Genomic DNA, 72,089 nt, shown 5'->3' with positions numbered 1-72,089 from the left:
TTGCATGTCAGTTCCCAGAATCCCTTGCTGCAGTGGAAGCACTGTATGCTAGGTGATAATGGTGAAAGGCAGGGTTGCAGACCTGTCTAAGACATGTGAATGTGCTCACAAGTAATCTTTTTATTTACTATATACTATTATATATACATGTAGAGGTATCAGTACCGTGTTAGCCGAGCTTCAATAATCAAAAAATAAATAGATGATACTGTTCTCTGGCTAACGAAATGCTTTTATTTGTGCGAGCTTTCGAGATACACTGATCTCTTCTTCCGGCGATGTTACAATGAATGAATGCAGGTTCATTCTCTTGTTTAGCCCCTGCCCTGTCTCACCTATGTAGTAGCAGCCACCTGGGCATTTCATGCACATGATGAGGTACACGACATTGCTGGAGGAACAGGTGAACCTTCCTCTGATTTTGTATTCCCGATTCCTGTGTGGTATTTGTATTGTGTCCTAACAAATTGTGTCCTAATTTGTATTGCTACTATCTTTCACATTTCCACACACACCCACACCATTTATATCTACTCCCACTCCACACACACCTTTTGTAAAGCACTGTATATACTGTGGGCTCTCCATTCATTTTCATTCACACTGATACACATACACACTCTTTCTTCACTTGGTTTCAGGAACCTTTTGACACCTCTAGCCATAAAACACATCCACACCGGGGGAAGGATCAGCAAAGATAACATTCCAAGAGACACTGTTTTTAAGTATACCCTTGCTTCATTCATTGTAACATCGCCGGAAGAAGAGATCAGTGTATCTCGAAAGCTCGCACAAATAAAAGCATTTCATTAGCCATAGAACGGTATCATCTATTTATTTTTTGACTATTATATATACATACACACAAACACATAAATACACAAATATATATATATATATATATATAATTTATTGTGTGTTTACTTTCGCAGTATCAGTTTTCTAAGTACATTATGGATTACTCATTTTTAAGTAGACAATAAAGAGTGCTTAGCAGAGTGTGGTCCATTAAATACAGTGTATCCCAATCGTGAATAAAGTGAGTGTATTATAGTATATACAAAATATATTAAGAGAACAATCATGCAAGTCTCACATTCTTCAAAGTCCTGATACAGGGATGACATAAGGATTTCAAGCATAGTAATTAGTCTTAGTCTGTTCTATAGTAGATATATTAGACTCACATATTTATTTATTTATAAAATGTTTTACCAGGAAGTGATACATTGAGAGTTACCTCTCGTTTTCAAGTATGCCCTGGGCATAGAGTTAAAATGACAAATAATACATGGTTACAAATATGTACAGTTACATAAGTGAACAGGGTATACATTATATACAAGACATAGCATGCACAGTTAGAGATAATATATATTATAGGCGTATGTAACAGTTAGAGACCCGATTAAATTGTGAGACAGCTTTAGTTTTGAAAGAACTTAAACTGGTGGAGGCTGTGAGAGTCTCCGGTAGATTGTTCTGGTTTTGGGGTGCACAGTAAGAGAAGGAGGAGCGGCCAGACACTTTGCTAAACCTTGGGACCATGAACAGTCTTTTGGAGTCAGATCACAGATGACAAGTGCTGCATGTGGTATATATACTGTATCATTATTTATACAGTTCTAGAGATGCATTGCAGTTCACAGCATAACAAGTTCTGCAGCAGTATTATAATTCACAGTGTAACACTTTATTTCTAGATAATTGTCAGGTCATCTGCTGTTTGAAAGGCATTGAAGATTAATTCAACTGCAATTCATATTACAGCATTGCATCACTTTACATTGTAGCATTGTAACATTATGTATTATGTATTGCTTTGTAGTTTAGATAGCTTTAGAGTTATATCTGATTGAGTGTTTGTCCAGATGCATGGTACTAGTGTCAGATATTAAAAACTTAAAATGATCATTATGGTCAATTTTAGGTTAATAGTTAACCCTATATTTACTGGGTTAATACCATTTGGGAATTATATCTGCAGTAAATTGAGCGGTAGTATACTTGTATAGTAGTATTCATGCCTACTGGGTGAGATATATATTATGGTTGATTTGCAGTAATCAGATGGGGAGATTTATATTAAGGAGCCTATTATATATTTTCCGATATAAAGTATATGCATAAGCCATATACAGTAGTATTATTGATTCTATGAGGCTTCCCTTTGCAGGACCCTTTATGTGTACAGTAGGTTAAGAATCTATAAGTTCTTTGATAATATTTATAGTAGAGATGTGACAATCCTAGAAGGCTTTCCCATTATACAAGGGGTCTATACCTACCCACTTTGTGTAGGATGCAGTTCACTCTAGTCTACATATAATTTATTTTAAGTGAAAGAGAAGGAGTGGCTCAGTGAGTAAAGACACTGACTGGCACTGAGATTGCTGCAGGGGAGCCTGGTTCAATTCCCGGTGTCGGCTCCTTGTGACCTTTGGCAAGTCACTTTATCTCCCTGTGCCTCAGGCACCAAAAACATAGATTGTAAGCTCTACAGGGCAGGGACCTGTGCCTGCAAAATGTCTCTGTAAAGCACTGCGTACAATTAGCAGCACTATACAAGAACATGCTATTATTATTATTAAAAACCTATAATGCTTCTTTATTATTAAAGGGGCCTATAACGACCCTCTTTCTGTAGGTTGGTAGTCATATGGTGTTTGTAGACACTACTGTCATGAGAGAGAGGATTTCGCCCGGGATTAAAGGGGTTACACCCCATTTGGCCCACCTCTACTCTCACCTGGGAAGCAAGGGGTTAACTGGACTGAGGTCCAGTAATGTGTTTTTTTACCTTGCTTCAGTATCCAAATGTTTATTCCCCTGTATAACTGTATTGTGTTATCCTGGTGTTTGCACTCACACATACACTAGGGTTGATGCGGGAGGGAAGGGGTTAAGGTTAATTTAGTGATTATAGCCCTTTGTTCCCTTTTCCCGCCTTTTCAGGCTCCATTTTGCAGCCGTCCATAGGTCGCCATTGAGCCTCCATGCTTTCAAATGGCAGAAGTAGCGGTTTTTGACCTGTTTTCCAGCGACGACCAGCAGGTGGCGTCCGAGAGGAGGAACGGCGGTTTCCCATTGTAAGTCAATGGGCTCATTGACTTCAATGGAGATTCCTCAACGCCGGCCTCGAGGAACAGGTTGGCAGCCATCCAAACCGCAGACCGCAAAAGCGGATACAATGTCTTTGAAAAGAGTTTAATCACTTCGGTCAAGTTCAAAGACAATTGGCATGGGAATCTTAAGTTCTAGGGCCCCTGGGAATAAAGTTATTTTTGTCCCTAGCTCCTAGGAACCCCCACACACGATCCACACCGGGTCCAGGAATGAGAGACCCCCTTAAGGGGTCGAGCGGAGAAGGAGGGTCGCGCCATTGACTTCAATGGCGGAGCGGAGTTCCCATTGAATCTAATGGCGGCGTGCACCATGCTTTGTCTATGGCGGCGCCGGCCATTGATTCCAATGGGGAAAAGCCGCGTGGTGTTAAAACGACTAAGTGTAAAATGATGAAAAATGTAAGTCCATATCTCCGGTTCTGGAATGACCAGGGGGATGGGATTTGGGTGGCATGTAGCCCAGGTTCCGGCTTTAATGCATGACCCTTCCCAGCCCCCTCCGACCAACCAGACGGAGTGTGGACGAATGTAAAGATTTGTGTTTTTTCCATAGGCTCCAATGGCGGCGTTTCCCCATTGAAAGCCTATGGCGGGAAATCCCATTGACGGCAACGGCGGAGCCCACCATTCAACGCTATGGCGGTGGACCCCGTTGATTTCAATGGGGATTTCGTGAAAAACTGAGATTTATTTTTAACGGAGATTGTTATAATAAAATATGAAACGGTTTATATGGTATTTGTATATCTCCGGTTCCGAAGGTCGCAGCGGGCTGAAACTTGGACCCTATAGTGTACCACTTCCGGCATTAAGGTCTGGAAGGTTTGGACCCGCTGGACCTACAAGAACCGGGTATTTTAATAGGTGTAAATATTAAAGTGTATATGGGATTTTGGATCTGCTCTGAAAATGCAGACCCCATCTGCTTTGCTAGTAGGGCAGGAAGGGCATCCTGAAAGAATTAGCATAGCCCTGTGATCAAGAGTGATCAAAAGTTTACTGCCCTGATTGTTAATACTAGGGGCAGGATCAAAAGAGCTGAGTGTTTTTAAGTGTGGTACTTCACACTTACAGGGGAAGCCAAAATCTAATTCAAAGAGATTTTTCTAGCCAACTCGTCACCTAGGGTTAAGAGTAAAGGGTTGAAATGGTATATAAGTCAGAGTCAACCTTTACTCAAATGTCTTCATGCATGGTCTTCATGATCTTCATGTATTGTCGTGATGTCTACATCTGAACCTGAATTATGGAAGAAATGGCCCATCCTGTATCCTGATGGCTTTCTTGTCCAAACCTTTCAGTAAGTGTCTATATTTTGTCTGTTATTTGTGTAATCTGTTGTGTTCACCTTTTTCAAGGAATAAATTATATTTTATCATATCTAAGCCTCGTTCAGTTCAACCCAGTTATATTTTTGGTGTATTATTAATAGCCTGTTACAAAGTTACCGTCACAACTACCAATTCCTTTTTAGGCTCAATCCTTAGTGGTTTGGGTGTTCAGTGTCTATTTAAACCTTGTAATTGTAGATTTAAACCTTGTAATTGTTTCCTACCTGAGCTGCATGAGGTGTATGTAATGAACTCCTGATTGAACAGGGGTAAGGCTAAGGTCCTAGTGCCTCCGCTGCATGAGCGCCCGCGAGGCTGGCGGCGCGTGCAGCCGATTCTCCGGTCTGCAGTGAGCTGCAGGAAGAGAGACCGGGGGGTGGGGCGTGGCGGGGGAGTGACGTGGGTGTGGCCATGACATCACCCAGCAGGTTCGCCCTCATTGGCTGGACCGCCGGGGTGCGTGGCCTAGCACTCCGTCGCGAGTCCTGCTCTCAATTCTATTGAAAGCAGGGGAAACTCTCGCCACAGCGCTGTGGCCCCCCCTAGCAGCGGGCCCGCCACCAATGAGGGGAGGGCTCTCATCCCTTCAGCGTCCTCCACAGTGGGCGCTGCAGTAGCATGTGGGGACAAACCCTTAAAAGGCATTACGTGACTGCTTGTTCCTGATCCTAGTGCAACAAGCACAGAGGATCACATAAGGATTGTCTGCGACCAGCTAAACACCAAACGCCAGCAAAAGCTCCAAGCCTGCAGGGACCCAGGCTTCCAGTTCCCAGAGGGATCTACCTGGGAACAGGGAAGCAACAACCCTGCACTAAAGACAAGCCTGCAGAAACAAGAGTATGCCGGACCAGCATACTAAAATAAGACTTTGATATATATTGCGCCTTGATACTGTTTTGTGTTTCAGACTGGTAACTGATAAAAACAGATACAAACCGGCGCCTCAAAGGAAAAGTCCAGTAATTGTCCAAATGTACTGATGTTAATATTGGAGTCCTTATAAGGTGATCCAATCCTGTTCACCTGGATAAACTTGATGATTCCATGGATAACGTCACGTGATATGTGTGTAAGGAATCCGCTCCGCAGTTTACTGGTTGCCTTACCTTGCAGACGTGTGCAGTCCTGGAGCACCTCTCCTGATGTTTGCTGCAGCCTGGATTCACTCACCAAAGCTATACACACTCCCTCTGGTATCTACTGCAGCTGTGCAGCCTATCACTGCAACCTAGACTTGCATTCATTCATTGGAGCAGTACCTTCACACCCCCCTCCGGGGATTGGCCCACTGGCCTTTAAGTATTGTCTTCCCATAATGCTCCCTGCCGAGCATAGTCCTTCCTGGATGTCACTATCTGTTCTGCCACAAGCCCTCGCTTGTTCCTGTCTCTCATGCTGAAGCGGAGTATTCTCCTTGTTGTCTGCAGCTCCAGGTTTCCTAAGGCCGGCTGCTATATTCACGCAGCGGTCTGCTCCAGTCTCCTGTGTTGTAGCTGAGTACTCTTCTTGTTCACTTCAGCTCCTTGTTTCCTGAGACCGGCTGCTATATTCACGCAGCGGTCCACTCCTGTTTTCCTGCACTGAAGCGGATGTTTCGTCCCTGCGTTCTTCAGTCTCCTGGATTCCTGCACTGAAGCGGAGGTTTCCCTGTGTATCTTCAGCTTCCTGGTTCCTGGGGCCTACTCTTTCCCTAATCTAGAGAGGCCGTGTCCTGGTTCCTGCGCTGAGACAGAGGATTCCCTAGCCCGCTCAGGACTCTTGCGCTGTAGCACTGGTGCACCCGTGCAGCAAAGCGGTGTGCTACTCTGGTCTGCCTACCATCTCCTGTGACCAGTACCATGGGCCATGGTCGTCGCTCGCGCAGAGGCCAACCCCGCGCTCCTAAGCTGAAGCGGGGCTCTCCTGACTACCTGTTGCCGAACTCTTGCCTGAACAATGTTTATCCTGATGTCTCCTGTCCTGACCCTGGCTTCTACAACGACGACGCTGTCTTCTCCAATCCTGATCCTGCGACATATGACTACGAACTGCGCAATCCGGATCAGCCTGCGCGGTCTCAGGTCAGTGCTTTTACAACCCCACCTCAGCCTCGCGGTCCGGTCCTGGTTTGTGGCGAGCAGAACCCTGACAGTATGCTCGGCCGCACAAACTCGGACCGCCCTGTGGTGAGGGTTGGTAAGTTTCTGTCTGAAAGCCTGTCCCAGCCTGTAAACCAGTCCCAGTGTGAATACCAATTTCTATGTGAGATAATACCCCTGATTGAAGATCTGATTGTGTTTGTAGGTTTAACCCCTTTGCAAAACAAATGCCGTAATGATCTCATGATGAAGGTTTACCGCCTCCGGGACTTAAAACAATCGCTGGCCGCTTGTATTTGCTTTCCTGGTTACCCTTTAACTTGGGAAAATGTGTACCCTTTAGAATTGGACGACGCCCAAAAGGAACTCTCTTCCCTGGCCTTGTCTTTAGACATTTATATAGCAAAAGAGGACCCTCTCCTCATGTTGGCTGATGCCCAAAAAACACTCCATATCCTTTCCATGACATTGGACATTTGCATAAAGGAACAGGATCCTCCCCTCGCCAGCTTCGCTGCCGCTTGGCTGTATCCCTGGTCTACCACGGATCCTTGCCCTGAGTGTATGGCCGGGTTCCCTGACACCAATGATATGTTTTCGTTAACCCCTGCCGATCAGTCCTGTGAGGTCCCCCTGGAGAATACATATGTTGCTCTACCCAGCCCTAATGTTCTTGTATCAGAGAATAAGTTCATTAGTTCTCCTATTTCTAGCTCAGAAGTCCTTTCTCTAGGTCTTGAGGGTTTTCCAGCTTTAACCCCTGCCGAGCAGTCCTGTGAGGTTCCCCTGGAGAATACATATGTTTCACTAGCCAACACTAAGGTTCTACTATCAGAGAATAAGTCCCTTTGTTCCCCTATTTCTAACTCCGAATCTGTCACTCCAGCTCTTGAGGGTTTTCCAGCTTTAAACTCTGCTAGGCAGTCCTGTGCGCTTTCCCCGTCAGAGAAAGAATCCCTAAGTTCTGTTCCCAGGGTCATTTCTGTATTAACCCCTGAGGGGCAGCTCTCTGAGTTTCCTTTGGTAAATCCCTGTTCTCTGTCAGCCATGGTCACGCCCCTAGCTTCAGAGGAGAGATTCCTGGTCTGTCCTAATACAGAGAGAAGATTACCTATGTTTTACTCTCAGGCATTGTCTGCATTAACCCCTGTAAATTCTTGCTGCCTCCAAGTTAATGCCTTCGTTTTAGCCTCAGAGAATGAGTCCACAAGTCAGACAGCAGAGGTTGCATTGAGGGATTCCCATAACCGTACGGAGTCCCTAGATATTCTTTGCTATAAATCCCCTGCTTCAGCTCAAGTTTCCGCAGTTTCGTCTCCGGAGACTTCGGCTAAAGTTCTGGTTCCTGATAAATGTATTCAGGAGTCAGGTTTTTCCCTAAGCTTGCTCGCAGAGTTCCTTCTCCCGGGTGTTTCGCTGAACCAGCCTGTCGCCCACATAGCGGTGATCCCTGCTTCAGCGCATAGTTCCCACATTATGGAGTCTGCAGTAATTTTTGGTTTCCCAGACATTCCTTACCAAATACCTACTTCAGAGACCAGTACAGTTATGATTCACCCCCGTGTACTGTCTGAGTTCTCCTCCTCTTTAAGCTTAGGGTTAAAAGCATACAGTAGTCTGTATGTCCCTCCTGGGGTTCATATTATATTCCCAGGAATGTTTGCTGACGCACGGTTTTCTCCCAAAAGTGACGCTTTTTCATATAGATTAGTAAAAAGCTTGCACACTGTTTCCCTTTTCGCTGAATTGTGTCTTACTAGTTTTGAGACTCTGAGAGGTAATGATTCTCCTTCTGATTCTGAAGCTCTTCCTACAAGGAGTATCCTGATTGGGGGTCCCCCTGATTTCTCTGTCCAGGCTAATTCTCCAGGGATCAGCATATCTGTGGTCACTTCCTTAGTACTGTCTGAGGTCACCATGCATATATTACAAGTCCTGGGGTTTAAATCTGAGCTATTTAGCTGTCCTGCCTTTGCTGAAACCCAGTCCCTCAGTACTGTGTCTAAATATGCCCCAGCAAACATGGGCTTACTCTGGGAAGAAATGAAAACTCCTGTCTTAAAGGGTATTTTTTCTCACATGTCCAGCAAATCTAGAACCTCAGTAATTGTTTCTAAGTCACTTATCAATACATCTTATTTTTTCTCTAATCAAACCCAGACACCCTCACTATCGGTTAGGAGTCCTGTGATCAGAGATTTTGCACTAGAAAACACACCAATTCATGTTTTTGTCAGGTTAGGTACCCCTGTGGTTAGGGCCATTGCAGTTTCGGAAAAGACTCCTTGTACTCCTAAGGTGCCTGTCATTAAGAGTTTTCATAGTTCATACTTGCTGCTTGTTGATTCTCAGGGCCCTGTCACTGAGGTACAGACTTCAGCTTCTGATGTTAGCTTCCCTCCCACCACTACCCTGGCTCTGCCTTTTTCTCAAGCTACTGATTTAAAGATCCCAAGGACTATTCCTGATTCACTGACAATATTATCTCCCAATGAAGATTTCCCAGTATTGGAGAGCTCTACTGTTGTTTGCTTCTCTGCTCCTGCTAAACCATGGTTTTGTCCCTCGGAATTTTCGGTTGCCCCTGTTATTTCCTCTCAGTTGGAAATACTCTGTACGTATCCCAAGATTTCGGTCCCTATGCCTGGTTTACTGCTTGCCTTGTCACCTTCCATACCAATACCGGGAGATGCTTCCAACCAACCTATACCCTTACTAACCATTACCTGGGAGCCTTCTAGAGGAAAAATTCCTCGCAAATTCCAACATGCAGTGGTCAGCCAAGACTTTTTCTGTTACAAAGTTCCTCCTGGTGTATTCGATCAACTATCAGGGCCGCTGATCCTAGAGTCCGGTTCATTTATTAAAGACTGGGCTTCCTGTAGGGGTTCTCCTGCCGTTTCTGCTCTGGAACCCTCTGGTTCTTCACAGCCCTGGATTTCCAAGTCATTTTGCGAGGCGAGCCATGTACCAAAGATGTTTCTTCCATCAATCTCATATCCTAGAACTGTACTCACCAAAGAACTGCTCGTTTACGGATGCCCTTTCCACCTAAAGAATTTTAGGAACAACTCAATGTCCCCAAGACCCATGGATGGTCCTGTCTGGCCGCAGTTCTCACCGGGGGGTGGGGGTACACTAAGGACTAACCACGAGTCTCTGGACCACGACTCTAACCCCAATCCTAGACGGTTCAGCAACAATTCCCGGTCCCCCAACTCTAGGTGTGCTCATGTTCGCCCGGAGGTCTCGCGTGAAGGGGGGGGTACTGTAAGGAATCCGCTCCGCAGTTTACTGGTTGCCTTACCTTGCAGACGTGTGCAGTCCTGGAGCACCTCTCCTGATGTTTGCTGCAGCCTGGATTCACTCACCAAAGCTATACACACTCCCTCTGGTATCTACTGCAGCTGTGCAGCCTATCACTGCAACCTAGACTTGCATTCATTCATTGGAGCAGTACCTTCACACCCCCCTCCGGGGATTGGCCCACTGGCCTTTAAGTATTGTCTTCCCATAATGCTCCCTGCCGAGCATAGTCCTTCCTGGATGTCACTATCTGTTCTGCCACAAGCCCTCGCTTGTTCCTGTCTCTCATGCTGAAGCGGAGTATTCTCCTTGTTGTCTGCAGCTCCAGGTTTCCTAAGGCCGGCTGCTATATTCATGCAGCGGTCTGCTCCAGTCTCCTGTGTTGTAGCTGAGTACTCTTCTTGTTCACTTCAGCTCCTTGTTTCCTGAGACCGGCTGCTATATTCACGCAGCGGTCCACTCCTGTTCTCCTGTGCTGAAGCAGAGGTTTTCGTCCCTGCGTCCCTCAGCCTCCTGGATTCCTGCACTGAAGCGGATGTTTCGTCCCTGCGTTCTTCAGTCTCCTGGATTCCTGCACTGAAGCGGAGGTTTCCCTGTGTATCTTCAGCTTCCTGGTTCCTGGGGCCTACTCTTTCCCTAATCTAGAGAGGCCATGTCCTGGTTCCTGCGCTGAGACAGAGGATTCCCTAGCCCGCTCAGGACTCTTGCGCTGTAGCACTGGTGCACCCGTGCAGCAAAGCGGTGTGCTACTCTGGTCTGCCTACCATCTCCTGTGACCAGTACCATGGGCCATGGTCGTCGCTCGCGCAGAGGCCAACCCCGCGCTCCTAAGCTGAAGCGGGGCTCTCCTGACTACCTGTTGCCGAACTCTTGCCTGAACAATGTTTATCCTGATGTCTCCTGTCCTGACCCTGGCTTCTACAACGACGACGCTGTCTTCTCCAATCCTGATCCTGCGACATATGACTACGAACTGCGCAATCCGGATCAGCCTGCGCGGTCTCAGGTCGGTGCTTTTACAACCCCACCTCAGCCTCGCGGTCCGGTCCTGGTTTGTGGCGAGCAGAACCCTGACAATGTGGAATTAAATACAAAAAAAATCATAGTGTACACTGCTGACTAAAAACATATAACACTAACAAACAAACATTTAACTCGAACAACAAACAACACTAAACACAAAAACAAACAAGGCTGTAGAAACAGTTAAGCTAATTTATTAAAATTAAATATAAAAGAACAATACAGTTCAATAAAATGGAGATGGCGTGATGAACATGATCTGGTGTTTAAAACCAGCATCCTACTCACAACATAACAGTTCAAAACAGGCAAATAGATCCAACTGTGGCAAAGCAGCTCCTGCTTTCTCCTCCGTTGCAGGCCATCACGTTGCTGTCTGTGTCTTCCGTAGATATTCTCACATATCGAATGCGCTCGCCAGGGGAAAGGAGCCACTCTTAGATACTGGATATATGCCAGACTTGAGATGCTGCACAGCGCTTCTCCAAAACAAGCCTTAACCTCTGACCCTACGCGTTTCATGTGCGTCACTTCCTCAGGAGTATACGGTATCTGATAGGTGCTTACATATGTACCCATTCAGCAGCGTTAATTGGCTGTAGTTTAACCAATCAGATAACTCTAAAAATATAGCCCACAAACAATACCAAACACTGTAAAAACTTACATAAGGACAAAACTAACCTACACAAAACGATAATAAATACCAACTGAAACATAAAACAGCAGTATTACATCTGACTAATATAAATTATATTACCCTTTAAAGAAAATACAAACCGATGCATAAAATAATCACATAAGGTAACAGAGAAAACCAGTCCCAGATTGGTGGTTAATTTTCAAGAAAGATGGTTAATTTTCCAGAAATATTCTCAATTCAAAGTCTATATTTAGTCCATCATGTGATATTGAAGCTAGTGATAGAGAGGGCAAAACACAGAAACTAGGTGAATAATGGATACCTGTATAAGTTTGAGTGTCACCAAGTGTCTGCCTCAATTTTTAGCCCCTTAATCTAGACCAGCGGTGCGCAAACTGGGGGGCGTGCCCCTCAGAGTGGCGCTAGATTTTCGGGGGGGGGGGGCTCGGCAGTTATAGAGGTCCTGTGCTCTCCCCCCAGGCATTTAAATTAAATGCCGGGGGGCCACACGAGGCCTCTATAATACACTTACCTTCCCTTCCAGCGATGCGTCGTCCTGGTAACCCGGCGTCAAATGACGCCACGGGGTCAGTGATGTCACGTTACCATGGTGACGTGACATCACATGACCCTGCGCGTCATTTGATGCCGGAATTGAGCAGGGGGGCGCGAGGCGCCGAGGAGAGAAGGCAGGATTGCGCACGGGGGAAAGGTTGTGCACCCCTGATCTAGCCTGCAGTCGGTGTGGAGAAACATTACTCACGATCGTGCACCGTCATTTATGGTTCCAGCTGATCTGTGTAGATCTATTTTGCTGCTCCAGAAGCATCTCTGCAATCCCCAATGGCGTCCACTCGATCCAAAGTAGAAATGAAGAGGTGAATAGATTAAGGTATTGCCGCTCCGAGGATAAACATGTGGAAACGCACCAGAAAAATGAGGTAAAATCAATTTATTTAACTACATAAAAAACATGAACCAAACTAAATTAGCTCCTCCTTCCGTGCATTTCACGCCCCCTGTGGCACTTTTTCAAGGAGCTATACTCCTTGAAAAAGTGCCACAGGGGACAAGAAACGTGTGGGATGAGGAGCTAATTTTGTTTGATTCATGTATTTTTATGTAGTTTAATAAATTGATTTTACCTCATTTTTCTGGTGAGTTTCCCCGTTTTTCCCTCGGAGTGGTAATACCTTGATCTATTCACCTCTTCATTGTGAGCGAGAGTGACCAGGGACATCCCTAACAGAGCATGGCTGTTTTTGTTGGTTTTAACATTTTCTGTGTTTGTGGTAATTGCAAAAAAAAATTTGAGCAGTTTGTTGTCTATATTTCTTGCTCTTTTAAAAGATAATAGGGGCTGTTCCTGAAAGAGATGTCCAATGTACAGTTTAACATTACAGTTTTGTGATGAACATGTTCATGGATTTTTTACTATATATTTACAATAGATTTGATTAGATAAGAATGATCTATTTTTTAACGGCATGTTTTGTTATTGTTTGTGTGGATTTTGGAACTTACTTTAGAAATGTTTATGACTTGTGCCTTAATTATGCGTTAACGCGTGTATATTTTTGTTTATTAAAGGACTGGGATACAAGCTCAGTTTTAACAGTGTTTACTGACTCTATGCCATTTAATTAAATGGGCTGTAATGTGTCTTCCAGCATCAGACAGTGCCCAATGGCCAAAGGCTGCTTTAGTTAATATGACCTTTTTTGGCTACAGGGGTACAGTAATACACCTTAAATATAAAATCTTAACGAGTCCATTATCATGTAAAAATCCTCCATACCTGGCTTGACCCATAAGACATCTTCCAGATTCAGCATGCTTTTTGTAGAGCTATACTGCACCACACAGCTGCCATAAGACTTTTAGTAGATAACAATAAGACATAATGTATTATGGAGCCATAACATACTGCATGGTCCTTGCCACTGTTTATTATATAGGCTCCTTAAAAAAATTCCCTGAAAATCTTACATGGAGTGTTCTCACTTCAAGGTTGTTCCAATATATGGTGTTAAATGAGAATTAACCTTTTATTATAGCACAGAATACCATCAGATGAAGAACAACATATGCTCTGAAGAACTTTCAAGCTATCCGAGGCACAAATATCTATTTATTAAGCTCCAAAACATGCCAGTTTTGGATTTAAATTGATGGGAAAGGCATTCTTTTGAACATGTGCCTCTTGGGGCCTTATTGTATATTATAAGTAACAGCTGCTGGAGTGAATGACAATTTTCAGTGGCCCAAACTGCCACTTTAGACAATATAGAATTACCTTTTTGTCAATTAAACTCCTTTGCCCCACTTGTACTCTGTATGCAGTATGTCAATGAGAAATTTTAGTGAATGTTGACATAAAGCAAAAGAGAGAGTGGTAAATATATATACACACACACACACACACACACACACACACACAATGTTGGGGATTGCTACATTCTGTACGAATAATATAATATATATTATATGTAACCCTTTTTGTGAACCGGCCGACCCACCCAATCTCACATTGGCCCCTCGTGGTCTAACCGGTTCCTTACCCTGCAACACACCTGCTCTAAGGGACTACTGGTACTGCATAACACCTGTGGCTTCAGGAGATCTGAGCCTCCGCTAGCTGGGAGCCTGGGGAAACCCTTACCATTACCTGGTGCAGCGCCTCCACTTACCCAGGATCCCCGTTATGAAAGATAGCCCTGGGTAAGAAATACAATAACACACGTATACGATAAACCAATAACTAACACTTTACTTAACACACACACATATAACTCATTACATAACATCACATAACATAACCTGATGCTCTACCCGCATCACCTCAGCCCAATGTCTGGTGTTCCCACCCAGTGTCCTGTGATCCCCCACACCCAATGTCCCGCACTCCTACGGAAGGTCGTGGGTGACTGCGCAGTCACTAAATTAAGCTAGGGCCCAGTTGGTGCACTTATAATACTTCACCTGCAGCCAACATACAGCTCACACTGTCAGCCTGCAGGGATCCACACACGCTGCACACACTGCGCCCAGCACACGCAGCGACACATACACACAGCTGCACGCACACACAGCTACCTGAATGATACACACCATTCACTGGAACCCGCAGCAATTCCACTGCTTGCACACTGTGCCTCTTTGCCAGTGCCCACAGCCCTCTCCGCTGTGGCACGGCCAAACTTGCACCTTCCGCTCCTAAGGGTGACCTCCCTAACTAGGGCCGTCCCTCTTCAGTTACCCCCTGCCCTTACCGGGAATTGGGGCCTGCCTGGGGATCTAGGGAGAACCCTTACCTGGTACAGGAGCCACGCGCTCCCTGCACCCTTCCTACTCCTTCCTTCTCCTCTGCCTGACTGACGCAGCAAAGCCCGGGAAATGTATCTATATTCCCGGGCTGAGCTTCCTCCAGCCCTATTGGCCACACTCAGGCACCTGATGCCTGTCTCCCTAAGCCTCCTGGGAATTGTAGTTCCCAGGGGGCTGTCTAAACACTGGGGCCGCGTGCGCGCTTCTCCCGCACATGCGCAAACTCCTAATGGCCGCCTCACCCCTTTCCTACACTTCCCTAGTCTCGCGCGATCTCTCTGGGGCCTTCCCTGTACTCTCTGCCTACTGCGCATGCGCGAGACTCTCTGCAATGGCGGCGCACTCTCCTCCAGCCGCCGGGCCGGTGGCAACGCGATCGCGGCCCTAGCGACGGCCCGATCGCGTCCCCGGCAACCGTCCTGCACCAGAACACCGCAAGCTGCTCCCTGCTCTGGCCCCCACCCTCGCGAAGTGCCGGCGGGTCCACCGCTACCTCCAGCGGCACCCGCGACCCCACGGCACTCGCGGCAGAAGGTCAGGGATTTTAAATTTACCTCGGGGCTACATATATATATTATATACACACACTATCTGAACCAATGTCCCCTGAACTCTGGAAGCTCCCAATCTAAAATATGTTGCTGCCTTCTGTTTACCTGGCTGCAATGCCAGTTCTAAATCATGTTGCGTATTTCTGTTGGTCACGAGAGCTAGGTAATATTGTTCCACCACACAAAAATACTCGAGAACTGGGGTTTGAGTGCCTGGAGAACAGGGGAGCAGCGTGGTGTGCTACTTTTAATTACTGGTGTATATATATATATATATACACACACACACACAAATTTGGGGATTGCTACATAAAAAACCTTAGTCACAAAATACAGTCATTGGATTAAATTGCTGAGTATATACATTACATTAACAATAAATGTAAAATGGCTCCACGGTAAGAGAAGCTGCATGTAACAAAGAGAATGTAATGCATTTTCAGTCACATTTTGCTGCCATTTCACACACATCGCTAGTAATGTCCCCTATGGTTTCCTAGTAATTTGAAAAAACTTCTAAATGAATGAAGTTACACTTCACAATCTATTTTTTAGTAAACAAAGTCAATATTTTCTGTGACCTAAATAAATCTTGTCCATAAAGATAATGACTGTGTTACTGAGAATGACTTTTCAATCAAATGAGTTTCTTAATACAGAGTAACTAAATACACATATTTATGCAAAAGCACAATATTACTCTGATAATCTTTGCCAGAATACATCAAACCCAGCATACTTCTGGAAGGTTATTAACAATATATTCCAGCCTTGTAGCCACAAAAACCAAGTAATATCATTAAGGATGATATTACTCTGACAAACCCCGCTGACATTGCAAATGCATTCAATGATTACTTTGTAGGGTGTGCTACTAACTTATTAGCGAAACGCAACCCAAACCACAAACCTGAATCTCATCCTGGGAGTACCCCTATAGCCCCACCCTCTCCCAACACTGCCCACAATTTTCAATTTGTTTCAGTATCTGAAAAGGAGATTACACAATCGCTCTTCAAATGAAAACTAAGCAGCCAATGTGGACCTGACTTACTGCATTCTAAGTTCCTAAGACATGGTGCCGCAGCCACTGCCAAAACGCTTGCTTCCCTAGTCAACTCTATTCTGTCTGCAGGCCATATCTCTAAGACCTGGAAAACTGCCAGAGTTGTGCCAATCTTCAAAGTGGGGACAAAACACTGTCTCAAATTACAGGCCAATGTCTCTTCTCCTAATACTATCCAAAGTCATGGAAAAATATGTTCACTCCCAATTAAGCGATTACTATACCAAGACAAATTTCCCTAGACAATTCCAATCTGGCTTTCACCCCAAACACTCCACAGTAACTACCCTGCTAAAAGTTTGCAATGAGATCCAGTGTGGAATGGAACTGGGACAATTCACTGGTGCAATATTTCTAGATTTTGCAAAGGCTTTGGATACTGTTGATCATGTTATCTTGCTTAACAAACTCCAGTACTTTAGAATAGGGAAGCATGCTTTAAATTGGTTTCATTCCTATCTATCAGGTAGATCCCAACATGTGTCAACTCAGGCTCTAGCTTCAACCCATTGGATTTCACCTGTGGTGTCCCGCAAGGCTCTGTTCTGGGCCCACCTACTCTTCTCAGTGTTCATCAATGATCTTCCTACAGCTTGTAGGGGAGCTTCAATACACATGTATGCAGATGACACAATCTTTTATGCACACAGCCCTAGCCTCTCCGACCTTGAACACATACTCCAATCTGACTTTTTGAGACTTGGAAATTGGATTTCCCAAACCAAACTGTTTTTAAACACTGACAAGACTGTAACAATGGTATTTGAGACCAAGGCTAAATTTTAAAGCTTCCAATGACTGAGCTCAAGATCAGAACCAATGCTAATACCACAACAGCCCCTGTTACTAGTTTTAAATACTTGGGCATATCGTTTGACTCCCATTTAACATTTGGGATGCACATTGATACCCTGACACAGCAGATGCTAATTTCAATTATCGACTATGGGGACATAGTATATGGCTCTGCACCCTAAACCCACCTTAGAAAACTTGATATTCTCTACAATTCAATATGCCATTTTGTTCTCCAATGCAACTACAACACACATCACTGCTAAATTCCCAAAGAACTAGATTGGTCATCACTTGAGTCTAGGCGCAAAGTTCATCTTTCCTGTCTTGCCTTCAAATACTTTCTGGGCAAGCTACCCGTCTGGATTTCCAAAACAAACTGTTTTTAAACACTGACAAGACTATAACAATGTTATTTGGGACCAGGCTAGATTTCTAAAGCTATCAATGAAGGAGCTTCAGATCTGAACCAACTCTAAACAATCCTTGCCCGTCACCAATTTTAACTATCTGGGCATATGGTTTGACTCCCATTTAACATTTGGGTTACACATTGATACCATGACATCCAAAACCTATGAAAAACTAGGTGTACTTTATAGGAAAATTCCTCCATAAGCCAGCTGGTTAGAAAGCGCATAGCACAGCAGATGCTAATGCCAATAAAAACAATGGGGACATAGTATATGGTATAGCACCCCAAACTCAACCTAGCAAATTAGATACCCTCTACAACTCAATATGCCGCTTTGTCCTCCAATAAAACTACAACACACATCACTGCAAAATGCTCAAAGAACTAGATTGGCCATCACTTGAGTCTAGGCGCAAAGTTCATCTTTCCTGTCTTGCCTTCAAATACTTTCTGGGCAAGCTACCCATCTATCTGAACAAGCTCCTCACCCCTACCACATGTAGCACTTATCATCTGAGATCTGACTCCAAACGATTGTTCACGGTCCCAAGGTTCAGCAAAGTATCCGGCCGCTCCTCCTTTTCTTACTGTGCACCCCACAACTGGAACAATCTACCGGAAACTCTCAAAGCCACCTCCAGTCTAAATTCTTTCAAAACTAAAGCTGTCTCACATTTTAATCTGGTCTATAACTGTTACATACACCTATAATATATTATCATTAACTGTTCATGTAATGTCTTTATATATAATGTTTAACCCTGTTCACTTAATGTAACCATGTATTTGTAACCATGAATTTGTCATCATAACTCTATGCCCAGGTCATACTTGAAAACGAGAGGTAACTCTCAATGTATTACTTACTGGTAAAAAATATTTTTAAATGAATAAATAACTTTATTTTTGAAGTTAACCTAATGGTCTGGATGAAAATTAAGTGATCTTTTATGTCCGAAATGTTGATTGAATATTACTAAACTTAGGGGCCTATTCTAGTAGCTCCGATAAGTGACATTGAGAATTTTGGGCACTTCTCGAGCGAGTTTGCAAGTGTAATTATTCAGAAAGCTCTGATAACATGCCAAACTCACTCGAGAAGTGCTTCTTCCAGATCGGTCATGCTCCCGCACAGCCAATCCGTGCGCAAGCTCAAAAATGCTTAAACTCACAAATGTTGGCAAATCGAGATATTCTAGTAGCTCAGAGATCGTGACTGCAACTCGCACTTTCGTCAGGTGGTGAGATGGGATCCGAGATGTGACTCTGAAGAAAAAAATGTATTTGTACTACATCGGACTGAAGCCGGTTGTGTCTGGAGCTGACCTGCATTAATACATGCTAATACCAGCTCCGGAGACCGGAGTTTAACTTTAACTGTTAAAGAAATACAGGAACAAGAGAATTCCAGTATTTTGAATGACATCTGAAAGTGTTTCCACGCTTCCATCCTATGTAATAAACATACATTTACACGCAGCTTCATTACCTTAGTGGATAAACACTAAAGTAATAAAGACGTTAAATACCAGTTTATTGGGGTAGAAGGGGTGGGTGAAGGTAGTAGTTGGCCTGTGGTGGGAGTTTATGCCTACCAGGAGGGTTGCTGGAGAAGTTAACCCCTAAATTACCGCTAAGGTAATGAAGAGGGTTAACCCCTTCCACTACCCACCCGGTAGGCATAAACACCCACCACTGGCAACTCCACCCTTCAACCCCCCCAGAATCCCCAATAAACATTACAATGTAATACAAACAGCAATACTAGCCAATACACCCATTGATTGCCAGTTGTGCTTACCTCTGCCCTCAATGAGAGCAAATATAACCCCAATGACAATGAATGGGCACACTACTAACCACCCCGTCTACTCTCAACAATCCCGCCCCCCAAACATACAGTACAGTAATGGGCAAAATCCCCATTATCCAGATCTGGATGACAGCACATTTGCCCATTAAAAATAAAACATTACCCAGCCAGCATAAAGTAAATTAAAGTTGTACTTACCCCTACCAAGATGAAGGTCACCTTCATCCTCATTTTTGTCCTCTGCATATTCCGTGGTCAGCAACGTCAGAATAAAAAAACTAACTACTGGCCACTAACCTATTAATTACCTTAGCGGTTAGTAACTGCTATAGTAATTAAGGGGTTAACCCTCTCCCCCCGATACCCACCCAGGAGGCCTAACCACCGTCCCCATGGAAACTACCCCACCCCCTCTACTCCCATCACCACACATACAAATGGACAAAGGCACTAGTAGCCAAAAATGGCTAATAGCACGTTTGCCCATTTGTTTGCAAAACTAAATAAATACACATTAAAATAACATTGACATAACAGTACAAAACATTACACTTGCCAATAAACCCATTGATTGTGATTGTGGTAAACCATGCCCATAACATGGGCATGGATTGCCTCAATGGCAATGAATGGGCAACCTAAAAAAAATAACAAAAAATACAATACATGACAATGAAATAAAAACAAGCATTTGCCAATAAACCCATTGATTGTTACTGTGGTAAACCATGTCCACAATATGGGCATGGATTGCCACAATGGCAATGAATGGGCAACCTAAAAAAAAAAAATACATGGCATAGAAATAAAAACATGCACTTGCCAAAAAATGCATTGCTTGTCACTGCATTTATCAATAACCTGAAAGAAGCATAGATAAACACATTTCCAGTCAATGGGCATTCTAAACAAAAAATACACAATTAAATAAAATACAATCAATGTGTTTCTTATCTTTGCCAGGATCAACATTCACCCTTCCTTGTCCAACTGCAGCACCAGTTCTTTTTTTGGAGTGATGTGACATCATCAAAATGGGAGGGAGGCCTGATACCTGATTGGCTATGTTCCCTCCCTTTTTGATGACATCACATCACTCAAAAAAAGGAAAGGCATCACGTGGTAATCTACCAATCCGATAGGTGGGTCAACCATGTGATGGCTTCCATTTAGTTTTTCTTAAGTGACATCATCTTAAAGTAAGGGAAGCATATCCTTCCTGATTGGCTGGCTTCCCTCGCTTTAAGATGAAGTCACATCATGAAAAAAAATTGAAGCCATCACATGGTGCATCATCAATTCAGATTGTTGGGGGGGGTGCTATTTGTCAATCAAATGTAATTATATAATGCCTGTCACGTCTCATTTGTGCCAAAAAAGCCATCGGATCAACATCAACTGGACCAATTGGATTACAAAGGAGAGAAGAAAGAAAAAAGGAAACAAGACTTCTCACCTGGGCATCCTCTGCAATCAACAGAGGATCATGGACTTCTATGCATCAAGCTGTCGAGGATCATTGCATCGCGGGTCAATGGTTGGTGCCGCAGTTGGACGAGAAAGGGCGAATGTTCATCCCAGCAAAGGTAAGAAACACATTGATTGTATTTTATTTAATTGTTTTTTTTTAGGGTGCCCATTGACTGGCTATGTGTTTGTCTATGCCCCTTTTCAGTGTATAGATAAGCACAGTGACAAGCAATGCATTTTTTTTAACAAATGCTTGTTTTTATTTACTTGTCATGTATTGTATTTTGTGCTATGGTTTTTTTTAGGGTGCCCATTCATTGCTATTGTGGCAATCCATGCCCATATTGTGGGCATGGTTTACCGCAATGACAATCAATGGGTGTATTGCTAAGTGTAATGTATTGTACTGTTATGTTAATGTTATTTTAGTGTGTTTTTCTTTTGTTTTGCAAACAAATGGGCAAACATGCTATTAGCCATTGTTGGCTACTAGTGCCTTTGCCCATGTATATGTGTGGTGATGGTAATAACGGAGGTGGGGTAGTTGCCCCAGGGAGGGTGGTTAGGTCTCCCAGGTGGGTATTGGGTGAGGAGGGGTTACCTTAATTACTATAGTGGGGGGGGGTTAACCCTTAATTACTATAGCGGTTAAAAACCATTAAGGTAATTAAGAGCTTAGTGGCCAGTAGTTAATTTTTTTATTTTAATGTTTCTGCCCACGGAAGACTAGAAATGATAGAGATGAGGATGGCCTTATCCTGGCAGAGGTAAGTACAACTTTAAATAACTTTTTGCTGGCTGGTTAATGTTTTATTTTTAACTAGCTGAGAGACCCGGCGTTGCCCGGGATGTAATGTTCCCGTTCCTCTCTCTCCTCCCCCCTCTCTCTGTTTGTCCCCCATTCACATCAATCCAGTCCCCCCCCTCCCTCCCTCCTTTACAGCTTCATGTAGCGTGTGTGCGTCAGTCACTGTGTGTTTGCTCGCGCGTCAGTGAGTCTGAGGCAGAAACACAAACACACACAGACTGACTGACGCACACACAGTCAGTGTGTGCCTCAGTCAGTGTGTGCGTGCGTCAGTCAGGCTTTGTGTGCGCGTCAGTCAGTGTGTGCATGCGGCAGTCAGTCAGTGTGTGCGCGCGGGGCGTCAAAGGCAGGGGGGGCGTCAAAGGCAGGGGGGGGCGTCAAAGGGAGGGGGGGCGTCAAAGGGAGGGGGGGGGCATCAAAGGGAGGGGGGGGGGCGTCAAAGGGAGGGGGGGGGCGTCAAAGGGAGGGGGGGGGGCGTCAAAGGGAGGGGGGGGTGTCAAAGGGAGGGGGGGGGGCGTCAAAGGGAGGGGGGGGCGTCAAAGGGAGGGGGGCGTCAAAGGGAGGGGGGGGGCGTCAAAGGGAGGGGGGGGGCGTCAAAGGGAGGGGGGGGCGTCAAAGGGAGGGGGGGGCGTCAAAGGGAGGGGGGGGCGTCAAAGGGAGGGGGGGGCGTCAAAGGGAGGGGGGGGCGTCAAAGGGAGGGGGGGGCGTCAAAGGGAGGGGGGGGGCATCAAAGGGAGAGGGGGGGGGCGTCAAAGGGAGAGGGGGGGGTGTCAAAGGGAGGGGGGGGGCGCCAAAGGGAGGGGGGGGGCGTCAAAGGGAGGGGGGGGCGTCAAAGGGAGGGGGGGGGCGTCAAAGGGAGGGGGGGGCGCCTCAAAGGCATGGATTCCTCCCCTGCATTTCCTGCAGTGGACAGGAGGGGGGGGGCAGTGGACAGGAGGTGGGGGGCAGTGGACAGGAGGGGGGGCAGTGGACAGGAGGGGGGGGCAGTGGACAGGAGGGAGGGGGCAGTGGACAGGAGGGGGGGGGCAGTGGACAGGAGGGGAGGGGGCAGTGGACAGGAGGGGGGGGCAGTGGACAGGAGGGGGGGGGCAGTGGACAGGAGGGGGGGGGGCAGTGGACAGGAGGGGGGGGCAGTGGACAGGAGGGGGGGGCAGTGGACAGGAGGGGGGGGCAGTGGACAGGAGGGGGGGGCAGTGGACAGGAGGGGGGGCAGTGGACAGGAGGGGGGGGGCAGTGGACAGGAGGGGGGGGGCAGTGGACAGGAGGGAGGGGGCAGTGGACAGGAGGGGGGGGGCAGTGGACAGGAGGGGGGGCAGTGGACAGGAGGGGGGGCAGTGGACAGGAGGGGGGGGCAGTGGACAGGAGGGGGGGGCAGTGGACAGGAGGGGGGGGGCAGTGGACAGGAGGGGGGGGCAGTGGACAGGAGGGGGGACGCAGTGGACAGGAGGGGGGACGCAGTGGACAGGAGGGGGGGGCAGTGGACAGGAGGGGGGGGCAGTGGACAGGAGGGGGGGGCAGTGGATAGGAGGGGGGGGCAGTGGACAGTGACACACACACACACACACACACACACACACACACACCCCTCAGTTGATGCGCCCTTTCTCAGTTCCGTTTGGCGCCGGAGGTGGGGAGCGACACCTACCTGTACTTCCGGGCGCCGCCACCGTCTGACTCGGCGCCGCGAGGGAGGAAGGGGGTCCGCCATCTTACGCGCCGCGTGGCAGCTGCGGGAAGCGAGGTGATTTGGAGCGGGGAGGGGGGAGAGGTGATTTGGAGCGGGGAGAGGTGATTTGGAGCGGGGAGAGGTGATGCCGCTGGGGAGGGGGAAGAGGTGATGCCGCTGGGGAGGGGGAAGAGGTGATGCCGCTGGGGAGGGGGAAGAGGTGATGCCGCTGGGGAGGGGGAAGAGGTGATGCCGCTGGGGAGGGGGAAGAGGTGATGCCGCTGGGGAGGGGGAAGAGGTGATGCCGCTGGGGAGGGGGAAGAGGTGATGCCGCTGGGGAGGGGGAAGAGGTGATGCCGCTGGGGAGGGGGAAAAGGTGATTTGGAGAGGGGAGAGAGGTGTGTGTGTGTGTGTGTGTGTGTGTGTGTGTGTGTGTGTGTGTGTGTGTGTGTGTGTGTGTGTGTGTGTGTGTGTGTGTGTGTGTGTGTGTGTGTGTGTGTGTGTTTTATGAGAGGTGTGGGGGGCGGGCCAAGGGGGTGGTGTGAGTGTGTGAGGCCAATGAGAGGTGTGCGGGGGCGGGCGGGCCAAGGGACCAATGAGATTGCCGCTAGGGACACCGGACATCCAGCAGGCAGGCATGCATGCAGGCAGGCAGGCAGGCAAACATACAGTGCTTTCACTAATATAGTATAAGATGGGCTATTATCAAATGGGCTATTATCAAAATATGGATAATAGAGATTTTGCCCATTACTGTACTGAAAAGTACAGGGAAAGGGGGAGGGGAAATGGACAGGGCGCTTCTTAAAGGTGAATGTGAAAACAGTGTTTAAGGAATAGGTGAAACAACATAAATGTGAATACACTTATAGACAATTAGGAAATACCCTTCACCAGCCAATGGTAAAATAAGTATTAAAATACAAATTGTGATTAGCAGCTCAACTTCCTCAAATAGGACTGTTCTGAGTCCCAAGATGTACAATTTATTTTCTTCTGGGGGAGGAGCGCAGGTGTGCTTAGTGGTACATGTGAATAAAAGAAATAAAGGCAAATATAGTGCAGAGGGTTGATACCAATATATATCACTCTGTTAGACTTAAGTAGTTGCACTCACAAAACTTCTTGCAAAAGTAAGCGTGTCAGAGATTCTTCTCTCTCTGACTGGAGCCCTTGTGATGAATATATATAAATCTCAGGATATCCCTCAATAGGTATATGGTATCGACATGGAAAAGAAGAAAGCCACAATAGTGCATACTATTTGACCAAATGAAGAGCAGTATGAAGAGCAGTAAAACTCACATTTTCAATGAAAAAAACAGGCATTGCAGAGAACCGCCGAACATGGAAGGACCCCGTCGGTACACAGCTTCTTAGCGTCTCACTCGCGTTTCACACTCTGAGTTCCGCATGCGTCACTTCCGTGGCAGCGTCACAGGTAAGGGCGGAAGTGCAGTCTGCCTCTGGGATCAACTCCGATTTGCCAGTCCTTCAGTCCTCTGGTTCTCCAGCAACTCTAAACTCTACGCGTTTCGCTGGTGCTTCGTCAGGAGTAGAGTTTAGCATTGCTGGAGAACCAGAGGACTGAAGGATTGGCAAATCGGAGTTGATCCCAGAGGCAGACTTCGCTTCCGCCCTTACCTGTGACGCTGCCACGGAAGTGACGCATGCGGAACTCAGAGTGTGAGACGCGAGTGAGACGCTAAGAAGCTGTGTACCGACGGGGTCTTTCCATGTTCGGCGGTTCTCTCCAATGCCTGTTTTTTTCATTGAAAATGTGAGTTTAACTGCTCTTTATACATTGCATTGAATACATTTGGTCAAATAGTATGCACTACTGTGTCTTTCTTCTTTTCAATGTCGATACCATATACCTATTAAGGGATATCCTGAGATTTATATATATTCATCACAAGGGCTCCAGTCAGAGAGAGAAGAATCTCTGACACACTTACTTTTGCAAGAAGTTTTGTGAGTGCAACTACTTAAGGCTAACAGCGTGATATATTAGTATGAACCCTCTGCACTATATTTGCCTTCATTTCTTTTATTCACATGTACCACTAAGCACACCTGCGCTCCTCCTCCCCCAGAATAAAAGAAACCATTACTGTACTGTATGTGTTGGGGGGTGGGCTGTTGGTGGTAGAGGGAGTGGGTAGTAGGGTGCCCATTCATTGCCATTTGGGTTATCTTTGCTCCCATTGAGGGAACAGGTAACCACACTGGCAATCAATGGGTGTATTGGCTAGTATTGGTGTTTGTATGGTATTTTAATGTTTATTGGGAGCAGAGACGGTGGGTGAAGGAGTAGTTGCCCCGGGGTAGGTGGTCAGGCCTCTTGTTTGGGTAGTGGGAGGAGTTAACTCCTTCATTACCTTCACGGTAGTACCCACAAAGGTAATGAAGGGGTTAACTCCTCCCACAACCTTCCCAGTAGGCCTAATCACCCACCCTTGGGCAACTACCCCCTTCACCAACCCCCTCTACCCCCAAAGCAGGTACTCTAGTTTAACCCCTTCATTACTTTAGTGGCTAGCCGTCAAGGTAATGAAGTGGTTTTTATTTTATTTTAATAACACCGTGTGGAAGCTGGGAGTCTCCGGAGCTCAACCACATTAATTTCAGCCTCAGGGACCCCCTACTTCCTGAGTTACCGGCCCCGGTATGTGGTGCCGGTCACATGACACAGGAGATTTTAACAATGCAGGGAGATACTGGCACCTTATACCCTGGGCCTGTAACTCTGGAAGCAGTGGGTACCCAAGGCTGAAATGAATGTGGATCAGCTCCGGAGACACCCTGCTGCAATACTGTGTTATTCAAATAAAATAAAAACCGTGCGATCACCTGTGGGAGCTGTGCAGGGAGATGCAGCTCTCTCTGTGCAGCTCTCTCTGTGCAGCTCTTACATACTGCAGGCAGATCGCAGGGGAAGAAAAAGAAACAGAAAAAGGCTGAGATAAGTACACTGCTATCCCAAGCGGTTTGGCATTTTCCTACCTCACGGTTTCTGACGTGCAATAACTTTCTTAATAGCGTGATAACATAAATGCCAGACTGTGAAGTAGGGTCATGCCAAAACGTTTGATTTGGCAGTGATAACATCAAAGCTACTAGAATAGACCCCTTAGTCTTGTGCAAAAGATCATGGGTGCAGCCTATTTGTAATCTATTGGGCAGACACTAAACAAGATTTAAATAGCATTTGGATGAACAGCAGTGGGTACTTTTTAGTAGACCAATTTCAGTGTGGCAGAGCTGGAAAGATTTATGGTCTTGCGAAATGTTTAAAGTATTTGCTTAATAGTAAATAACACTATATTTCAGCTCAGGGTTTTCCACTTTTAAGAACTAAACTTTAAGAACCCTTTCAAATGATTCTGACTCGATGGAACCCCAGCTCAGTTATCCTACATAGCTAAAAATAGTAGAATGTGCTGCTTTGTTTTAGCCAGGAAATGAGGCAGACCTGCCATAGGAAGCAGAGTGTTGATGCCCAATGAAAAATATATTCTGATGTCCCAAATCTCATGAATTATTCATTTGTGTTATGATTAAATGTATAAAACCATGTTCTTCAGCAGCAATACCTATGACAGTCATAGGAGAGATAGATATATGAATTAATCTGAAGATAATATACTTGTACTATATACTGGACTTTTTCATGCAAAGCGCCACACCGCATGGGTAGTTTTCTGTTTATAGTAATGAGGAATCTTTTTCATTCAGTTATTATGTGGTATTTAGAAGATAACCTTTGAGCTGAAGATGTCCAATGAACACAAAGGTGAATTCACCAACTGCGATTTTTGCCATGCAAAATTGCAGAAAAACAGAGTGCAGTTTGATGTGGTGAAAAGTGGGAGTTTTCAATGTATTCTTTAAGAATTATCCATGCAGAAAGATTTCTACAATAAACGTCTAATTTGCATGTGTTTCATTTGACTTGATATGTGCGTCCCGCTTCTCGCTCTCCTTTTCTCTCTGTCTCTCTTACTGCTCTCTTCTCCATAAATTACATAATATTGTATGTTTGGGGGAGGTTAGATCTTGGGTTAGCATTTTTTGCAAAATGCAATCTTTCAATTTATTGAATGGTATGTGAATACCTATATTTGCATACAAAGGCCCGATGCACTAAGCTGAAATCCGGGCAAATCATGTTAGATTACCTACAATAGTAACATATGTTATTTTCCCTGAGTTTAACTGAAATAAACTTAGCTAATTATATGAAAAAACAACACCCGTTGTTTAACTAATTAGTATAGGGTTAATGTCAGAATAAATTAGCACTGCCTTGCGATCACTTCGATAACCTAACCTTAATTCACGTCTTACCTAAAGGTGGTATTAGCTCCCTCCAGACCCTGAAATATGGGGGGCGGAGGGGGATGGGGATGAGAGAGGGAAAGAGAGAAAGATACTCTTGTTTTATTACATTTCCAATTGCTATATATATCCCCTCAAACCACACCAATAATGTGCACACCAAAGATACCTGGGAAATATACTAACAGGAGTCATTTGCATATCTGATTAGCATATTTCCCAGGTGTGCCCATTTCTGGTGCACAGGTATCTCTTTCCACGTGTTCTTTGAAGGTCTCTCTCTCTCTGCCTCACTCTGCAAAACCCAAATAGCAGGATCTGGAGGGAGCTAACGCCACTTTAGAGTATGACCCAAATAAAGTCAGGTTAGATCCCTGTGCTAACCTGAACGGCCTTTAGTGGATAAGCAATGTTAGTGGGAACACTTCTTTTGCATATCATGAGCACTAACGACCAGAAACAGAATAACCATACGTTATTTCAGGAATAGCACTGGGGTAACATTAGATTATTTGCTTTATAATGAAATGTTATAATGAAATGTTATAATGAAACTAACATTAATTTAGGTTAACGTCAGGTTAAATAGACTAATGGAACTAAGTGCATCTGGCCCAAAGTATGCATACCACACAGATTTTCACATCTAACATGCTGTTTTCAGATGGTTTGGTTTATGCAAGGTCTGTTTAATGTATATGGTGAGGAATGTTTCCGTGCATAAAAGGATATTTTTCGCATATTAACCTCATTCTCGCTGTTTAATGAATAGGCCCCATCAAAAGGAGCTACAGACTGACCATGGTAGTGCTGGCTTCTGCAGAAATGAAGGAAGATGATTCTGCACCACTATAAAACAAAATGATGAAAGCCTCAATTCTATCATTAAATGACTTTCAGGAAAGTTAAGCTATTATTACATTTGATTAAACATTACTCTGCACCAACATTTTGCTTTTCCTCTGCAGTGGAGGTTCTCGTGTAACATGATTTTAATGTAACTCCTCCTCTGGGTATCTTGATTGGAAGGTAGAATTATGCACTGTTGCGTGTTTCTACCAGTATACACATATCATGGCACCCAGTCCAACGGCTGCAAAAAGGCGTAGCCACCTCCTCAATGAAGTAGGTGTATAAATGCCAGCTCTCTGCTGTTTCATGAAACACTGATGTCAGTTTATTATTCCTGAAAATGCTGAACAGTTTTCATTGCAAATTGTGTACAAGTTATAATGCTAGTTATCAGTGGCTGGCAGAGTGGGGCTGCATGTGCAAGTAGTTAGGGCGGACTCAGACTTGAGCAACAAAGCTGTATTGCTGTTGGATTCTACAACACAAGCAGAAATAATAAATCCACAAACTACTGACTTGGTGCTGAAAAGCTACAGCTATTATATAATTATGAAATGAGCCTGAATAAGGAAACATCTATATATCCCCAAATATGTATGTAATCACATACTATTTTTGCATTTAAGGGGTTGGCGTATATCTGCAGTTATGTTACACTGCTTCTTTCTGTGGCAAAGCCTTGTGCATAATGCACTGACATGAGTCATTTGCCAGGAAAGTACAAAATGTGACCTTATAAGCTCTGGTAATACACGTGTATATGTTTGTTTCCTTAATACATTAAACAGATGTTGTCAGGTATGAAATAATAATAATAATAATAATAATAATAGCATGTTCTTGTATAGCGCTGCTAATTGTACGCAGCGCTTTACAGAGACATTTTGCAGGCACAGGTCCCTGCCCCGTAGAGCTTACAATCTATGTTTTTGGTGCCTGAGGCACAGGGAGATAAAGTGACTTGCCCAAGGTCACAAGGAGCCAACACCAGGAATTGAACCAGGCTCCCCTGCAGCAATCTCAGTGTCAGTCAGTGTCTTTACTCACTGAGCCACTCCTTCTCCTATCAAGAGTTTCTTATTGATATAGTGACCAGGTGTCCCGTTTTAGCCGGGACAGTCCCGTTTTTTTTAATGGCTGTCCCGGTTTTTTAATGGCTGTAACGACTGCCCCACATTTTTTTAAATGTCCCGTTTTTTTGTACTGTTCCGGATTTGGCCATCAGAGCAGCGGGGCAGCAGAGAGCACAGAATGCAGGCAGAGAGGAGAGCGGAGCCCGGTCTGACTGCAGAGGGTGGGGGCGGGGTTAGTGTCAGCGGAGCCTCAGCAGTGAGAGCCGGAAGTGAGGTGCCTGCTGCCAGTCAAGATGGCTTCCCCCTCCCTCCATGCTCCACAGTGACAGGTAGGACACAGAGAGAGAGTGAGTGTGTGTGTGTGTATGTGTGTCACTGGCTCTCTGTGTGTGTGTGTGTGTCACTGGCTCTGTGTGTGTGTGTGTGTGTGTGTGTGTGTGTGTGTGTGTGTGTGTGTGTGTGTGTGTGTGTGTCACTGGCTCTGTGTGTGTGTGTGTGTCACTGGCTCTGTGTGTGTGTGGGGGGGGGTCAGTGGCTCTGTGGGGGGGGTCAGTGGCTCTGTGTGTGGGGGGGTCAGTGGCTCTGTGTGTGTGGGTCAGTGGCTCTGTGTGTCAGTGGCTCTGTGTGTGTGTGTGTGTGTGTGTGTGTGTGTGTGTGTGTGTGTGTGTGTGTGTGTGTGTGTGTGTGTGTGTGTGTGTGTGTGTGTGTGTGTGTGTGTGTGTGTCAGTGGCTCTGTGTGTGTGTGTCAGTGGCTCTGTGTGTGTGTGTCAGTGGCTGTGTGTGTGTGTGTGTGTGTGTGTGTGTGTGTGTGTGTGTGTGTGTGTGTGTGTGTGTGTGTGTGTGTGTGTGTGTGTGTGTGTGTGTGTGTGTGTGTCAGTGGCTCTGTGTGTGTGTGTGTGTGGTGGGGGACCGGGGGTCAGTGCCTCTGTGTGTGTGTGTGTGTGTGTGTGTGTGTGTGTTTGTGTGTGTGTGTGTGTGTGTGTGTCAGAAACTCTGTGGCTCTGTGTGTGTGTGTGGGGGGGTCAGTGGCTCTGTGTGTGTGTGGGGGTCAGTGGGTCTGTGTGTGTGTGGGGTTCAATGGCTCTGTGTGTGTGGGTCAGTGGCTTTTAAAAGGAAGGCAAAACATATTTCCATAATATTTTATGTGCTGTATACTGTTTCAGATTTCAGATATCACATAATATATGGCAATAGTATAAGATAAGCCAAGGGTGCGCAAACTTTTTTTTGTCTGCGCCACCCTGCCTGCTCTCCCACCCTGCCTGCGCTTGACCCCCCTCTCACCCCCACCCTTACCTTTTCTCTGGCTTTTTCTGACGTCACGTTGCAGAGGCATTGTGCACTCCGCCGGCATTTAATTTAAATGTTATGGGGAAGAGCGTTGGGCCTCTGTAAGCGCTGCGCCCCCTCAAACCCCCCAGAAAATGTCACCCTCCCCCCCCCCCCCCCCCCCAGTTTGCGCCCCCCTGAGATAGGCAATGGCTTAGCCTAGTTTGTTATAACTATCTCATCTGATAATCACAACAAGGATCTCCAGCTACTTGCATCAAATACACATTAAGAATGAACACAGGGCCGGGGCAACCACTAGGCGGCCGCCTACGGTGGCACATTTTTTTGGGGGGGGCGGCGACAGCATGTGGGAGACCAGGAGCAGAGCAGGCTGCTTTCCCGCACTGCTGCCACACTCCACTGCGGAGCAGCTGCAGCATGCTCGCCCTGCTGCACACCACTGTTTGGGGTTGCAAAAATGGAGGAGTCACCACCGAATAGTAGGAATTTCAGAGACCCATAGCAGATTTTATTCTGATTTTTGATCCTGTGAAAATATTAATGCTTTCATACTGTAATGCACTTATACATTCACACAAAGGCTATGCATAATGCTATATAGATCCCATTGTATTTAGCGTTTCTCAACATTCTCAAGCAGCAGCTGTAGAATACAACTTGAACCAATTATGTAAATACAGTATCCTTAGTATCATACAGAAGATTGGCTTATAAATGCTGCAAATTTTTGTTATAAACTAGAACATATGAATTCAATGCTTCTATCCGGGAAGGATAAATATTTTATACCACTTTTATTTTGTAACACTTTGCAGGCCTCTACAGCACCAATGGTTGCATAAATAATTGTCAGCAGTGGAATATGTGTTTCAGATTTGCACTGATTACAGTTAATCTCATGATTGATATGTCTACCTCTAAATGTATTCATTACAGAAGAGTTTTACTCTCACCATTGTGGCAAAACACTGTGAAAGTGTTTAAATGTTAGACAAAGAGAAAACAGGATTTTTCCATCTCACTTTTCCCTCAAAAGCCTGCGAAGTAGTAAACAGAAATGTGCATTACTTATTGTTCATTGTACAGGCATTTCTCACATTTAAATTTAGAAAAAATGTAAAAAGTCTGGTTCTCATCACTTACACCGTCTTAGTCCATTCCTTTGGAATCATGAAATCAGGCTCCATAACCAATATGCCTGACTTTCCATAAAACGTTGGATTAATAACCAGCGGGGGGGGAGATTCACTAATAGTGTGAAATAGGCCCATTTTGTTTTCATTAAAAGATTTTGCTGAAATGTTTTCACTTCTCCCAAATTTGTCGAGACTGAGAATAGGAGACTTTACAAAATGTCACCATTTCCTGCAGAATTTAGAATTCATTTTTGCAAAATTTTGAAAAAAAAAATTGAAAAACAGTCTCTATCTTCTCAGCTTTAATACCGAGTATTGCGCCATAATTAGAGCCATCAGTGGGGGAGCGATCGCCTGTCCCGGACACAGCGGTAAAGGGGAGCACAGCCAGCTGATCCCGGAAGATGATCTTGACCGTTAGACAGATCCAACTTCTGGGATCTGCTGGACCCCTATCTCTGCCAGGCCGCCAAGCTCAACATATATGCCCCGCCTATAAATGTATATAATTAATAAAGGTTAATACTGCGAAAGCCTGTATGTAGCTTAGGGAAAATCTTTTCAAAGATGATTTTACTCATGGGTGTTTTACTTCTGTATGGTACACGATACAGGCTCTGTGAGTTCATCAAGGTTTTTTTTTATTATTTGTTTATCTTATTCTCATTAGACTGTCTGCCACTTCTGAAGTATGTGACTAACAGAAACCTCAAACTCTAATTACAATGATATTTATTTAAAGCTGCTGACTGTGATCTAATATGTTTAATATTTTAAAAAACATGTGAATGATGTTTTAAAACTAAATATGTATTTTTCATTTTTTAAGGAACGAAAATGTTTAATTGCTCTTATTTAAGACAGGATATCTAAATGTAACCGTCCTCCTAAAGTGTTACTAGAAGGTTGGAGTGTATCAGGCCCCACCCGGTGTTAGCTTCGGTTACATCTCACTCTACTGGTGAGACTTTTGCAATTGATGATTTCTCTCTCTTGCAAAACGTTGCTTGTGGTGTATGTCCTCGAGTGCCCGTGTGGTCAACAGTATATCGGGAGAACTAAACGTCTCCTGAAGGTGCGAATTCTGAAACATCTTAGGAACATTAGATTGGGGTATGAGAAACATTGTGTATCCGACACTTTTTGTTAGTACATAAAAAAAGATCCATCTCTTTTAAAATATAAGGGACTACAGGTGGTTTCTATTAATAGAAGAGGTGGAGATAGAATAAAGGACCTGACCAAGCAAGAAAGCTTGTGGATCTACAAACTAAAGACCTTGACCCCCTCATGGTCTTAATGAAGAAATTGATATATGGTCCCTATATTAACACACTTATTTGTTGTTTCCTTGACCTTGGTCCCTTTTTCCCTCCTCGCCATCTTCGATAAGTTTACACCTCTTTCTGTTTCGTTATTACTCCACTCCTGTGACGTTCTGTATTTTATTGATCTTATTCCAATTTTATTGTATTCATCTAAATGATGTTTTTAATTGTGTATTTTTATTTAATGTGGGTTGAGTGCCTGCTTGTTGCTGCCAGTATTAAAATGTTCTCTTTTTCCTTGTAGTATACTAATGTAGTATACATTACATCAAGCATTGGTCTCATTCTAATTTATCCCTGATGAAGTATGGTTAGCCATACGAAATGTGTTGGATTAATATCAGCTAATGCTAACAGATGTTTTCAGTTGCTTTGTGTCAAGTTTGAGCATTTTATAACTTTTTATTGGACACGCTGAACGCTCATTTAGTCCCTAGAGGCTTAGATGCTGCAAGCCCTTCTGCGTGTTACCCACAAACACAACAGCTGTCCCCCTCCCTCCCTGAGCAGACTACTGTCCTGCATGGCGCTATGGAGTGGGAGGAAAAAGACGCCAGCAGCTCTGAGCAGGTTACAGCTGTTGCTTTTGCGGTGGATGAACCAGCTGCACTGTTCCTGGCATAACGTGGAAATGGATGCATGGAGGATACGATCTATATCAACCCTGTGGAGTTGCTATTTGTCCTGCCATCATTAATGGACATTGGCATTCTAACTACACTCTCACCTGTGAACCTGTCACCGGCTGGAACCTGGGTTCACCGATTTACCATCTGGAGAGAAGGGAACCATTCTTCACCGGACTCAGTGATTGAAGATAGCCCTTTCCTGCGAGGTTTCCTGCTTGACTGCGGTATTATGCTGCTTAATGCATGACATGTCCTTAATTATCTTTGTATGTGCGTTACTCACCCTCACCATTTGATCAATATATATATTTTTACTTGTTACACTATGAGTCGTGCGCTTTTCTTTTTTCTGTTTTAGCGTGAGATGTTGAGACATCTTTTTGATTAGCAGCCAACTCCTTACTCCTGCACTCAGGACGTGTATTTATTTTATTTTTTGTACACAACTCACAATTATTGTATTTAGTAATTGTCTTTGGTGCGCAATTTTTCTTTTTCTGCCCACACTGTGTTGCCATGGGACCATGACATCATGGAAGAGTATATTAGAGAAGGGGAAGGTTCGAGAAGGTTTGGTTCCTGGAGGACAAGAGGAGTGAGCCTCAGGGAGAGTAGATAGGTATGTTCTTAAAAAAATATTACTGACCCCCTATTTCATTGTGTTGTAGATAGGGACAGTGCCTCTGTAAGTTAGGATCCCAACAGAGGGCTAAGGCAGTCCAACATAGCTAATGAAGTAGATAGGTAGAGTTGCGTCGCACTATCAAGGCAAAAACGAGGTAGAGAGGGTAACTCCCAAAAAATGTTTATTTGATCATAAAACATGTTGTCCTGTTTTGCCCTTTTTATGATCAAATAAACATTTTTTGGAGTTACCCTCTCTACCTCATTTTTTCCCTGGTGGTGTGACGCAACTCTACCTATCTACTTCTGTGCGAACCGCTGTAAGCGCTGCTCCACTTCCCCCTGCCAGACTAGAAGCCTCTGCCGAGGTGTCCGATGAACACTGCAGGTAATGGGGGAGGCAGGAGGAACAGAGCGGTCTGGAAGCGCAGTGAGACCCTATGTCTCTCAGCAGTGATGGCCCCGCCCCTCTGTCATGGCCACACTCACCCGACCCATCTTGGCCACGTTACCCCCTACCCCCACCCCCCCTCCCCCCCGCGCCGAAAAAAGCTCCCTTCAGGCCGCAGATCATGGTGAAGTGCCACCAGGACCCACGCCGGGTGCGCCGGCGCATGCAGCGGGGCCTTAGCCTAACCTTCCATAAGCAACAGCAGAGAGACACACCACCAAATAAGTGAGTTTTCTCTCTCAGTATTGGAATTCAATCAAGCAACAAGGGGGATTGTTATATCTATATGGGAAGAGTTTATGAGTATAATTTTGCATCATGGGAGATCACTCAGAGAGAGTTTATCAGGACCAATGCTATCTCCAAATAATTAGCCCATGAATTAACTCCCCCTCTTCAATCAAGATTTTATTGAGGTTTGGAAAGGATTACCTCCCTAAGAATGTTAAAAAAATATTTACAGCCTGTTCATATACTCTTAAGAGCCTCAAAATCCACATGGACTTTCTTGTTCAACATAGCTAATGAATAGGAAACTGGCATGCCTCCGAGGGTCTCAAGTCAGGAGGGCTCCCAGGTGATGGCGGATAACTCTAATTGTGGATCTGCGTTAACATTCTCCTCAGTCTGTTGCAGTTCCAAAACAGGCCAAATGTCTAGTGGTCACTGTCGTGGAACAGGATTTTACATTTCTCTGTCTCCCTTTGCAGCTCATAGGATTCATGACTCCCTAGTTTAGCTGCCTCCTATTTTCCCTGTCCCAGCAGCTAGCTGCATGTGAAAAGGCAACATTATTGTTACATGTGTTTACACAGCCCTAGTCAGTGTTGGTTGCCTGCAATCTCCTATTCTCCTAGCTGAGAGTGGGCTATTCCTACCCCCCTGTCCTTGCTGACAGTTAGTATAGTCTGACTTCACTTCTAGTGTGACCCTTGCTCCTCACTTCCTTTTCACCCTGGACTCTGAGTGAGTACCTGTCTGCTATTTGCCCCAGCAAGGCCTTTCTGTTTTACACTGCCTTATCTTGATACACTGCATTTCAGAGAGAGAAGCACTCTCTACCCACACTACATCTGCAAGTATATTTCTTCCTGTGATTTTCCCTCAATAAAACTAAGAAAGACAAAAGGACTTGTTGTGCTTTGGAAGAGGGAATGCATGAGTTAAGCTAACTGGAATTATTGATACATCATTCGTGACCCTGGTTCCAGGATAGTCACTTACAAAGGACCCACCAGGTTTCCTGTATGGGCCCAGTGAAAACGGGGTTATAGCAAAGAGTATCCTAAAGCAACAAGGTGGGGGGCCGGGTCCAACACAAGAAAGAAACTAAGTTGACATACCTCCATTATATTGTTAGCAGTGGGCACTGATGGAATAAACCGTAACCCTGCATGTTTGATATAAAATCATACAACGTCGTGAAATGTGAATGTGGATGGTCCCTGGCCTGGGGATCTGAATAAAAGACAAAAGTTCCTGGTGCCCATTATTCTACAACCTTGCTACCTCATTGCCCAGCCATTTGAACCCAGCACCCTGAGACAAGGTAACTCATGCGAAGTAGCCACACGCAGTACACCGATGTAACGTCCATAGAAGCCGGGCACGGAGGATTACCTAAATAACAGGTTGGACTTTAGTCTTGTTTGCTCTGCCACATTTATAAGGTAATCAGATCTATTCCCACCCCTCTGTGTCTAAGCATCATGGTCATGACATAGGGTCAGGAAGGACATATTGTGGAGATAAGAGCAATAGAACTATTTTAAATTCAGGTTACAAAGTTTATAAACATTTCCAGGATAAACTTTAAAAATATATATATTTAAGAATTCAGACTCATTTCCAAACTTGATGTACTATATACTGGTAATCAGAACAAAACCTTCTAACATTTATTCACTTTACTCTACATTTACACAGCTGCATGTCAAAATCTCTAATCTGCTCAGTACTGTACAGTATATAGTTACGTATTATCTATAAAAAAAAATGACATCAACATTGGTTGAATAGTTAAGTTCTTTTATTGGGGGTTTTTTTGTGTCAATAAAAAGTTGCAGCACAACAATGGAAAGCAATGCTTGTTAGAGGAAAGTTAGATGTTATTGTATGTGGAAAACATGTCTAATCAAATAATGTACAAATTGTCAAATGTGTAACCAAAGCGATCTTAATTTACATTAAACCTAACCAAAAAAATGGAAACAATCCCTGATTAGATCTTGGGTCACTACACAGCTGTGTTTCTGAAATCTATTTACGGCAATTCTATGATGCAAATTGTGTGCCAAATGTGTTTAACAAAACCTGTTGCACATTACGTTTTAGCAGGAAAAGGTGATGTGAAATATTTTCATGAAAAGGGAATTATATACAAGCCTTGTCAGAAGTTTCAAAACACAATCTTCTCTACTTTAAAAAGTACATATGTTCTTATCTGTAACCTAATGCTGTTGTAAGGTTTTGTGTAACTCACTTCCTGTCTTTATACTTACACAACAGGAAATCTACATTTCAAAGTGACCGAACAAGCTCAGTAAAACTACACTAGAAATACAATGTGAATGGTATCTTTCAAAGGTTTAAAAAGGGCATTTCCCCCTGGGGAATGGCAACAATTTCGACTGGCTTAGTGGAATTTTCAGAAGTGAATGGGTTAAACAAAAGCTGCCCTTTGTAGGCTGGTTAAAAACAAATAATGAAACATATATATTTTTTTCAACCACAGCAGGATCTCGACATTAAATTACTTTTGCACCTATTGATCACAATTGAAATTATGATTGAGTGTCTACATTATACGTCTGTTGAAATCATTACAAAAAAACACCTTCCCAAAGTAATTTTCTATTTATGCCTTTTTAATAAATGCCATTGAGATGACAATTAATTTTCATATGTTAATGAATGTGTATTGCAAACTACTGTATGAGGGACATAAACTGCATAAAGTGATCATGACTTGTATAACATATCAAATTGTCCCCAAATCCTCACTGGGTGGGTCAAAATTGGCTGACTTTGAGAGAGATCTTTGTAGACATAAGTATTGTAGGTTATCTAAAGTGCACTGGACTTACTCTATTTGTATTTAAGAGGAAGACAACTTTTGCCTTTTAACTCCTGCAGTGCCACTGTCTTGCTTTGCAATTCATTGCTGACCCTTTTGTTCTCAAATAATTTGTGTTTTGGTTTTCGATACAAAATGATGGCGGAAACTACGATGTTAGAGTGCACCATTTGTAGGACGAAGAGGTATATACAGATGTAGCAGGTCTTAATGTCTTCAGTGCTGCTGCCATGTGCAGTCCTGCGACCGTGATACCGAAGGATTAACAATGCAGGGTGGGTCCCATTCAGGAGCATGGAACCCCCCCCCCCAGCTCCACTGCGGCAGACGTTGTCCCGGTTCAGCTGACCTTTCCTCCGTGGTGCCGAGGACAGTAAGGCACGTTCTATAGTGCTGGGCGTGTGCTACGCCGTGTGCGCGTGGATTTTTAGTTGGCTGACATCAGTCAGCCTTTCTATAGAAGTGCCGCACGCGCGCACGGCAGGGAGAGGGGAGCCGACAGACAGCGGCGATGATCAAGAAATTCATCTTTTCGCGCCGCTGCCTGAGCTCAAATGTATGTGTGTGTGTGTATGCATGTGTAGCCCCGAGTGGTCGCGGGTGCCGCCGGAGGCAGCGACGGACCCGCCGGCACTTCGCGAGGGTGGGGGCCAGTGCAGGGAGTGCTCGGCATCCCTGGAGCTCCGGCGGCGCACCCGGCTAGCGGGGGCCGCCATGACACATTACGCGAGCGTGCGCGGGATCGCGCATGCGCAGATAGAGGCAAAGCATCCCGGCAGCCCTTAGGAAGTCGCGCGAGGGCAGGGACGGCAAGGAAAAGGTTGCGGCGGCCATTAGGCGTTCGCGCATGCGCAGGGCAAGTGCGCACGCGGCCCCAATGGTATAGCAGCCTCCTGGGAACTACAACTCCCAGGAGGCATAGCGAGGGAGGCACCAGGTGCCTGATAGGAGCCAATAGGGCTGGAGGATTCCCAGACAGCCCGATTGATACATTTCGCGGGCTTAGAGGAACGGCAGTTGGAGCTGGGAGCAGGAAGGGGGAGGAAGGGTGCAGGGAGCGAGTGGCTCCTGCACCAGGTAAGGATCCCCAAGTCCCAGGCAGGCCCCAATCCCTGTTAGGGTAGGGGGTAATTGATAAGGGACGGCCCGAGATAGGGAGGTTGCCCTTAGGTGTGAGAGGGTGCATGCTTGTCAGTGAATCACGGCTGTTAGTGCTGTGAGCGCTGACAAGTAGGCACAGTGGGTGCTGTGTATTGTTGCTGGATGTACCAAGTACAGTGCGTGCAGCGTGTGTTGCGGTCTGCAGGTTGACTGGGTGTGCAGTGTGTCTGCTGCAGGCGCTGTTAGTAAGTTAGTTGTTAGTGAGGCTTAGGGGACTTGGAGAGTTAGGGGAGTGGGACAGGTATTACCCCTGTAGGCCCCTAGGAGTTTCCCCAAAGCCACCACAGGTTGCTGTGCTATAGGGACGGCCTGTAGTGTAGCGAATGCCACATAGATAGTTAGGGACTCAGCGGCTGCTGCGGTTCCGTGACGGAGTTCGGACCCACGTTGGGGTCCACAGAGATTATCGCCAGGATAGGATCAGACGGATTCATCACACGTCTGACCCTTTGTGAAGATCGTTGCAGGCCCGAGCACTGGAGTGCTCGGCAGGTAACTCTGAATTACACGTGCACCAACAGGCCTAGTAGTTTCCTAGTGACTGCGCAGTCACCCACGATCTCCGTAGGAGTGCGGGACATTGGGTGGGGGATTACCGGACACTAGGTGGGAACACTGATATTGTGTGTAAGGTTATATAGTTATAGCATAAGGTTATATGTGATGATATTCTCTATGTTCTTACGTAAAGTGTTAGTTATTATATAAATCACTGTGTATGTGTTTATTGAGTGTCCTGCGAGGAACCACTCCTCCTTCGGTGGGAGCCATCGCAGGTGGAGGCGCTGCGCTATGTAAATGTGTGAGTATTACCCCAGGCTCCCAGCTAGCGGAGGCTCAGATCTCCTGGAGCCGCAGGTGTTATACAGCGACTAGTAGTCCCTTAGGAAAGTGTTCAGAAAAGGGCTACACATGTATGCGTGGATGTGTGTTTGTATGGATGTGTGTGTGCGTGTGTAAATAACTGCAAAAGTAAAAAACATAAATATTTATTAAAGTTTTTTCTTTAAAAAAATCTTATCTAGGACTTACTTTCACTCACACAACACATGCACACACATATACTCACACATACACACACATATATATATATACGTGCACGCGCGTTCGCATAGGAACGTGCGGCCGCATGGCCGCATGCTGTATATTACAGCCCTAAGTCTTATTACATATATAGATTATGAGATGAATGAGGTTGCTACAGGCTCAATGTATTGCTAAATCCATTGAAACATGCAGATCAATAGTAGGCTGGGTAGCTCCATATTGTTTCAATTCACTTTTATTGACATCCCTGTTTCTGTCCTGCTGCTGCAGCACCTTCGTCAGGATAAGAAATTATGAAAACGGTGGGTATAAACTATATATAATATAACATAACAGCTGTGCCAAATAACAATACACTCCAACAGTGAAGTAACCAAGTTTCCCCCCCAGGTGTGTCCATGTGTGCAGTAATTCTCCCACATGTGTAACATTTCAGATGTATCAGAGTCCTGTAGATAAAAGCAGCCAATCACTAGCACAAAACTTCCTCTTTATATTCCAAATAAAAACCAAAATAGATAAATAGATAAATTAAAAAAACAAACACCTATTACAATGTGTGAAACTAAAACACTGTCTGTGCTCAAAGCTGTGACCATGCAGCAAGCTTAAGCCTATAGGGGAACCATGTTGAATGGTTTTGAAGCAAAAGGTGGCACTGTGTGTTCATTTGCATGTCACTTCCCGTAATCCCTTGCTGCAGTGAAAGTGCTGTGTGCTGGGTGATAATGGTGAAAGGCGGGGTTGCAAACCTGTCTAAGATATGCAAATGAGCAAACAGTTTTCCATTTGCTATATATATATATATATATATATATATATATATATATATATATATATATATTGGCTTAGATGACCTAGGCGCAAAGAAAAAACAACCGGGAAAGAAAAAATAAATTGGGAAAATATGGTTCAAAAATTATATATTGAAAAGGCACTGGAGGATTTCTGAATAAATTGACTGATATTAATCACTGTAATCCGGTCTCAATTGAATATGTAAGGGGCAACATAACGTCTATGGGCTCTTCTATTGGAACACCAGCAGGTATTATTGAATTCAAGGAAAAACAATCCAATGTAGGGCTGAAATGGATAGTCCTTAAATACTTGTTTAGAAATATTTATTAAAATAACTTGTCAACAACAAGAATATAAAATTGCTATATTGCAATCAGCGAGAGAGGATCATATATATAATATGTATATATAATATGTGCACACACGCATATATACATACAAAGAATACATGTAACATTCACAAAGTTTGGATTTCGAACCCGCACATCCGTAGTAAAAAAAAATGGTTCTAAATAATTTGATCAGTTTCTGGGTTTTGTATGTTCTTACTGTTTTTAATATTACAATAAACATTAATGCAACATAGAGACTCAGCTCATGAGTAAAGAGATGGTTTCAGAAATGTCCCATTTGAGAACTCCCAGTTTCACTTAGAGCTTAGTATTATAATAATCTTCGCTGAAGTTATTTGTTTTGCACTGTGTCTGTGAAATGCTTGTGCACTGCACACATCTCATTGGAAAGCATTTCCATATCTCCACAAACTTCCTCTTTGTGTATCAGTGCTGCTCCACTGCTTGTATTAAGGATGGGTCTTTATAATGGTTGCAGTTCTCTTATTACAGCAACCGTGCTATAGTGAAATGTTCTCCTTTTGATGTTCATTTTCTTGCATGCCTGGGGGGGGGGGAAGCCATGTGTGCCTAGGAAATTCAGACCACTGAATAAAGCTTTTTTTTTTTCAGGGGGAGGGGTGGGAAGAGGGGATTGAGGGAGTTGATTTTTACCAATATGTGCAAGGAACATTTTTTCTATGCTACTATTTAACATAGATTTTTTTTTTTTTTACCGAAATACAGTAATGCTCTGGTATTTATTACATCCTCCAGAATTTTATGTTAAAGGTTTACGGTTTACTTAACATCTTGAACAGAAAAAAAAAAAAAAAAATCACTGGTTACATTTACACTGATCTGAAAAATATTGAGTTATTTTTCCTTAACAGCGCACAACGGTAATGGGAAAGACAAACTTTGGTATATGATTAGCACATTCCATAGACAGGAGATGTGTTAGAAAACAGTAAACTAATGTATGCCCTGCTGAACTCAAGAAACATTCCAAGGGACATCCTTGTTGAGTTTGTCTTCCATGAAGTTCATTTGGTTCTATTATATGGTTCCTTTCCCCCCCTCTAAAACTGTTATGGGCCACATCTGTGGAATTCTGTATCAGCTCTTTTTGTCACCATCTGCTGCTGAGATTCTTTCAAGCTAGTTCAAATTAAAGACAGGTTTGTAGATTTTCTACCTGCTGTGAATTTGACATGCATCTAATAACTTCAAATTTGGCCTTCGATTATATACTGCACTTATATGGATGCTTTTTTGACTCTCAGTGTATTTTTTTTATTATTATCTGTCTATTCCAAACACATGTTAATCTTCCTGATTTTTAGAAAAGTAAATTAAATTAAGCTGAATACCATAGCTGTCCATTCAAACTAATTTAAAGTCAGTTCGCTGATCTGATTTCCTGTGCAACCAATCACTTGAGGGTTTATCACTACAATTGTTAATCAATAATATCATGTTACTGTTATGTGTTTCTTACACATACGATTGAAAAAGGTTTACAATTCCTTGTGTCGAACAAGCACTGTTTTATTTAATATCAGTAGAAAAAATATCAACATTGATGTATAATATCAAAAATATGTGGATTACATTAGCAGATATTAACATGAAAAAGGCATTTAAATGTTGATATCTTCAAGCTTGTTATGTACATACAACAATTGGTAAGATACACTGTAGTAAAGTGTTTAAAGTTTTTGCATAAAACAATGTAGGTAAGCAAAGTTATCTAAAAGAACGTAAAACATAGGTAGCATGAAAAGTTTTATTGGACCAACAATAGTTATCAATGTACAAGCTGTCGAACCACAGTGTTCTTCTTCAGGTATGGCAATAGTACAGTGAGTTAGAGAATATATACAATTTGTAGCATGCTGGCTTACAGTCAGAGTTGAGAGAGGATATGCAATTGAGGTACATTTGCTTTTAGTAGTTTTGTGTGAATTGTCAGAAGAGGAATAATTGACAACTGCAAAACATTGTCTCCTTTTAAAAATGTGTGTGTGCAGAGCAAACACATTTTAAGTGAAACTTCTTGTGTGTGTGTCAGTCAGTGTGTGTATGTATGTGTGTCTTTATTTATATAGCGCCATTAATGTGGATAGCTCTTCACAGCAGTAATATGTGACAATCATATAAATAATAAATGATATAAATAACACAAAGAGTAGAAGTGCTTCAGACATAAAAGTAACATTTAGGAAGAGGAGTCCCTGCTCAGAAGATCTTACAATCTATTTTTGTTGATAGGAAGAACATACAGAAACAGTACGAGGGGATTCTGATAAGTGCGTCTGCAAGGAGCAAAGGTTAATGTATGATGTGTTATTTATCAGCCATGGAGCTACTAATATGCTTCCTTAATCAGGTGTGTTTTAAGGTGGGTCTTAAAGGTGGATAGAGAGGGTGCTAGTCGGATATTGAGGGGAAGGGCATTCCAGATTTGCGGGGCAGTCAGAGAGAAGGGTTTAAGACGGATTAGGGCTTTAGATACAGAAGGGGTAGAGAGAAGACATCCTTGAGCAGAACGCAAGAGCCGGGATGGTGCATAGCGAGAAATTAGAGCTGAGATGTAAGGAGGAGCAGAAGAGTGTACATTTTTAAAAGTGAGGAGGAGAATTGATTGTGTGATATGGGATTTGATAGGAAGAAAAATAAAGCAAATATAGTGCAGACTGTAGATACTGGTATATATCACCCTGTTAGCTATAAAAATTAGCACTCACAAAACTTATCGTGATTTCAAGCATGTCAGAGATCCATCTCTCTCTGACTGGAGCCCTTGCGATGCATAAGTGTCAGGATATCCCTCAATGGATAAGTAAGGTATATATAAGAAAGAAAAAGCCACAATAGTGCATATTGTTCGACCAATATATTCAATAAAAGTATCAGGAGTAAGTTGAATTCACATGTTCCAAATAAAAAAACAGGCATGGGAGACAACCGCCGAAATGCAGAAGGACCCCGTCTGTGCACAGCTTCACAGCGTCTCACTCGCACCTCACAGTTGACTTCCGCATACGTCACTTCCGTGGTCGCGTCATAGGTGAGGGCGGAAGCGCAGTCTGCCTCTGGAGTCAGCCCCAATCTTGCCAGTCCTTCAGCTCTCCGGTTCTCAACACTAACTCTACGCGTTTCGCTAATTGCTTCTTCAGGAGTAGTAATCCTAGTGAAAACTATGTCGAGCAATGAGTGAGTGGGAGGACAGGCATTATAAAGTGTGGCTGACCAATCAGAGGTGGGGGCAGACCCGGAGGAGTGCGTGGAGCCATCCTGGATAGGTCCACTTGATTGGCAGGCAGGTGAGGACTTGTTTTGGCAGGAGGTCCTATTAGTCTGCTGGAGGCGGGGTTTCACTGCTAGAGCAGTGAATAAATTATCTTCACCCGGCGCGCGCTGTTCACGCGAGCGACCGGGACACATGGCAGCCACATGGGAGAGGGAGGATCTCGCAGGACCGAGAGAATGCTGAGGACGGTGGGGAACCCCCAGAGCAGCAGGAGGTAAGTGGCGCCAGCGAGGGGCACGCACCACGCCAGCGGGGGTTAAAGAAGGTGAGGAGAAGCCAGGGCGTGGGCGCCATGATGCCAGACTCCTCACAGGGATATCCTGACACTTATGCATCGCAAGGGATCCAGTCAGAGAGAGATGGATCTCTGACATGCTTGAAATCACGATAAGTTTTGTGAGTGCTATTTTTTATAGCTAACAGGGTGATATATACCAGTATCTACAGTCTGCATTATATTTGCTTTATTTTTCTTTCACATGTATCATTGAACTCCTCTGCGCTCCTCCTCTCCCCCAAGCAAAGAAATTCTACATCCTGGGACCTGGAACAGTCCCACTTGAGGAAGTTGAGCAGCATTATACACATTTTATTACCATTTTTTCACTGGTTGGTGAAAGGTTTTATAAGTGTTTTTTCACATTATGTGGTTTACTTAAATATTTTTTACACTGTTTTTTATATAATCACTTTTTGAAGCGCCCAGTCCATCCCCCACTCCCCCTCCTCCTCTTTTGTCACATTTGATAGGAAGCCAAGAGAGGGATTTCAGCAGGGGAGACGCTGAGACAGATTTAGGAAAGAGTAGAGTGATTCTGGCAGCATCATTAAGGATAGATTGTAGGGGAGACAGGTGGGAGGCAGGAAGGCTGGAAAGCAGGATTTACAGTTATCGAGACGGGAGAGAATGAGGGCCTGAGTCAAAGTGTTAGCAGTCGAGCAACAGAGGAAAGGGCGTACGTTTGTAATATTGCGGAGGAAAAATCGACAGGTTTTAGAAACTTTCTGAATGTGAGAAGAGAATGTGAGAGAGGAGTCGAGTGTGACTCCTAGGCGTGCTTGGGCTACTGGGTGAATGATGGTACTTCCAACAGTAATGCAGAAGGAGGAAATAGGACCAGGTTTGGGAGGAAGTATGAGGAGCACTGTTTTTGCCATGTTTAGTTTACGTCGGCGGAGGGCCATCCAGGATGATATAGCCAACAGACATTCAGAAACTTTAGTCTGTATGGTAGGTATAAGGTCAGGGGTAGAAAAGTAAATTTGTGTGTCGTTAGTCAGTGTGTGTGTGTGTGTGTGTGTGTGTGTGTCAGTCAGTGTGTGTGTGTCAGTCAGTGTGTGTGTCTGTGTTCATGTGTGTGTGTCAGTCAGTGTGGGTGTGTGTGTCAGTCAGTGTGTGTGTGTGTGTGTGTGTATGTCAGTCAGTGTGTGTCAGTCAGTGTGTCAGTATGTCAGTGTCAGTGAGTGAGTGTGTGTCAGTGAGTGTGTGTGTGTGTGTGTGTGTATGTGCCAGTGAGTGTTATTCTTCACCCTCCCACCGGCGGAAGTGCGGAGACACGGGGTCTGTCTGTGTCCACCGGAGCAGCCCTCACTCTCTCCCCTGGTGGAGCTGTGCCCTGCTGCTGTCTTCTGTTGGAGCGGGATACGGGGGGGGGGGCTTGCTGGGTGGGGCAGGAGGGAGGGTTGCGCAGCGGCTCGCTCAATCAAATGGTAGAAGTGCTTCAGACATAAAAGTAACATTTAGGAAAAGGAGTCCCTGTTCCGAAGAGCTTACAATCTAATTTTGTTGGTAGGAAGAACGTACAGAAACAGTAGGAGGGCGTTCTGTTAAGTGCATCTTAATTATATATTTGACGAGAAAATGTTCTGAAAACAAACTTGTGTAACATTCCTAACTAGCCTCTTTGATTTTGCCATCCACTCTGTTCTTATTTTATGTACTTTCTTTGCATGAGCAACCTCTTTCTTGGCTTGTTGGTCATGAGCACACAGTTTCAGAGATCTGAAATAAAAAATGATCTACACTTTCCCTGAAACTAGAGAAAAATGGAAACTTATTTTCCAGAGAACCAATCAATAGTGTCAGTGGAATGTGGATATGTGCTCTAAATACCAGTATGTTCCTGAAACAGGAGCTGTACACTTTTATTCTTAATATCTACAGAACTGGGGTTATGACCATGATGTTATACACCAAGGGAAGCCTGGTTCTGATTGAAAAATATCTGTTTTGAGCAGATTTGTTTTTTTTTAATAAGTTGAATGTTTGCAAAACTTGCACCCAATACCAATCATTAATGAATTAATGTATAATCTTCATGCCGCCATTTTCTAGTTTTGCTTCTATTAAACGTTATTTTCCATTGCCTGTCCTAGCACATGTTGCAGAAACCGGAGATTCACAGCTAAGGTTCTCTGGAACCCTAGGACAAGTGGACTCAATAGAGCCTATTCATTAAACTCAAATAAGTGCATTTCTGGGCAAAAACAGCCATTCTCTCATCCTGGCATATTTTAAACCCTCTCCTCATGTTTAAATTGTGCAAAAGCTCCCTTTGTTAGTTCCAGCTATGGTTTTCTATGCAGTATGCACATTTTGTATGTGAATGAGGCAAACTTTCAAAATTGCATATGTATGGACTATTCATGCACCCAAGATACCTGGGGAAAATGCTCATTTAAATCATGCGCAGGAGAAAGGTGAGTTGGCTAGAGTAGCCGTGTGTATTAACCCTGGTTGCATATCTAAATCAGGAGCTCACTTGTGTCCTGTTCGTAACAGATGGTATAATGGGACGGATTGGACTGTAATTAGACTGTAAGCTCCTCGGGGCAGGGACTCCTCTTCCTTAATGTTACTTTTATGCCTAAAGCACTTATTCCCATGATCTGTTATTTATATTATCTGTTATTTATTTGATTACCATGTGTATTACTACTGTGCAGCGCTATGTACATTAATGGCGCAATATAAATAAAGACATACAATACAATTGAGGGGAGATATTGTGCATTTCAGGGACCTTTGCGTAAGGTGAAAAGAAAGCTGTATATTAACGCTTGTCCCGTATACAGGTCACCAGTTCACAGGGGTGCCGTGCGTGACAAATATATTTGAAGTATTTGAAAATCACTCTCTCCTGCAAAACCAATTTTGTACACAAAGATAATCCTTAATGAATACAGCGAAAAGGCCAATTTTTTTTTTTTGCGTCACCCTCTATACCATTTTTGGGCAATTTTGCATTGACCATGTCTGACTTGAACGAATAGGCCCCAATAACCCAATGAAACATGGGGAACAAAAACATGAATCCATCTTAGCTTTTTTATTATTATTAACAATAACAGCTGTGTTACAACATGTACAGATACAAGCTAAGGAACATCTTGGCCAGAGGAGTTAGGGGAGAAAATGTACCATTTTATGGTAAATAATGGGTTTGAATGATCTATTTATAAATTTAAAATATTATACATGAAAAGCAAATAAATTCAGATTTACATATTCTCCGTCAATGTACGATGTAATCTAGTCATCCTGCCACAGGCATGATAGTGAAGATTGTGAGCCTGGATTGCAGGCTTTAACATCACAAGGAGTAGCTAAAATACCCACTCTGGCAAATAGCAGGTTTAGAAATCTTAATGAAAGTGTCTATAAGAAATGTGAATGTCACCAGTTCAATCATATCTCCGCAGAAGGCTGGGCAAATCCTTTCATTGAAGTGTTTATTAAAGGTGCTCTTTCAAAAAAGTAAAATATTAAAAATATATACACATTAATGCCTTAAACTTTCAGTACTATTCCAATCTAATCTCAAGGTGTTAAAGCAGATTATGGACTTTGTTTCCTACTGTAGCTGTATATGTTATCTTTATATGCCATCCTAGCAAAAACTAGTCTAATAGATGATATCATTTTTCAAACGTGGATTAATCTAGCCTTTCTTTTTCAAAACATGTCAATTCTATTTATATCACGCTTTGATATTTTTTAAATAATCCAGTAATCACACATATTTCTGCTAATAAATAAAGCAGTGGAATTATTTTCACTTTGGTTGTTGGAAGAACTGCATCTTTAAATGTTTTTTTTATAAATCGAAACTACTGTATATGTACTGTTTATTAATGTCTTCCTTAATAAGCTCATTGTAAAATATACATTCCAAGATGTAGCCATAAAACTATGCCGGCATAAAACGTCTGACGGAGTCATAACACATGGGACAGGACCATAGTCCTGGATGGTATTGAGTATTACTTTTGAAGATTATGCAAGACTGTTGTAGTAGTAATAATAATAGAAATAATAATAATAATCTCAATAAAACATATCAAAATAGAATGGACAAGTAAGCAAATGTTTAGTAATGAATATGGTTTTAAAGGTCAAAGGCCTCGATCAAACAGGCTGTTACACGGACGCGCGTTTGCGAGCCTCTGTCTGCTGGGTGATCCCCAGCAGACAGAATGACGCGATTGGGGGCGTAACTTAAAAAAAAAAAAAGTGTGTGTGTGTTTGTGATTGGCTGGCGAAGTACACGTGACACGGCTGCTGCTTGAAATTTCAACTTCAGTTGAAAGCTTAATTTGCAGCCGTGACAACGCTGCACATGGCTGCCGGGGGTCATTTTCTGTTTGAAAACTCCCACAGAACACAGCAAAAGAGTAGCCAACGTTCTATTTGAGCGAGACCTTAGGCCTCGGTCCCGCTGCGCTCGTTGGCGCGGGCGGCAATGTAGCGAGTTCCCCACCAGCAGGGGAATCCTCGCGAGCCGGTCCCGGTCCCCCCTGGCGGCACAGCTGACTACACGCTGTGGCGCGTCAGCCGCTAGGAGACACAAGAGAATGGTGTTTCCTAGCGTTGATGCGTCACGTGGTGTGGCTGTGAGCCAATGGGGAGGGGAGGGGAGGCTTCGGGAGGAGGAGAGGCTTCCGGGAGCGGGGAGGAGTGTGGAGTGAAAGCAGGTGCGTGCCTGTCTGTGTGTGTGTCTGAGTGCGTGCGTGTCTGTCTGTGTGTGTGTGTGTATGTGTGTATGTGTGTGCCTGAGTGCCTGCCTCTGTCTGTGTGTGTGTGTGAGTGCGTGAGTGCCTGCATGTGTGTGCACGCGTGTGTGTGTATGAGTGCGTGAGTGCCTGCCTGTGTGTGTGTGAATATGTATGAGTGCTCCAGCCCGAGTCCGTGGAGGGAGGGGGGGGGAGAGTAGCAGCTCCCTCCTGCAGTCCGTGGAGGGAGGGGGGGGAGAGTAGCGGGTCCCTCCTGCAGCCAGTGGAGGGAGTGGGGGGAGAGTAGCAGCTCCTTCCTGCAGTCCGGGGAGGGGGGGGGGAGAGTAGCGGGTCCCTCCTGCAGCCCGTGGAGGGAGTGGGGGGAGAGTAGCAGCTCCCTCCAGCAGTATCCCTCCAGCATATCGCGGTCTGTGTATCTCAGCGCACCGCCTGTCAGCAGTGCGGGTGCGCTGACTCTGGGAGCGGGGCCTTAGCCTAAGGCTGCAGTCACGCTGCCGCTGAGTGCGCTCATGCTTGAGAGCGATGACGTCGCCAACTCTCCAAGTATGAGCGCTCGGCTGTGCTGCTGAATTTTGCAAGCGTGAGAGGGGCGGGCGTGGCATTGGCTGGACCGGGGCTATGTCTGTGTGTGTGTGGCTGTGTGCTGTGTGCATTCACTGGTGCTGATTGGTTGCTAAAGGTTCATGTGACCCTTCAGTGTGCTTGAAAATCAATTTTCCCTGTCTCCCCAAGCGCCTAGCTTTGCTAAGCGTACGTGCACGAGCGCGCGCAGCGTCAGCGTGGCCATGCTAATTTGATTACATTAAAGTGAGTGCGCCAAGCGCGTGTTGAGGCAGCAGCCATAGATAAGCAGCATACATTGCAGTTGCAATAAAGTGTAAACAGCAAACAGTATAACAGATATACTGTAGTGGTTGTTTGAAACTGAAACAAATATAATGTAATATGAAATCCATACTTCTTTCTTTATGTGCTAGCTTTGGGGTCACACATGCCAAAGTAAAAAATGCAGTAATCATGGCTAAGGTATAACAACTTTCTTAGAAAAATAGATAGAAGACAAAACAATAGTTTTTTACATTAATATTTAACTCAGACAGAAAACTACTGCATAAATGCACAATGTAGTATGTGATCAGAATGAAAAACTGGGCAAGAAAGACGGGGGGGGGGGGTAAAAGGTTCTTATTTTTTTGTGTTAAATACCTGTGTCTAACGCCAAAGGACATAATAACTTTTTAAAAAGCACATATAAAATAATATGAAAACATATTACAAATAATATATAAGACAATAATAAAGAATAAAGCAGCAATCCACTGCCAATAATATTTTCTTCTGAATACTAAAGATTAGGCAACTTTCAAAACCTGTATACCTATGTGAAAAATGTGTGGTTCCTTATTGATTTCCTATGAATATACCACATAGTGTGAAGAAATGTAATTGCTTTCAGTATCAAAGTAAATATTCTGAAGGTCTATAGCTGCAGACCAATTTTTGTTAACTGAGATACCGGCCAATATGATTGTACTCATTGTATTGTGTTGGAGGTCAAATAGACTGAATACTACAGATAAGCTGCTTACAGAGAAAATATAACTTTATCATAATTAAGTAGAATATATTAAATTGCTTTCTGTTTTTATAAGGTCAATATAATGCACACAGTCTAAGTTAAAGACTAAGACCTAGATTCAGTGTTGGTGTTAGTTAGTGTTAGCCTAATGTGACGTTAACCTAAGTTAACACGTTAAAATGAACTCAGTACTCACTAAAGCAAATAATGTGGTGTTACATAGTTACTACGTTACATAGTAGATGAGGCTGAAAAAATACATATATCCATCCAGTTCAACCGATTTTAAATGTATCCTATACTGTATTTGTATTTACAGTATATTCATCCGGAGGAAGGAAAACAAAAAATCCCAATGAAACATTATTCAATGATGTCCCATAAGGGGTGAAATAAACTCCTTCCTGACTCCAATAATCACAATTAGATTTCTCCCTGGATCGACATCCTTCCCATGTTTACTTATTTAATATATCCCTGTATACCCTTCCTTTCTAAAAAGAAGTCCAAGCATTTTTTAAATATATATATTAGTATCCAGGGCTGCCAACAAGGGGGGAAAGCTGGGACAACTGTCCCTGGCCTGGCAGCTGAAGGGGGCCAGGCCGGGAAGTTGGGCCCAACTTCTGCATCCGGCTTCCGGGTCTCTGATGGCTGCCAGGCCCCAGCTACTGTGAGGCCACCCACAACCCCTGGTTTCCACCGTAAGTGGAGCCAGGATTTCCACAGCTGCTGCGGGGTCTCCTCCCCCCACTGGTCCATGCTGGAAGTGGGGCCCAGACGGAAGTTGAGTCTCCCCCCCCTCAAGTGTGTTTATTGTGGGGAAGGGGGGAAAGTGTGTGTATTGTGGTAGAGGTGGAGCAATTGTGTGTGTATTGTGGGAGAGCGGGAGCAATTGTGTATGTTTATTCTGGGAGAGGGGGCAAATTGTGTATATATTGGGGGAGGGGTCAATTGTGTATGTATTGTGGGAGGGGAGGCAATTGTGTGTGTATTGTTGGGGAGTAATGTCAACTGTGTGTGTATTGTGGGGAGGGAGGATGTGTGTGTGTATTGCATGGGGGCAATTGTGTGTATTGTGGCAGCACAACCTCGTGGTAGGGTTCGTAAGAGTCCACACAGTGTGTTTTTGGCCTTAACAAACTCTTGAGTGGTTTATTTCTTTTATAGAAGATAACATCTTGTTTGCCTTTGCAGATACTGCCTGACATTGGGCACTATTACGAAGCATCTGTCTGCAAGCATTCCTAAATCGTTCTCTCTTGACTTCATTTTGTCCAATTTAAGTTGTAAGTTGCCTGTTTATTCTTTCTTTCTAAATGTCCAGCCTTGAATTTCTGTATTAATCATACCCCGACATCTACCTACCCAAGTTTCCAATTTAACAAAGTCCTTCTATAAAGACATTACATTCTGCTCTGATTTTACTGCCTTACATAATTTAGTGTCATCAGCAAAGATGAAGACTTTGCTCCCTATGCCAGAGAAGTATTGATTTGTTGTAAGCTGTGAAACTGATCAAGGACACTACTTATCTCGCTAACTATTACCCTAGCTCCCTCCTACCCTTTTCATTTAAACTCCTTGTATTCTCTCACTTGCTCGGTTTTCTTAACTCCTATTCTTTCCTAGATCCTCTACAATCTGGCTTCCGCACTGCTCAATCCACTGAAACAGCCCTCACAAAACAAACTAATGATCTTCATGCTGTCAAAGGCCAAGGTCATTACACTCTCATTATAGTACTCAACCTCTTTGCAGCTTTTGATAATGTGGACCACCCTCTTCTCCTTTACATTCTCCTTTACATTTGGTATCCATAACAAAGCTCTATCCTGGATCTCCTCTTACCTTTCCCATGATACTTTCAGTGTCTCGTTTGCTAATACCTCCTCTTCCTGTGTCGATTTTTCTGTGGGCGTAACCCAGGAGTCTGTCCTGTGATCTCTTCTCACTTCTCTCTACACTCTCTCTAGGCAACCTTATCACATCTTTTGGGTTCAAATATCACCTCAATGCTGATAACACACAAAGTTACTTTTCAAGCCCTGACTTTATACCTGATGACCAGACCAAAGTCTCTGAATGTCCCCCTCTGCTATATCATCCTGGATGGCCTTCCACCTACTTAAATTAAACACCATAGATGGAGCACCTCGTACCTCATCCGAAGCCTTGCCAAACTGCCGCCTTCCCCATTACTGTCAACAGTACCATCATACACCCAGTATTACAAGCCTGCTGTCTAAGTGTCCTATTTGACTGTTCCATCACATTCACAATGTTACTAAAACCTGTAGATTTTGTCTCTGTAACATTGCAAAGATACGCCCTTTCCTCTTCTGCTAAACTCTAACATGCCCTCAATTTCCCCCGTCTTGACTATTGTAACCTTCTACTGTCCGGCCTTCCTGCCTCTCATCTGTGTTGCCTACAATTGATCCTAAATACTGCTGTTACAATCACTTTACTCTCCTAAATCTGTCTCAGCACCTCTACTGCTGAGGTCTCACTCCTTGCTTCTCAATAAATCGCGTAATACTTACAAAATTCATCTAATCTCTTTCAAGTCTATAGACTCCTCTGCCTGTCCTTACATCTCAGGCCTAAACATTTCCTTTATCCTCCTCCCCTACATGAGCTGGTAACCTCTGAAGCTGGGCCTTATTAATTTAATCTCTGGAGACCCCATTTCCCAGGATATTTACCAGGGAAGATGCCACCTGTTCTTCCTTCCAGGGGAAACATAATGGAGGTTTAAATTCCCAACAGGATGCGAGCCAAAAGGAAGCAGAGGCTTCATCCTTCGTGGCCCACTGCTCGCGTGGGCCACGAGACGGCAGCACGAGTGTTCCTCCTGGTCCCCGTGTCAGTCTCCGCTCCCCCCCCCCACAGAGTGTGTGTGTGTATGTGTGTATATGGGATAGTGTGTGTGTGTGTGTGTGTGTGTGTGTGTGTGTGTGTGTGTGTGTGTGTGTGTGTGTGTGTGTGTGTGTGTGTGTGTGTGTGTGTGTGTGTGTGTGTGTGTGTGTGTGTGTGTGTGTGTGTGTGATAGTGTGTGTGTGTATGGGAGAGTGTGTGTGTATATGGGATAGTGTGTGTGTGTGTGTGTGTGTGTGTGTGTGTGTGTGTGTGTGTGTGTGTGTGTATGGGAGTGTGTGTGTGTGTGTGTGTGTGTGTGTGTGTGTGTGTGTGTGTGTGTGTGTGTGTGTGTGTGTGTGTGTGTGTGTGTGTGTGTGTGTGTGTGTGTGTGTGTATATGGGAGAGAGAGAGTGTGTGTGTGTGTGTGTGTGTGTGTGTGTGTGTGTGTGTATATGGGAGAGAGAGAGTGTGTGTGTGTGTGTGTGTGTGTGTGTGTGTGTGTGTGTGTGTGTGTGTGTGTGTGTGTGTGTGTGTGTGTGTGTGTGTGTGTGTGTGTGTGTGTGTGTGTGTGTGTGTGTGTGTGTGTGTGTGTGTATATGGGAGAGAGAGAGAGAGTGTGTGTGTGTGTGTGTGTGTGTGTGTGTGTGTGTGTGTGTGTGTGTGTGTGTGTGTGTGTGTGTGTGTATATGGGAGAGAGAGTGTGTGTGTGTGTGTGTGTGTGTGTGTGTGTGTGTGTGTGTGTGTGTGTGTGTGTGTGTGTGTGTGTGTGTGTGTGTGTGTGTGTGTGTGTGTGTGTGTGTGTGTGTGTGTGTGTATATGGGAGAGTGTGTGGGGGGGTGTAGAACACCAGAGGTACCCCCCCAATCAGTCAACCCCCACCTAGCCAGTCAAAGTCACCCAGTCAGTCACCTCCTCCCCACCCAGTTCCCCCCGTCAGTCAGTTACCCCCCCGTCAGTCAGTTACCCCCCGTCAGTCAGTTACCCCCCCCGTCAGTCTGTTACCCCCCCCCCGTCAGTCAGTTACCCCCCCCCCCCATCAGTCAGTTACCCCCCCCCTATCAGTCAGTTACCCCCCGTCAGTCAGTTACCCCCCACCCACCCAGTCAGTCAGTTACCCCCCGTCAGTCAGTTACCCCCCGTCAGTCAGTCAGGTACCCCCCCAGTCAGTCAGTTACCCCCCCAAGTCAGTAAGTTACCCCCCCAGTCAGTCAGCTACCCCCCCCCAGTCAGTTACCCCCATCAGTTAGTTACCCCCGTCAGTCAGTTACCCCCGTCAGTCAGTTACCCCCCCCCAGTCAGTCAGTTACCTGGTTCTGTCAGTTACCCCCCCAGGTCAGTCAGTTACCTCCCCCCCGTCAGTCAGTTACCTCCCCCCCGTCAGTCAGTTACCTCCCCCCGTTAGACAGTTACCCCCCCTGTCAGTCAGTTACCCCCCCCATCTTTCTCCCCTCTGTCTCTGTCTCTCTCCCCTCTCTGTCTCTCTCCCCTCTCTGTCTCTGTCTCTCTCCCCTCTCTGTCTCTGTCTCCCTCCCCTCTCTGTCTCTGTCTCCCTCCCCTCTCTGTCTCTGTCCCCTCTCTGTCTCTGTCCCCTCTCTGTCTCTGTCCCCTCTCTGTCTCTGTCCCCTCTCTGTCTCTGTCCCCTCTCTGTCTCTGTCCCCTCTCTGTCTCTCTCCCCTCTCTGTCTCCCTCCCCTCTCTGTCTCCCTGCCCTCTGTCTCCCTGCCCTCTGTCACCCTCCCCTCTCTGTCACCCTCCCCTCTCTGTCACCCTCCCCTCTCTGTCACCCTCCCCTCTCTGTCTCTCTCTCTCCCCTCTCTGTCTCCCTGTCTCCCCTCTCTCTCTCACTATGTCTCTCTATCTCACTCTGTCTCTCTCTCTCTCACTCTCTGTCTCCCTCTCTCACTCTCTGTCTCTCTCTCTCTCACTCTCTGTCTCTCTCTCACTCTCTGTCTCTCACCCACACTCTCTCTGTCTCACACTCTGTTTCTGGATCTCTTATTTACCCTGTATATCATAACTGCCCTATACTACACCGAAATAACCTATAATGCTTTTTTCAGATCTGACTCAAGCTTCACACGGGAGACATCAAAACCCCCCTAACCCAGAAGACAGGTAGGAAACACCTCCCCTACAATGTATAACATTGCGGGAATGAGGTACCTGGATATTGAGGGACTGCGGATCAGGTAAGATCCCAGGCGGGATTGCTGCTTTAGATATTGTGAAGCGGGGGCATACAGACACTGGTTAAGGGGTTCAGGAAACTAGTCATTCACATCTGGCTTTTTTTTCTAGATCCGATATTTACACACACACATGTAACAAGGACTAATTGTAGTATAATGTAATACAATAAATAAACTTATGTCAAAACGAATGTTCTTACTAGGAATTTATTCAATTTATTTCATTTATGGTTTTTTTTAAATGCGGGGCTGGGGGCGGGATTAGAGGCGGGGTTGGGGGCGGGACTAGAGGCGGGTTGGGGGCGGGACTAGGTGGCGAGTAGATTTTTTGGTTCGTCGAGTAGATTTTTGAGTGATTTGTCAAGCACTGCTCATTTGCATGCCATTACCCAGAATCTCTGGCTGCATTGGAAGCACTGTATACTGTGAGATAATGGGGAAGGGCAGGGTTGCAGACCTTTCTGAGACTTGGGAATGTACTCACATGTGGTATTTTTATTTGCTGTACAATGTTTATATAAACATTTTTAAATATCTATTTACTATACGCTGGAAAAAAAAAGTTTATATAAAAAAATAAGAGTATCCAAAGTAGAAATTATTTGGGGCGCGAAAATCTTTCTGGGATGTAATTAGGTGGATCAAAGCCTTCTCTGTGGTGGATGACGTCACTTAATTCACAGTAGAGGATAGGTCCTCTGCATATATTGGAAGAAAAGAGAAGAAAAATACATAGGGTAAAACCATTTACTGAATATAAAAAAAAGGATAAAACATACATATAACTCACAAACGAAGGTGAGTAAAAAGCCTTTAGGACGTATAATGGTCGCTCCGAGCCTCCGTTGGTTGCAGTTTAGGTGTCAGCGTTCTCCCGAAGCGCTTTTGTAACAACCTCTTACAGCTCCCCGGTTGTCACTCTAAGATTTTCCGCCGATGTTGCAAGGACTCCTCAGTGCTTCCTGTATATCCGTCTCTCCAATCGCAGTTACAGTTTCCTTTGGGGCTTCTAAATTGTTCTGTCTCCTGTCCCGACTTTTAAAGGGATGCGCTGATTGCCTCACCGGCTCCACAGCTGAAACCCTAATGAGCCAGTTTTTAGCTGTCATGCGCAACAGTCTTAGGGCTCTATGCAGTAAGCGCCGAAAAAGTCCTCTCACCAAGTGTTCCTTATCGGCATGATTCTGCCGATTTTCCCTCGCCGTATGCAATAAGTGCCGAATCCCTTCCGAATCAAGCCGAAAACATTTGGTCCCACTCTGCCGATGATTTGCCGATCAAACACAGGTGTATCGGCGTGCATGGCGAGGTGGTGTTAGGTTTGCCAATGAAACTTCTTGCTGAATCTGCCGAAGCAAGCATGTTTTTGATTGATCTGCCCATTTAAAGGCAGCGTGTATTTTTATTCATTCTCTGTGTTGTTGGGAGAGAGAGAGAGAGAGACACACACAGAGCTGGGCGATTTAAATCTTTCATATTGACAGAGAGAGTTGTTGTGTATTGTGAGAGGTTTGTCCTGTGTTGTTTTGTTAACATCTTTGTCTTGTTTTCAGTTTGTAAGTGTTCAGTGCGATTGTGTTTAAATTTCTTTTCTGTTCTTTGTGAGTGCTATAGGTATGGCCGAAAGGCGTGGGAAGAGTGATGCTGGTGTGAGTGGTACTGGTAGTCGTGTGAGTACGCGTCTGAGTGAACGTAGGATTCAGGGGAGTGCTGTTGCTGCGAGTGCGACTGATGTTGCTGGGAGTGTGAGTGGTGTTGCTGTGAGTGAGTGCTGCTGGTGGCTCTGTTGCTGGTGCTGCTGGGTTGTCTGTTGCTGGTGCTGGTGCTGGTGGGGTGTCTGTTGCTGGTGCTGGTGGGGTGTCTGTTGCTGGTGCTGGTGGGGTGTCTGTTGCTGGTGCTGGTGGGGTGTCTGTTGCTGGTGCTGCTGGGGTGTCTGTTGCTGGTGCTACTGGGGTGTCTGTTGCTGGTGCTGCTGGGGTGTCTGGTGGTGGGGTAGTTGGTGGTGGGCCGCTTTTGGAGTCTCTTCCATTTGAAGAAGGGTAGTCCAGTCAGCAGCAGCCAAGCTCTGTAGCTGCACGTGGTCGAAAGAAACGTGTGGAGCAGCCACGTAATCCTCGTTTCAATGATGAGGAAAACAGAGTTCTTGTCACAGGGATTTTGGAGCACTATGACTCTCTGTATGGGCATTTATTAGGTAAGTCAATCTTTGCATTGATTGTTCAAAGACATTTTATCCTATCTCATGTGACATGTGTTAATATCAAACTATTAATCTCTAATATCTATCAATTAAAGTTAATTCTTACACACATAATCCTTCATGCTTTATAACGACCATAACAATCAGTCAAAAAAGTTTGCTAAAGTTCATACAATAATCATGCAAGCTTCCTTAGATTTGTATGTTTCCATGTAAATGCTCATGTGCTACACATATTCAACCTAAACCAGCATGTTTGGTATGTCTTGGAACAGGTATCATTTTTGTACAATGTTCGTCTTTCTATTAATTTGTAAGGTCATATATTTTTTATGTATTTCAAGGGCGGACAAGTTCAGCCTCAAAAGCAGAAATGTGGCAACAAATAACATTGGCTGTGTCTGCGTGTGGGAATCATGTCAGGGACCGCACGAATTGTCGGAAGAGATTTGATGATATCAAGGCCAATTTAAAGAAAAAAATCTAAGCACAACGGATGCATGCTTCTGCCACTGGAGGTGGGCCGCCAGCACAAGCTCTAATCTTAACTCCATTGGAGGAGCAGCTGCGTGAAAAATTTCTTCCTGTCGTCGTGGAGGGTTTGCCAGGAGACAGAGATATCGGAATTTATTCAGCTCAATTTCCACCAGGTGACAAATGTTACTGTACTACACGTGTCCTATGTTACAGTTCTTATCTATATTTCCGCTGCAAATTATAATTTCTTCCAAATATAAGCATACCTACATATATATCTTTATATGTCTCTCTCTCTCTCTCTCTCTCTCTCTCTCTCTCTCTCTCTCTCTATATATATATATATATATATATATATATATATATATATATATATATATATCGTTGTCCAAAATAAAACAAAAAAATACATATTTATATATATATTGTGACATAGTCCAAAGATGTTAGGCAGCTTTCTGCCCCGTTTTAGGTCAGAAAGTGCAGGAATAGTTAAAAATGATCCATTCCACAGCTTCACATTAACTCAGGCTGCTGGATGGAAAATCCAGACCACAGATTACAATGGGTCTAGTTCTCCCTAACCTGCTCTTCTAATCACTTGCACAGGTGTTTAGAGCAGAGAGGTTTGCATTTCAGTCTCTCTCCTTAGAGCCTGGGGACTGGGGGTGTTGCTGCTCCCCGGAATCCAGTTCGGGGTGGACAGCCCCTCCAAGTATCACAGTACCAGAGGATTTGCCTGGACACTTGGGACCGAGTTCCCACCACGAACAGATAAGACAAACAAATATGTATTGCTGTTTCTAAAAGACTATGCTGTATCTAGTGACCCTAAATGAGTGGGCATTGTTTTAAGCTGGGGAACCAGGTTAGTTGGCCCAGCAGCAGTTAGAGGTTGATTATGATGTGTAGTTAGATCCCTGAAAGGGATAGGATTTTGTTTATATAATTTGGTTTCTTGTTACTTGAAATAACAGTGTGGGAAATACTATGACACTGATATAAGTGAACCGCTGAATGAAAATGTCTGAGTGCCTCTAACCTACACATGTTAAAGCTGCAGTACCTTACTTGGATGAAAATAAAGCAGGCAGAAGCCTGAGTTAAGCAATGTAATACTTTGCATGTTCCTGTTTGTTGTATAATTAACCCTAGAAGACTGTGTCGGGAAGAACCCAGACAGACGTCAGCGCTACAAAAGAGGGGCGTTTGTCACAATATATATATATATATATATATATATATATATATATATATATATATATGTTTTTTTATTATATCTGTGTGTTTGGAAATATGTATTGGCTCAACTATCGTGGCTTACATCATTATTAGTCAACATACACCACTTGACCTGCATGAAGGGATTGTGTGTAATGATCTTCCAAATAACACACACTGCAACCTTCTAGTTTACAAAGCATTCAACATCTTTCCCCTATAGTTGAAAGCTGAATGTATGTTCGAATCTTTTTACAAACAATGGGTTAACATGCATAACCACAAAGCACACCCGCAGTCATTTTTTGTCACAGTAATGTTTAACATCACTGTGTTGTTCGTTATACTGTGTCTGTGCACACAAATGCATCATTCACTTTTTCATTTATGTGTCGATCCATATATACATATAATATATATATATATATTTGTGATAATCTATGTTACACATATAAACAGGCCGTTACTGCGTAATAAAGTCTTGCATGGAATATTGTCAATTGAAAGGCGAACATGAAGAATTTTCAATAACAAATTCCATTATGTATTATGAAAGCTCTTTTTTTTCTCTTCATGTAGTATAATGTGAGCATAAATAGGAACATGTACCATATGGTATTTAATTGTGTTCATATGTAGCTCACTTCTTATTTGTATTTCGCTCATGTACCGGTGTGTGAAACCAGCTTCAATTAATATGTAATCACAGCATAGAGGTGAACAGAGGGGGTGGTGTCGGGCAGAGAGCCAGATCACAGGGTCATGGTTGGGTCAAGTCTTGTGGGAGGGCTTATAGGTGGGAGAAGCAGCTAAGAGGTCATGGTGGTGTCAAGTGCTGGGGGAGGGACTACAGTTGTTAGAAGCTGACAAGGTGAACACAAGTTCATCACAGTCTTTAGAAATGGTAATTATCTTACTACTTTAAAGCACCAGTCCACGATATATTACAACGTACGTTAGTCATTCGTTCAGTTATATATTATTGTAATGTTATAGATACGCCACCTTCTCACACCAGTACCATCTGTGAGCGACACACTGTATGTGTTGCTGAGTGTCAGCCACATTGAGTGCTACACCTGCTTCTCTTAAATGTTCAGACAGATCACTAAAAACATTCATACACATTTCCACAATTAGGTACTGAATTATAAGCAGAGTCAACTTTGCTTGCATGATAGTGATGTACATTATTGTAGCTATATTAATACCCAACATATGCAGTGTATGTACAACAGACCAGTTAATTTTATAACGCATTCCTGCATGAACATTGTATGTATGTTGTATGGTGTTCAAAAGAAATGTGACGATTAGTTTCACATGTACATTTAGGTTAAGATGGATAATATACAGATTGCCCTAACCATAGAATTGTGATTTCCTTACGGGATGCTGATATTTAGCCATAAGTACTCCCACTACAGATACTTAATGTTAATTATGTACACATGACAATGAAATTCTGATGTAATTCTTTATATAGTTGGTCCGGCAGCTCCTGTGTCACCTGTGGCACATGACTCAGAACACGTCTCGTCACCTGTCTCATCAAGGTCATCATCAAGAATGGAAGGGGAGTGTATGAGGTGCAGGACATATAATGTTTACATTGGAAGCATTTCATTTGCCATGCAAAATAAATGCCTTTCAAATGTAATGAACTTCTCATCAGTTATTGACACAGGAGATGTAGTGTTTCATGACACAACATGTATTGTGTCTGTTTTCAAGTATCAGCTAGGAGTTGTGATGTTACAACAAAATTTAATTCATTCTTCTTTCACACTGAGTCGAAACTTAATTGTTGCTTCAAGCATCATATTTTAATTGGACACAAATAATTAATTATGGAAACATGTTATGTGTTCCACTATGAGAACTATCATTATAGTCTAAAAAAAATGAAAGTTCCATGTCAGTTCATAATGTCTTTATTTATTTGTAGAACCAGATGTTGCCGCTCAAGGACAAATTCTCTCAAGTGACCATGAAGATGTTGACACTCCTGGATTAACCCAGCATTCAAGTCCTCCTGCTCGTGACACCTACTCAGCTATTGCAGCTTCTGAAGAACGAATCTTGGGTGAAGAAAATCGTCGCCATTCAGAAATGATGTCAATGCTTGAAAGTATGATGTCACTGCATGAAAGGATGCATGAAAGGTCAATATCAGAAATGTCACAAATTAAAAATGTCATCTTCCAAGTTCCTAAAGTAATCCAAAATGTTAACAGGACATTACAAGCACTAGTTCTCAATGTAAGCCAAGCAAATCAGTTTCGGAGTACAGCAAGCGAACAACAATTCCACTTTACCCCATCAGAGGATGGATCTTTACATGCTGCTACTTTTTCTCCAGAGTCATCAGTTCTTCATTCCCCACTTCAGGATGATACCGGTGTCACGGTGAGATTATGGCCGGCTGTATAAGGTCACATAAATATATATAACAGATGATATATATTTATCACTGGGTCTGAACTGAAGCGAGTCTTAGATATAATAAAGTATATTTATTCCTTTGGATAGGTGAACACACGAATAATACAGTAACAGACAAGAAGTACACTTACTTAGGGTTTGGGGAATGAGAAGTATGATGTAGCATTTCTCTCAGCAATCAGGTAATCATTCAGGTGATATCAGGTAACCATATCAGCAAACGAAGAACGAAGGATATAGGGGGACAGCAGTTTATATACCTTTTGTCCCTCTAGCCTTAACATTAAGTACCTGTGATTGGTTTTCAATTACCTCCAGCCAATCTTTAACGTGGGAACACATTTTAATACATGCCCCCCTGCTAGCTGGCACAGGCGCAGTAGAACTCTGGGGTCTCATTTCTGTAGCCCCACATATGCAAATAGAATGCCAGCCAGTCTACCCATTTGGATCTCTGGCAGGAAAATCTTTGTTTGAAGGTGTTAAATGGGACACTTAAAAACCGCTCTGGGTTGAGCCTTCTCCGCCCTCAAATAAACAGGGAGGGTGACAAAACCCTTTGAACAATACTTAAGTCCTAGACATTGGGTCGCCTCTAGGGCCATCTGCTATCCTGGTATGCAAACGAATTTCCTCTGGGTTCTATCCATACCTTGGGATACAGTATTACACATAAAACATAAACGTATTAAAATATCCGGTTCCGCTGGGTCCAGCAGGTCCAAACTTCCCAGTTCTCAATGTCGGAACTGGGACACCGTATGGTCCAAAAAGCGACATGCTACGACCTTGGGAACCAGAGTTACACAAATGCACCTTAAATCATTTTTCATTTTAATACAAAAATCTCCGCTACAAGAAATCACAGGTTTTCACTAAATCCCCATTGAAAACAACGGGCTTCGCCGCCATAGACTTTCAATGGCAAACCGCCGCCGTTGGCGGCTATGGGAATCCCCGCCATAGACTTTCAATGGGGCGATGCGACCGTTGAAGTCAATGGGAGTTTTCCGCCGTAGCCGGTCAATGGGGTTTGGCCGCCATTGGAGTCTATGGGAAAAATCCCGAACTTTCAAGAGGGTCCATACTCCGTCGGGTTGGTCTCAGAGGGTCAAGGATGGTTCTGCCGCGATGCCGGAGCAGTGGCTACAGATACCCCAAACCCCGACTTTCTGGACCCTCCGGAACCGGAGCTATGGAATACCAAAATTCAGCTTTTCACACTTAGCTGTTTTCCTGAGCCGGTTCGGCCGCTGCCATTGGAACCTATGGCGCGGCCCGCTCTTATGGGTTCGACCCTTATCGGGGGTCCAGGATACGGGGACCCAGTTGTGGTCTTTGGGGGGAGGTCTAGGAACTAGGGACAGAAAGAATTTTATTCCTAGGGGCCCTAGAACTGTTTATTCCCACGCCACTTGTCGTTGAACTTGACTTGTAAGTGATCAAAGCTCTCCTATTGAAAATGTATCCGCTTTGCGGTTAAGCGGTTTGGACGGCAGCCAATTTGTTCCTGGGAAGCTCTTTCGAGGGTTTCTCCATTGAAGTCAATGAGCCCATAGACTTTCAATGGGAAACCGCCACTCTCCCTCTCGGACACCATCTGCTGGTCTTCTCAGGAACCGGACTCCACAGCAAGATTCACCATTAAGAAGCATTGAGCCCTAATGGCGGCCTATGGGAACCTGCAAAATGGTGCCTGAAAAGGCGGGAAAATCACTATACAACCATTAACCCTTGTGCTCCCGGATGGATCCCAGTGTGTGGGGGCTGCAGACCAGTTGTTACAATAAAACAGGGGAAACAGGGGAATACACATGTACTTGTCATTACAGGGGTTAAATCACTGTTCTGGGTCTTAGCCCAGTTAACCCTTTGACTCCCGGGTGAAGTCAGGGGATGGCCAAATGGGGTGTAACCCCTTTAATCCCGGGCCACCCCCTTTCTCCCTCTACACCTCCCCTTCTTAATGAGTGTCCTGTGGCCCACTGGCCCTAACGGGGAGTGGGGCACTGCTGGCACCATTAATGAACTCAGTCTCAGAGGGATAGTCCTGGCATTAAAGTCCATCAGCATTGCTGTTTCACTGCCCTTTTTGTGTTGAATGGTAAATTCAAATTCTTGCAAAGCCAAGCTCCATCTCAGCAACTTGGCATTCTCCCCTGATACCCTCTGTAGCCAACTCAGGGGATTGTGGTCTGTGAGGACCGTGAAAGCCCTCCCATATACATATGGTTGAAGCTTTTTGAGTGCCCACACAATGGCCAAGCACTCCTTCTCAATGGTGGCATAAGCCACTTCCCTGGGGAGCAGTTTGCGACTTAGATACACTACAGGGTGCTCTTTGCCATCGTCCCCCACCTGGCTTAACACAGCCCCCACACCAAAGTCTGAGGCATCAGTTTGTATAAGAAAATGCTTGGTATAGTGGGCAGCCAGTATAGGGGCTCCAGCAAGCGCAGTTTTCAGGGCCTGGAAAGCAGTTTCACAGGCAGGAGACCAGGTAATAAGCACAGGCAGTTGCTTCTTTGTCAGATCAGTCAGGGGTTTGGCCAGGGCGCTGTACTGTGGGACAAATTTCCTATAGTACCCTGCGGTGCCCAAAAATGCCATGACCTGTTTCTTGGTTTTTGGAACAGGCCACTCAACTATGGCTTCTACCTTGGCTGGCTCTGGCTTGAGATGCCCTCCACCCACCCTGTGCCCTAAGTACAGGACTTCTGCCATCCCTACCATACACTTAGTGGGTTTTAAGGTAAGCCCAGCCTCCCTGATTCTACGCAGCAACGCAGACACATGTCCTATGTGGGATTCCCAGGAACTACTAAAGACAGCAATGTCATCTAAGTACGCCCTGGCATAGCTCTGCATCCCTTCCAGTAACCTATTGACCAGGCGTTGAAAGGTAGCCGGGGCATTCTTCATCCCAAATGGCATCACTAAGAACTCATAGAGGCCACTTGGAGTGATGAATGCTGACTTCTCCCTAGCCTCCAGGGTCAGTGGGATTTGCCAATAGCCTTTGCTCAAATCCATGGTGGTCAGATACTTTGCCCCCGCAAGTTCATCTAGTAACTCATCCATGCGGGGCATGGGTAAGCATCTGACACCGTCCCAGCGTTGAGCAACCGGTAGTCCACACAAAACCTGGTGGTCTTGTCCTTTTTAGGAACTAGGACTACTGGACTTGCCCAAGGGCTCTGGGACGGAGTAATTACCCCTAGGGTCAGCATCTCCTCAATCTCTCTCTCCATACTAGTCTTGACCTCTGCTGACACTCTATAAGCGTGCTTATGCAGAGGTTGCAGGTCCCCTGTGTGTACTGGGTGTTTTGTGAGATGTGTGGTCCCTGGCATGTCAGTGAAGAGGGCGCTATACTGAGCTAGCATGTCCCTGGCTTCTCCCTTCTGCCTAGCACTCAACTGTGCCCCTATCTCTACCTGCTCTACAGTGTTTCCCTGCCTTGCCTCCCCTAGGAGATCAGGCAGAGCATTGCTTGCCGGATCTTCCAGCAGGGGGCTACAAATGGCCAGCACTGCTCTCATACTCGGTGCTCTGTACTCTTTCAACATGTTGATGTGGTAGGTTTTGTGCCTCTCAGGCGCTACCTGTACAACATAGTTGCACTCATTCACCTTTCGGATAACTGAGTACGGTCCCGACCAGGCAGCCATCAGCTTGTTCTCCCGAGTGGGTTTGAGAACAAGTACCTGCTGTCCTGGGATGAATTCTCTGCTACGGGCCTGCTGGTCATACCATTGCTTTTGCTTGGTCTGAGCAGCCCTGAGGTGGTCCTGGGCCACCCCCATGAGTATCTCTAACCGGTCTCTGAGATCTACCACATACTGGATCACTGAAGCATCAGTAGCGGTAGTCTCCCCTTCCCATCCCTCACAAATAGGTCCAGAGGTCCACGTACCCTGCGGCCATATAGTAGCTCGAAGGGGGAGAAGCCTGCATATTCTTGCGGTACCTCTCGGTAGGCAAACAGCAAGTGCTGCAGGTGAATCTCCCAGTCTTTCCCCTCCGCCTCTATAAAGGTCCGAAGCATCTGCTTCAGGGTCCCGTTAAACCTCTCACATAATCCGTTTGTCTGGGGATGGTAAGGGGTAGTGCGCCGGTGCTGTACACCGCAGGCATCCCAGAGACAATGTAACAGTTCACTCATGAACTGCGACCCCTGATCGGTTAGGATCTCACTAGGGAAACCTACCCTAGCAAAAATGTTCAGCAAAGCTGCTGCCACTGTCTTGGCACTTATGGTGCCAAGCGCTACCGCCTCAGGGTACCGGGTGGCAAAATCCACCACTGTGAGGATGTAGCGCTTCCCTGACCTGCTAGGAATCATGAGGGGTCCTATCAGGTCCATCACTACCTTCTGGAAGGGTTCCCCTATTATCGGTAGGGGTTTCAGGGGTGCCTTCACACGGTCGCCCGCCTTACATACTCGCTGGCAGGCATCACAAGAGCGGCAGAAATTGCTCGCATCTCGGTAGGCCCCCGGCCAGTAGTAACGCTGCAATAACCGGGCTCGCGTTCTGGTGACCCCCTGATGTCACGCTAACGGAATAGAGTGAGCTACCCGTAACAATTGCTGTCGGTACCCCTGGGGCACTACTAGCTGTCGCTTACCGGTCAATCCCTTCTCTATCCCCGGGTTCCCTTCTTCTCTGTATAGGAGTCCCTTACACCATAGGCAGCGCTCAGTGCCCTCCCCTGCCTGAGATTCGGATGCCTGAAGTCTCACGCCGGCCAGGGTAGGGTCTGCCTTCACTGCCTCCCTAAACTGGGCTCCTAAGTCTGGCCACCCCTAGTCATGTCATTGTCAGGGGAAGGAAACAAGGTAAGGGGGAACAGTAAGTCAGCCTGCGGTTGCAACTGATCCTGGCTTACCTCCCCGGGCTCCTCTTTGCCCTCCGCTAACATTGGTCCCAAAGGCTGGGGGACTGGAGTGGCCGCCGGCGGCATTGCCGCGGTCTGGCTCCTGGTAACCGCCGCTACTGCAGCGGGCTGGGGCACACGGTCGTAGGTGCAGGTCATCGGTGCCAGGTCGTTGCCCAAAAGAATGTCGGCATCCAAACCGGGTAAAATCCCCACCTCCCGCACACCCTTGCCCACCCCCCATTCCAAAAAGATGCGGGCCACCTGCAGGAAACGTGGCTCTCCGTCGGCCACAGTGGTCTGCATCCCAGGGCCTGGGAGCAATTCCTCTGGCCGGACCATATCAGGTCGGAACAGGGTCACTGCAGCTCCTGAATCCAGCAAGCCGACTGTGACCGGGGTAAGATGTTTTCTCCGGCCGTCCGTCTGCTGCAGGTCTGCGCTGAGATGTCCTCTGCTCCTGGCTGTAGGCACCGATGAAACCGGGATAGGGGTGACATGGGACGTCTCGCTGGGAGTTGTTTCCATGACCGGCCCTGGTTCTTTGGTGGAAGCCACCCGCACGCGGGCTACCGGCTTCGCAGCTGGGGTGCGTTGCCCTCGATAGGGTCCGTTAGAACGCAGGGGTTCTGGGCAATCTGGTCTGAGGTGACCAGTGCTGTTGCAATTGTAGCACCGGCGCTCATGCCGGAGCTCTCCCGCCTTCTGTGACCTGCTGCCCGAAGGCGGCTTTTGGGTCCACTGGGGGGTACTCACAGCTTTCTTGGCCGGTACCGGCGCGATCGCCGCTTTGGCGGGTGCCTTGGTGGTCATCTGGGAATGGCTGACCACATAGTCATCTGCCATCCGCGCCGCCTCGGTGTAGGTCTTGGGCTTTTTATCATACACAAAAGCCCTCACCGCCGGCGGGCACTGCTGCATGAGCTGCTCCTGAAAGATGAGGTCCAGCAGGCGTTGGTAAGTCCTGGCCTCAGAGCCCTCCACCCAGTGTAACCCGTACAAAGCCATGCGGGTCACATAAGTGACATGGGTCTCCTGAGGGTGCCTCTCCTCCAGCCGGAACTTACTCCGGTAAGCTTCCGGGTTAAAACCGTGCTGAAATAGCAAAAGTTCTTTCAGGTGGTCATAGTCGTCAGCAAACTCCTCTGTAAGCGCCATCAAGGTCTGCTTAGCCAAGCCGGAGAGTAGCGGGTTCAAGCGTGCAACCCTATGCTCGGGAAGCACCTTGTACCGCCGGCACTGCATTTCAAAGTTCATTAAAAACATGTCGATCCGATCAGTGCCTTCCACGTACTTGGTGAGACTGTGTTTGTCCAGTTGGAGTTCATCTTTGCGGGTTTGGACCGGCGTGCAATAAGCGGGTCTGTTCACTGCCATTGAGATAAACTTTAGCCGCTCCTCCGCTGTCCCTCGGTCTCCCCATGTTGTAATCAGTGCCAACATTTCAGAGGTAAACGACTGGTGGCCATAGCCATCAGTGCCCCTCTCGTCGCACTTGTCCCGGGAGGTGCACTTGTCCCTTCCCCGGGATCCTGCCGCTCCGGCACTGGGTTCAGTCCCTGATCTCCGGGCGGCTGTACCAGGGCAAGCTGAGTCGTATCCTGAGACTCTGCAAGCACGGCATCATGAGCTGTGATTGCGGCAACCATGTCCTCGACATCCTAGTCCACATATTCCAGTTCATATTCACGGCACTTGTCTTTTAGCTGATTTCTAGTTTTCAGGTAATAGGCACAATGTACAATGTACAATGTACAATGTTCTGCCAATAATAAACGTAAGCGGTGACACGATGAAATGAATCACATCGACACTGTAATGCCAAGCACATTTTTATTATGAGCAATAGAACGTAAACACTCCTATAAAGTTATACGTCCCCGCTCCATTGACTCCATTGATGTAGACATGAGCTATTTTTTCTAAGTGCCGTCCCGGCAAGCTTGCCGAACCTTCTCCCCTCCAACTTGCCAACTTTAGTTGGCGGGACAAATTGCCGTAGAAATCTCAATTTTAGAGTGCCGATCATGCACCGATAAGTTTATCGGGGCTACTAGAATACAGCCGATTTGAAAAAGTGGCGAACAGTGCCAATAAGTGGGTTATCGGCAGCCGCCTGCCGATAAATTCTTATCGGGAAGACAAAATGCCGATTTTGGACACTTATCGGTGCTTACTGAATAGCAAATGCAAATTTGGCGGGCTTACTGCATGAGGCCCTTAGTTCCAATTTAAGGCTGTAAAGTAACTATCTCTATGGCATATCTAAAAGAATTTCTAGCAACTACCAGATATAATAGTTATATAAAATACATCATAAAAACAGACATCTTATAAAAAATACATAAATATTTGACAAGTAACAGATGTAATATTTACATATAGTACATTATTAAAACAGTATGTATACACATGTCTGGACAGAATGTCTATGACATAATGTCTAATTAGACAAATGATAATAATGAAAATGGTAATACTGAAATTAAGTACATTGTGAAAAGGGGAAAGCGACAAATTCCTTATTACACACACTTTGATCATATCTATATTACAAGATCTAAATGTATCAGATGCAAATAACATATTGCACACAGAATATACATGTGAATGTACCCTATACAAATGTATAGGAGTGGTTTATCTTGAGAATGAGGATAGGGGGATTCACACATATACGATCTAAGACAAAAAATGTTCACACATGCAAATGCTTACATCAACATGCATTTAATCTAGCTGAAAACAATTAAGGTCTATATTAATATTTAGCCCTTCTGGACCCAAGGGCTTAAATTTGAAAATCCAAAAGGTCTGTTTCTGTGACAGGGTTTTGCTTGTATTTCCCCCCTCTTATGTCGGTATATGATCAATCTCAATATACAACATTCCCTTAGAATCAGAGTTGTGCTTAGCTTTAAAGTGTCGTGAGATACTATGGGGCCTATTCACTAAACTTCGATACGTGCCTTAACACTGGTTAAGTGCCCTTTTCAAGCGATTTTGCATGTGTACCTATTCACAAAGCTCCGATAACATAGCAAAATCACTTCAAAACGGCTTTCTAACGAGCATTAAGGCACTTGCTATTACAACCCGTGCGGTAGCAGAAAAACTGGCCAAACTCGCATTTATTGCTAGCAACTGCTATTCACTGAACTCCGATGTACATATCACACCTTAAACACTCGCATTCTTATCTCGCCCCCTAAAGGATTTCTGGTGCTGACCCACATTCATTTCAGCTCCGGAGGCCCCAGGATTCAGTCCTAGGTAATGCAAATAAACTTACAGCCAGTTTCATTACCTTAGCAGCTAACCGCTATGGTAATGAAAGGGTTAAATGACAGGAACTGCTTTGTTGTTTGTAGGGGAGTGGGTGAAGGTGGTAGTTGCCCCAGGGTGGGTCTTAAGGCCTCCTGGGAGGGTTGCAGTAAGAATTAATCACCCAGCATAAGGTAACCGCTATGATAATTAAGGAGTTAAACCCCCTCCTCCACTACTCACCCGGGAGGCCTAACCACACTCCCCAGGACAACTACCCCCAACCCCCACTCCCTATACCCATTGATTGTGACTGTGGTAAACCATATCCACAATATGGACATGGATTACCACAAAAGCAATGAAAGGGCAAGCTAAAAAAGAACACAAAATACATTACAATTAAATAAAACCAAATATTTGCAAAAAAAATGCATTGATTGTCAATGTATTTATCTATACCCTGAAAGGGGCATAAGTAACACATTGCCAGTCAATGGGCAACCTAAAAAAAATACACAATTAAATAAAATACAATCAATGTGTTTTTTATCTTTGCTGGGATTCACTGCAGCACCAACTGTTGTCCTGTCACTTCCTGCGACACAATGTTACACAACAGCCTGATGCGCAGAATTCCATGATCCCCTGTTGATTGCAGAGATGTCTCCGGTGAGTTCTTTCTTCGCTTCCTTTTTTTCTTCATTCTTCTAATCCAAAGGATCCCGGAGATGTTGATACAATGGCTAATTGGGCTCAAATGAGGCATGACAGGCCTTATAAATCAGATTGGTTGGTGTACCATGTGACAGCTTCCATTTTTTTTAAAGGATGTGATGTCATCTTAAAGGGAGGGAAGCCAGCCAATCAGGTAGCATATTCTTCCATCTCTTTAAGATGTCACTTCAGAAAAAAAATGGAAGTCATCACATGGTACAGCAATCAATCGGATTAGTAGATATACAGTACCATGTGATGCCTTTCCTTCTTTGGAGTTATGTGACATCATCAAAATAGGAGGCATGCTACTTGATTAGCTATCTTCCCTCCCTTTTTGATGATGTCACATCACGCCAAAA

Source organism: Ascaphus truei, chromosome 2 (genome assembly GCF_040206685.1).
Source record: "Ascaphus truei isolate aAscTru1 chromosome 2, aAscTru1.hap1, whole genome shotgun sequence".
NCBI lineage: Eukaryota > Metazoa > Chordata > Amphibia > Anura > Ascaphidae > Ascaphus > Ascaphus truei.
The sequence above is the reverse complement of the archived record's forward strand: the minus strand, read 5'-3'. Positions refer to the sequence as shown.